Source organism: Falco cherrug, chromosome 3 (assembly GCF_023634085.1).
Source record: "Falco cherrug isolate bFalChe1 chromosome 3, bFalChe1.pri, whole genome shotgun sequence".
In the NCBI taxonomy this organism is placed as follows: domain Eukaryota; kingdom Metazoa; phylum Chordata; class Aves; order Falconiformes; family Falconidae; genus Falco; species Falco cherrug.
In genome coordinates, this window is record NC_073699.1 from 2,222,934 (window position 1) to 2,295,022 (window position 72,089).

The 72,089-nt window shown below is 41.2% G+C and overlaps 1 long non-coding RNA gene across 1 annotated transcript; it reads left to right on the plus strand.

Moving 5' to 3' along the window:
* The first annotated feature begins 21,101 nt into the window (after positions 1–21,101).
* On the plus strand, positions 21,102–38,906 carry LOC129735758 (uncharacterized). The gene is made up of 3 exons (XR_008731610.1): positions 21,102–21,925; positions 35,850–35,964; positions 37,671–38,906. It is a non-coding gene; the product is annotated as an uncharacterized LOC129735758 (long non-coding RNA).
* The last annotated feature ends 33,183 nt before the right edge of the window (positions 38,907–72,089 follow it).

Below are 72,089 nucleotides of genomic sequence, written 5' to 3' on the forward strand. Positions count from 1 at the left end.
CTTTATCATAGCTTTTCTGAAAGCTCATTGTGCTTGTTAGTGGCTGCTTTTTGCTTTAGCTGTTTGTTGTACTGCTGTACTGGACAGGCTCCTGTGCTTGCCATGTGCTTGCCGTGGGACTTGTTTGCCTTACTGCAAATTAAAGGTGAAGGGACTGTGGCTGTGGTGGAGAATGTTCTGGTTTTGGCTGGGATGGAGTTAAATTTCTTCATAGTAGATTGTATGGGGCTGTGCTTTGGGTTTGTGCTGACAATAGTGTTGATAACGCAGGGGTGTTTTAGCTATTGCTGAGCAGCGCTGGCACAGAGCCAAGGGCTTTTCTGCTCCTCACCCCACCCCACCAGCGAGCAGGCTGGGGGGGCACAAGGAGCTGGGAGGGGACACAGCTGGGACAGCTGACCCCAACTGACCCAAGGAGTATCCCATACCATATGGCATCATGCTCAGCATATAAAGCTGGGGGGAGAAGGAATGGGGGGAACATTTGGAGTGGTGGCATTTGTCTTCCCAAGTAACCATTATGCATGACGGAGCCCTGCTTTCCTGGGGGTGGCTGAGCACCTGCCTGCCCGTGGGAAGTAGTGAAATAATTCCTTGCTTTGCTTTGCTTGTGTGCACAGCTTTTGCTTTACCTATTAAACTGTCTTCATCTCAACCCATGAGTTTTATCATTTTTACTTTTCCAATTCTCCCTCCCATCCCGATGCCAGGGGGGTGAGTGAGTGGCTGTGTGAGGTTCAATCGCCAGCTGGGGTTAAACCACAACACACTGAATCCTCATGCACCTATAAACTACTGGGGGAGAGACATCTCTGAAGAAATCCCTCTTTTTGCCTATCAAGTGCTGTGCTGCTTATTAGAAAATCATGTGTTGAACTAGGCTGACTTTTACTGCTGCTATGGCTCGGTACTCGAAAGACCCTGGCTTCTCTCACAACAGGAGCTGGATTACATGGAAGTATGCCCATCTTATTTCATGGCAGCTGACTTTCTAGCAACGCAGGTCATTCAGAAACAAGTGTCCTCTTGGGAATACAGTGAAGTTTGGTAGATGCTGGGTTTTCTAAGCTAGGAATCAATGGAGAGAATTAATGAAAGCCAGGAGCTACTTTAGACATTCTCAGCAGAATTTCTTATCACTCATTTGTGTTGCTGGGACCAGCCAGAGCATGAAAGTCTATATCAACTTAATGTTCCTCATTCCCCTCATTCCTTCTTCTCTAGGATTGGTTCTCCTCCTCCCCAGAGGTGAACATCAGTAAACAGAAGCCAGCTATTTCTAAGGCAGACCTGGAACACCAGACTTGCTTACCAGGGATTTTGTGTCTTTTTTTTTAGGGGGGGGTATTGGTTTTTTGTGAGTTTAAGGGTGTTGTGGTTTAACCTGGCAAGCACCTGAACACCACACAGCCATCCACTCACTCCTCTGCAGTGGGATGGCGGAGAGAATTGGAAAAAAGGTAGAACTCGAGGGTTGAGACAAAGACAGTGTAATAGGACAGAAAAGGAGGGGAAAATAATAATAACGACGACAGAATATACAAATTGTAACATACAGTGCAATTGCTCACCACCCACTGACCAATGCCCAGCCAGTCCCTGAGCAGCAGGCTGCCACCCCCCAGCCAGCTCCCCACAGTTTCATTGTTCAGTGTGGCAGCATATGGTCTGGAATGTCCCTGTGGTCAGCTGGGGTCAGCTGTCCGGGCTGTGTCCCCTCCCAGCTTCTTGTGCACCCCCAGCCTGCTCACTGGCAGGGCAGTGTGAAAAGCTGAAAAGCTCCTGACTTGGTGTAAACATTGCTCAGCAACAACCAAAACATCAGTGTGTTACCAACACTGTTCCCATACTAAATCCGAAACACAGCACTGCACCAGCTACTGAGAAGAAAATTAACTCTGTTCCAGCTGAAACAGGATGGAGGGTGTGTACATAGTTTTTTTGTTTTAATTCATCCAAATTAATCAACTTTCTGTTTATCTTGTATTCATTTACTTATTTCTAGCTGTCTAGGGGATGAGGCTGAATGGGTGTGCCAGGAGGAAGGAAATAATTTAAAGTTGAATAGCATCTCTTTTGATGAAATTTATCTTTAACAAGTTACCATTGTGTGTTTCAGTATCATGTTCACTCACCTATACTTAAAACTTTGTGAGAACCTGTTCCCTTCATATGCGCTACAATCACACAGACACACACACACAGACACACACACACACAGAGACACAGAAAGACACACACGCACGCACACACACACACGCGCAACCAGGGTAATTACTTATCAAAAGTGCTTAGACAGAATCTGAGCATTTTACAGTCCAGGATGGATTTATCTGCACAACCCATCTTGAAACCACAGAATGCTATTATCTCTCCCTTCTCTGTCAAGGGAAGGGAAAAGCCCACCCCAGCAGAACATGTTACAGGAACTGGCTTTGAGATCTTCATCCCTCTGTTGACCCATAAGGGCATCTAAAGAGCCAGATTAAATTAGCTACCTAATCTCTGAAGGGCTAAGATTATGTGAGATGACTCCCATTCACTGTTACTTGTATCAACTTATATAGGAAGACTCTAATGAACTCTGATTACATGGGTCGTAGGTTAATGATCTAGTCATTAAATTACCTTCATTCTTTGTCTCTGACCTTTGCTAGCATTTCTGGCTATTAGCACATTATAAATATTAAGCATCAGTAATGCCTCCTTTTGTATTGAAAAATCCTACAGGCCTTTCATAAGGTAGTTGACAGGTGACAAAAACTGGGCCAGTTGAGCCTGTCCATGCTCTGCTTTTGGTAACACAGTAAGGCAAACCTGCCTTCCTAGGTTCATAGGATTACAGGATGATTCAGGTTGGAAGGGACCTCAGGAGGTCTCTAGCCCAACCTGTTGCTCAAAGCAGGGTCAGCTGTGGGTCAGATGAGTTTGCTCAGGGTTTTATCCAGTTTGGTCTTGAAAACCTCCAAGGATGGAGGCTGCACGATTCAGTTCAGATATTCTGAACAGTGACAATCACTATTTACAGACAACATAAGCATCTCAAAATAGACAAAGAAAAAGCTGTGTCAGAAACAGCACAACTAACTAACTCCATTTGCATAATAACTTGTGTCCTCTGTCCCCCAAATCCTTCCTGGTCCACAAGTCCCACCTCCCCCCCATTTCCAGGGCAGACTGGAGGGGGTTGGGCTGGGCTAACGCAGCCGCAGGTGTGCAGGTTGGCTCTGCACGCTCACAGCGTGACCGACTGCTGACGGGCACTACCTATAATGCCCGAGTCATTTGCCTCTGTCTCACTGAGCTGTAATTTAAGTCTTTCTATTCTACTCAGCTCCCAATTTCTGCACAACTTTAGGAACATAATATCTTTCAGACCTCCATCCTTATCCAAAATTTGGTTGAAATTGGCTAGTAGATTCAAAAGTTAAGGAGAAGCAGAGAGACTGATAGATAGACTGCAGGAATACATAAAGCCTCATTTCTTTAGGAAACCAGTCTGAAAATCCAATTATTATATGATTTCTGTACAAGACTCCAGAACCTTGAAGCTGAGAAAAATGTAGAAAGCAGAATGTTTCCACAAACCAAGCAGACTTTCAAACTTTTTTGGCATTAAAATAGCATTATTTCCATTGCAAATTTGCTTCTCAGTGGCATGGAAGTTACATCAGTTTCCCCTGTTATGCAAAGACATTAATCCTACTTTAAATGTCTGTAGGCTTTTTAATCCAGCATCCCCAGTGTGCTTACAATAATTAAGTATGCCATGTAATGCTCCAATGAGCAAAGTATGATTTGTGGGGAGAGGTAATATCTTTTATGAGACTAACTGATACAGTTGGGGGATAAATCAAACAAGCTTTCAGGCATACAAGCTTTTTTTTTCCCAGGTTATTCACGTAGTTTGACAGTGGCTGTGTGCCTCACACCTTTCCAAAATAACTGCCTTAAACTGAGTAATGTATTAACACTCCAAGGAAATTGGGATTATTGCCGAGAGAATGGGGATCAGCTATCCCTTCCAGGTGTCAGGGCAGTTTCCATCAGATAATACGCGGAATTCCATCATTTTTTTTCCTCCCTACAGACTAATACACAGTTAAAGACCCCAATAAATATGCATGCCCTTCCTAATTGTTCAGGACTATTATGCTTAAAGATAGAAAAGGCAGGCTGAAAGCAATGCAGCATTAAATGGCAGAAATCCTGAAAAGGAAAGGATAAAATATGTGCAGCTCTCTGTTCTCCAGGCTTCCCGCTGCTCTAATGATGCAAAGATCACTGCTGTGGACAATATGAAATTGCAGACAATACATAAGAAGCTCGAGTTGGAAATTACAGGTCTATTGAAGATATTTAATCTGTTTAAAAAGAAGCCACAGACTTTCCAGCTGAGTTAGGCAGACGAACTGGTTTGCCTGTACTGCAAAAGAAAAAGGAGAGGGAGAATAATGCAGACATCAACCTATCATAGTGTAAAGCGAAAATTTTAAACTATGAGAATTATGATGATCAATAATAGCTGAACAATTGGAAATATTTTAACTGTTTTCAAATATTTTGTTTCAGCTTTGATTCCTGTATTTTCTGTCTTCAAGGAAACAAAAAATACCTTAACGCTTGAACTTTCAATAACAATACGGAAGCCAAAAGTGAGATTAAAAATTTAATTTTAAAAAGGTCAAAAGAAACTATGTCAATATCTTCTTTAATAAAAATTAAGAATTAGGAATTAACAAGTTTTTTCACATTTTCAAGTAAAATATATATTTTTAAAAAACCAGTTGCAATCAGCCCTAGGGTTTCATTAGGTCACTGTTTCTGGGTGATGTGATGACTGAAAGCAGCCAGCTCATCATCAGGGCCTCTATTTTAGGTGGGCAAGTCAAGCTACCTTCCAGAGAGGCAAAACTGCCCATAGTAAAGGTGAGATTTCATCTGGGCACTGTTCCTCAAGTGCTGTGGGAATGATGTACTGCTTGTGCTTCCAGTGATAATTCCCTGTCCAAATTATTGGATGTGTCTGGGCAGATATTCAGGCTACAGTTGACAGACAGTGGCCCCCTTCATTGGAAACCAGCGCAGAGGAAGGAGATGACACCATCCCAGGTTCTAACCTGACTTGATGTTATGACATGTAACCAGTGGTCCGTAATGGCTATACCCCCAGTGTCTAAGCAACTGAAGAAGGGACAAGCCATGGTTCTGCTCATGAACAGGTCTTGTCTCTCACTTATACGTATTGTATCTCTGTACTTCCTTTTTTCCCCCTGATCTAAACTCCAGCTCATCTCACTGTGTTTATGGACTTGTGATCCTTTGTGAGCACCTATGGCAGTCTGAGGAAAGAGAGGAGGTATCATGAAGGACAAAGGAAGCAAATGACTAGGATGAAAACACAAATGGAATCCCTTCTTAGCGGCCATACAAGCTGAAGGTCATGGAAATATGGCATTAGTTCTCGGCAAGTGCTGGTGACTACAGACTCACAAAGTCAGCTGCTGAGCTGCTCTGTTGTTCATTCTGCAGTTAGTGGGCTTGGACCACCATATGGCTTCATGATGCTCAACATACTCCTGGCTCCTCCAGTGCACAGTGGTCCAGAGCTCCTGGAATGTGCTGTTTGCTCCTGCTTCTGATAGACAGTGGCTTGTAGGTCTATGCCCTGCCTTTGCACAGCAAATAAGTAAAGGTCAATGCACATGTCTAATAGTGGTTTTTCCTCAGATAAAACATTAAGCTGGAAGGAGCCATTTCATGGGCAAGGTGTCACAGTCCGCCGGTTCCCGCTTTACAGGTATGGGCTCTGCTGGCAGTAGCTGCCTGTGTTAGGACTGGCTGTTTGGGTGTTTTCCCTTTTCTCATGTTGCAGTTCAGCCTCTCCTCTCCCTTTCCCCACGCTGGCTGTCTCCCTCCCCAAACTATCAACACAAAGCGCAGGCATCTACTCTCAACCCTGAGGCCTTGGTACACTGCCATAAACCACAGTCTGCAAGTCTAAAATAGCTCTAGACCCAGAAGTGCCGGGTCTGGGGCAGCTACTAGCTCTGTCTTTGCTAGTGAACGTCTGAGAACACCCTAACTGCAGTACCTAAATGCAATCTAAGTACAGCAATATATGCTGACACACCGATTACCCATGGTTAGTACCAGGACTTTGAACTTGGCAAGGCCACCTAAATCACTTTCTCACAGCTTTCTAAATCACAATGATCCCTCCTGGCCTCTTTCTTTGAAAGATGTTATTGAAAGTGCCAGCTCCAGGCAGAACCAAGGGATTAAGCAGGGTGTTAGCAGCTGGCAGGAGAGGTGCCTGCCTGTCTCCTGACTTGTGAACAGTTTGTGACATGGTGTTATACCAATAGTCGCATTTTACAGTGTATCACCTGCGGCGGGCTGGCCATGCCGGAGGGCAGGTGCCCCCCTGCCCGCTCTGTCCCTGCCCTCCTCAGCCGGGCAGGGGGCAGAGAATGTAACGACAGGCCCGTGGGTCGGGGTGGGGGCAGGGAGAGATCGCTCCCCAGTGACCGTCACAGGCACAACCCAGGTCTGCCCCAGGGAAAGTCAGAGCGGGCCAGTGAGAAATAAACCCGACCCTCAAAGCACCTTCCGCAGCGCTCCCTTCTCCCCGGGCGCAGCTCGGCTCCTGCCCGTCCCTGCCCCCTCCCAGCAGCAGCACAGGGCTACGGGCACTGAGGGCCGCGCTCAGCTTCTCGCTCCTTGTCTCCCCCGCTCCTCGTTCCTCTCTTTCCCTGCCGCAGCGTGTCCCCCCCGCGGGCGCAGCCCCCCCGGCCCAGCCGGCCCCAGCCCCCCCGCCCCCGGGGGCACAGGCCCTGCCCCAGCCCGGCCCCAGCCCGGGCTCCTCCCCGCGGGGCCACAGGCCCTGCCCGGAGCTGCCCCGGCGCCGCTGCCCGCGGGTCACAGCCCCCTGCGGGCACCCCCTGCCCCGGGGGGGGCCCTGCCCGGGCTGCGGGGGGGGAGCTGCTCCCCCGGGGGCTCCGCGGGCCGGGGGCGCCGCGGGCTGGGGGGGAATCTCTGCTCCGGGCCGGGAGCGGCTCCGGCCCCTCCGGCGCTGCCCGGGGGCTGCAGGGCCGCGGCTCCCACACAGCTCGCTCCTCTCCCGCTGCAAGTTGCTGTGCGGGTTGTTCCCGCTTCTTCAATACGTTCTCTCAGAGGCGCTGCCGCCGGCGCTGATGGGCTCGGCCTGGGCCGCCGGCGGGGCCGTCCCAGCGCGGGTCCATCCCAGCGCGGGTCCATCCCAGCGGCGGGGCCATCCCAGCCGTGTGTCCATCCCAGCGGCGGGGCCATCCCAGCGCGGGTCCGTCCATCCCAGCCGTGTGTCCATCCCAGCGGCGGGGCCATCCCAGCCGTGTGTCCATCCCAGCGGCGTGTCCATCTCGTGGCTCCGTGTGACACAGGGGAAGCTTCTGGCACCTTCTCACAGAAGCCACCCCTGTAGCCCCCCCACTACCAAAACCTCGCCACACAAACCCACTGCAGTGCAGAATGGTTTGGATTTTACTGTGAGAAAGAAGTTATTCTGTATCCCGTAGGAACTGACTGGTCAGGTTTCTTGTTACAGGACTAAGAGGTGCCCCTAGAAGATTCCTTCCTCTGGATGTTCGAATAGGTTACGGCTGAATGAATGGAAAGAAAGGTATGCAGGCCACAGTGCTACGGAAAACTCATAGCGGGGGTGGAGCACAAAACAGCAGTAAAAACCCGACAACTTTCTCAGCACTTTTTTACCGTTGCAGAGTGATTTCCTATCTTATGCAAATACCCTCAAGGTGTGCATAGAAAGATTTCTTTTCACTGACACCTTGAGAGATCTATAATCATCCTTTCACAAATCTGAATGTCTTGTCACAGCGATTTGAAAATTTAGTGGAGAAAATGCCTCTATCACAGCACCTCTTCCAGCTTGCTGTCTTCTACAGTGAACTCCAGACCAGCACATTCCCCTACGTTACGAGTCTCACAGCACAGCCTTTCAGGTCTTGTTTGCTTTGGCTTTTTCAGTGTTTGGTTACCGAACACCCACATATTTCAGATACAGTTGTAATCTGAAAGGAGATATCCTAAAATGACATAGTGAATTACATGTGACTTAACGATGGCAAATTGGATTCGGTGCACTTACAAATGGAATAGACGATTTTATACATGAAAGGCTGAAAACTCAGCCTGGCATTCAAAATCCAAATTAGACTTTGTCATCCTCACATGAAGAGGGTTGGAACAATCTTCTCTCCATGTCCATGGTTTGTACAGGAAGATGTGGTGGGTTTCACATGCAGTAATAAAGACTGCGGTAGGTCACTGTGAAACACTTTTGATGAAAAGGAGGTGAGTACTCTGAAAAACTGGCTTAAGGGGGAGTCTCCATCACTGCAGGAGTTTATGAACAGGGTAGTCAAAAATCTGGCAGCAAAAATAGAGGTGTGGGTCACCATGTAGCACGTCAGGGAAATTATCTAAATGATCTCTTGCATGGAGTCCCATCTGGCCCCATTCTCTGTGATATGGGTTATTAATAATGAAGACTCTTCAGCCATATAAAGACGTCCCCATAATAAAAACCTATAATAAAGCCAAAACCACACCCAAGGCTACCACTGTGTCTTCAGATAGTATCACCCATTCCATTCTTTCCTCTTTGGTAGTCAGTCTGCATACCAAGTAGCCACTTCTTTTCTTGAATGGGCAACGTGTTTCATGGTGCCTCTGCACCTCATTCTGTGTAATTTTCTTCCTCAAAAATGCTTTTTCCCCACTCATGCTCTGATTTGAGTTATAGAGATTGGAGCATAAAGCAGACTATACTTTGTGGTTTACCCTTGTTATATACTTATTTTCTTACATTAAGAAGAAACAAAGCTTTTCCAACAATGTTATTGTTAGTAACACCAGAAAAGTGGCACAATAGAAGTTTTACGGGAACGTGCCCGGTAACGTAACACCTATCCAACAGTGCACACCAAACTGTTTAAGAAAAACACTCACTGAATTGCATGCTAGGGGATTGACAGATATACTGTAGTGGTGCAGGGGCTTAGATGTGCTCTTCAACCACTGACCTCCAGAATCCAGCCCTAATATATTTTGGGTTAGAGGGGACCCTGCCCTTCAGCTGCATCTTTGTGCTTCAGTCTACTCATCCCTCCTTGGGCTATACTGGCTGAAGCCTCTGGCCTGAAGCCTGTGCTCCTCTCCCTGTGCTTCTTAAATTTTGGGTTTTCTCCCTTCAATAATTTTTCCACAAAGCACAAGATTTCCCACAGAGTTTCAATTTCATGTGCCTAACTCATATTCTTAACACAATGGGGGAAAATTTCAGGGTCACCGCTGAGCTCCCGTGGGGAATCAGTAGGAACAGGAATGTTACTATACTTTGTTACTATAGTTTTGACCTTTGAGAATTGTTCCATCTTGGTCCTTGTAACTATATTGAAACTTGCCAAGTGCACAGTGTAGTTCAAAGGAAGAACTTCGTCTTTCCTGGAACCTGAAGCCCATCAGGACAGCGTCTAATTACCATTGCACAGCAATAGGAATTGGCAGGTTGTGTTCCAAACTCTTTAAATATCCAGCCATAATATTTGACCTGATGACTCTGTGAGATGGATTTGACAGTCTAGGCTAACCTATATGAAAAGAGAGATTTTCCCGTCTTTTAAATGTGCCATTCTTTTCATTTAATTGACTGACCCTGTTCTCCTGTTAGGGGATGCATTACAAACCTGTCTCCCAAGAGAACCTGCACCTCTTACTGACATCCCAGTCACAGGTTGTTACACTTCGCCGGGAATATGAAGATACTGGTGATCCTTCACACTGACCCTGACAATTGCTTTTCTTGAGACTTGCAACACATTAAACAGATTACTTTTAATTTTCTCTCCTATTGAAATAATTGTGAGATTTTTTTGTCATCATCGATGATAGTGCAATCAGACACCAATAATAGGAAGCAATGTATAGAAAGATTTTGTGCAAACAGTAAATTGCTGGTATTTTTTATGGCCTCTGCAGAAATTTAACTGACACCCCCCACTGAAGTGTTGGTCATGAGTCAGGATTTTCCAGTGGGCTGTTCTAATAGAGGGAAAATAATTAAACTCCAAAACAGTTTATTGCCTACTGCTCTGAAATATGACCCTAATATACAGCAAACAAGAACATGGCTATAAAGAAGTGAGAATTTCATACAAAAAAAAAAAAGGAAAACTGGCATTAATGTGATATTATGGTGTCACTTTAGCCTGAGAAGTTTGGGTGGCATTTCTAAGTTATATTGGCCACTTTCAGGGATACAGACGTATATGCTCAGATAATTCCTTGGCACCCTCTGTGTTGTGCAAAATATTTGGCTGCTGGCAATTAATCCACTCCAAGAAATGATGTCAGGAAATAAGTAATGTCTAATACGAAGGAAGGCATTTTCAGGCAGAGTTTTTTATAACCCTGCTGCCAGGAATGGGCACTTTTGGGTCCTCCCCTCTGCCCTACATTGAAGGATTTATATTATTTATTTCCTTAAACTAAAAGTTCAAGACCATTAAGGAACTGCAGTTCATCTTAAAGATGAATTGCAAACCAGCTGTGCAGTATTTCACATTAATGATCCGGTGCATACTGAACAGCATGCAGAGAGCAGGATACCAATTCTCTCTTTGCTAAACACAGCAAAATAATGCAATCTAGAATCCAATTACCATTCTTAGAGAAGTGCAATGATTCCAGTTGTCTAAATGATAAGCTATGAATAATCAAGAAATGTAAACCTTTCCAGGCTGCAACTGAGTTCTACACAATTCACAACTCAAAGACTTACCAGTCAGAGTTCGAAGTTACCAGTCAGAGTTCAAAGTTACAGTTCTTCTGTAAAGTTGCCCAATGAACTAGTGAATATTTAAAAATTCTGTTATTTGAATTTTACAGGAGACCACATCTATCACTATGTCGTTTTGGTTTCCAGGGAAAGATAACTGCTGGCTAGGAATTGTTTCAGTCTTTGATGAATTTCCTATTTGAGTTATTAATGTGCATCAAGTGTGAGTTACAACATCATGTGTAACAGCTGAAATCTGGCTTTTAAATCATCAGTGGTTAACAAATAGCTTTTAGGCTAATTAATGAGAGCTAAGGAAAGGATTGTTTCTTACCCTGTATCTGATAGGAGGTGGGATCAAACAGGCTGCAGAATAGATCTTCATGCCAGGGCCAGATCTTTGGCTGCTAAAGTAAGAGGAGAGTGGCCAGGGACTCAAGAAATGTCTTTACAGTGTGAGCATATTGATGTTAAGATCAAACTTGCGGGTTTATTCTGTTTTGTTTCCAATTAAAAACAACTAACAACCTACACAAAATGTTAAGATAGAGTGAGAGAAGTCTCTTACTATTAAAAAAAAATACAGACAAGGGAAACTACACTGTTTTTCTTTCTGAGTGGAACTATTATTTCGAAGGGGAAATGCATCTGTAAAGCATCGAGCAATCCTTTGTTGTGCATATGTGGTTAGAAGGTCATGTAACAGTGCTGAGTCTGTAGATTGCTCAAAAGAGTGAACAGGAGGAGGTAACTGCTGTGGATTTGTCTCCGTAAGGCAATGGGAAGAGGGGAAAGCGGCTTTCCTGTCAGGTGCCCCATATCCTTGTATTTCCGTTTCTTGAAGTTCACTGAGCTGAGCTGCAACGGTCTGCCAAGAATAACAGCATGACTCTCACGCAACAATTTCTTTTAAGGCAGCAAAAAGCAAAGGAGTTTTTCCTGGTTTTGCAACACAATTGCTTATCGCTACTTCTAACATGTAGCAGGCCAGGCAGATAACCAGACATTTGACTTTCCGATTATTAACATGAACTTCTTCCAGTCTCAAATTCTTTTTGACCCTCCAATAGCAATTTTTTCTCCAAATACATTGAGAAAATCCCTGACTTTTTCAGATGCACAGGGTCATTTTTTTCATAAGAGTTGCTTATGAAGCCACTGATATGTGGTTGTTTCCACTGCTGTATAATCAGATCAGGCCATGGATACACAGGACTGAACTCCTTCAGGAGAGAGACGTTTTGGAAGAGATGAAGAGTGACTCACAGATTCAGGCACCAAAACCAGCCAAAGTGGTACGTGCATTTCAAGTGAAAAGCAGTTCACCATGTGTCTCAGCACTTTGCCAGACCAGGACAACGTTGTGATGATGCTGATTAGACTCCCCTGGTGACCTCTGTGGCCAGCAAAGCTATTTCAATCTTCTTCAAGAATAGCTCAGTGCTGTGTGAGACTTCATCGAGGTCTCCGTGCCCATGTGCCCTATCCACAAGCAGGATGCTCTGCAGGCACAGTACATACCCTTGTACATACCAGCCTTTTGGCATCTGAAGGTACTATTCCCTGTACGGAGAGTGTTTTAAAGGGAAAGTAGCAACTTAAAACATCTTTAAAGAAAAATAAGATTGCGGAGGAATATATAACAGTCTGTGATTGCTAGATTGTGTGGAAAACATAACTAAAGCCAAACAATTGTTTCTTTAAAAGTTATGTAAATTCTCTAGTGTCTGAATTGATTGCTGCTTTCATCACACTGCTTTAGCTTTAATAGGTTTGCTTTTCAATTATTAAATCTCACAGACCTTTCCATTTGATTCTGCTAAGGCACTGGGAAGCCCAAGGACTGTTCAATAGCAGCTCAGGCATTTGTTAGCAGACCCACATCCCTCCTTGCCCTGCCCCTGACTGCATCTCTCTCTAAGACCCATCCTCTCAACACCCCTCTTACCTGAAATGCATCCCTTGTGCAAAAAAACCCCCAACACATCCTTCTGAGAAAAAGGGATTTAGAACCACCTTCTGAACATGGCTGTCCTACAGGAGGAAACATCTTGGCATCAGACCACAAAGGCATTCAGAGTACTTGCAGGTGTCCCAGGAACGCAGTGCCACATGTGCTGCTGGTATTGGTTGGTGCTGTTTATTCTGAAGTAAACAATCTTTAGACTCGCTCTCTCCTGACGTGTACATGCACGGCCTCCCCTCCCTTTCCCATGGGATGCATCAAGGGCAGATGCAAAACCAGAGGGCATCTGAGCCTGCGCCAAAGCAGGAACAGGAGCCCTCTTCAGAGTCCAACCATGATTGCCTGCTTATCACCTGGAGAGCCATCGCTCTCCACAAACCAAGCTGACTGTAAACTGCTCCTGACAGTTTTAATTTCTCCAAGGGATGTCTCTTAGACAGTCTCTCCGTATCTCCTATTGACTTTTATGAAGGGCATCACACTTTTTTGTCATGGAGTGGGAAGCTCAGAAAGTATAATGGAGGTAGAAAAATATTCAGATAAAGAAAATGTGAAGAACCTTTTTATAGATAATTAATTTCTTCAATTTAAAAAAAAATAAAAAAGAAAGGACAAAGATAAGCTCCATAAAAACCAGGTTTGAAGTAACTGAGTAGTAAACCAGTACAATCCCCATGTGCGCTTCACTGTTGCCTTTGGACTTCTTGGTCATACACTGGGGATGAAGCTGACACTCAAAAAGCAGATAATGAAACAAGGAACATGGCAAAGGGTTGTTCTGAAGAACAAAGGAAGCGGGAGGTGTCCATGAAGGTTTGGTTGATTTGGAAGAGATGTAACTGTGGAACAGGTTTCAGTAGCCATGTGGAGCTTATATAAATACTGAAGAGCCTGAAAAACATTTCCCTGCTGCCACAGGGAAATAAAGATACCACCAAAAGAGTGTAGTACATTAAAAATTGACATGGACAAGAAGTTGTTTTCTTCATAGGCTTCAATTAGCTATTAAGGAAACGGCAATGATTATACTTCCTCTCTCCTTTTCTTTTGCCTGCTTCATTTCTGGGGTCATGCATTGTCCTCTTCATTGTGTTTTACTTGCTTCAGCAGCCCTTATTTCTCCTGGGGAACTCAAAAAAGGCTGTTTTACATGGAAAAGGTGTTAACTGAGCAAAACATGAACACGATCCTTTGCTGTGGAAGGAAAGATGTTTCTTTCTGCAGACAAAGGTTCATTTATGTACCTGCCGTGCACCTACAGAGCGGGAAGAGAACAACATAAGCCATGGAGCTCAGTTGTGTGGCCATGCTCCTCACCCGGGCACACCTGCCAACAGGGTACTTCAAAAGGAAGGGCTGAACTTATGAAATCCTCTTTTTAGATCATAACTATTTTCTCTTAATTCATAATTTCACAGATGTTTACTCTGGAGACTGAATGTTCAAAAAATGTTAAGGTCCCAGAAAATATTGGAGAGCAAATGGAGACAAGGGGATAGGACTCAAATTTAAGTTCAACTTGATTTCCTGCAGCACAACCAAGAGAGGTGACAGAGGAAAAATGCAAAGTGCAGGGAAACTTTCTTCACATAATGACAAAGGAGTAAAACCAGAACAGTTCCTTCTTTTACATTTTCTGCTGAGAAATGTGTTGGGTGGCATTAACTCGCACAAGTGGGTGGGATGTTTAAGTGTATACGGAGTTAAGATCTCTGAGGCTTTTGAGATGCTTCAGTGAAAGATGGTCTGGAAAGGTTTAAGGATAAGACAAGTAGGAGCACAAAACCAGTCGTGATGCAAGTTGTTACACACTTAGTATTGATTTCTCTGCCAGATTAAATCTGTTAAACAGCAGAGGCAACAACTGTCATGTCGTACTGCGTATTTCTAATTGAACAAAAAAACCTTGGATAAAACTGGCTGCTGTGATTCTGGGATCATCAGAAGGATAGCAGGAGAATTTGTGAACTTGAAGCTGCTTTTCATGACATCCACTTGAGCCTGGATGTGAAGAAAAGCTAGTCATTGTTCTGGACTCCATGAGTTCTGTGTAGGTTTGGAATTTGCAAAACAGTTCATCCATCTACAAACTGTGTAGTTCGCTTCCTACAGCAAACCTCTCCCTTCCTAAAAGAGTGGGAGTCCATAAAAAAATCAGTAAAAATATCAGTAAATTCTATAGGTACTTTATGATGTAAGAATCATTTGCTTTCTGGCTGAGGGAATACAGTTGATTGAATGAAACTTTAAATCTCTTACTTAAATCTGCTGCAGTTCCTTGGAGATAGACCATGAATTTTAGTGGGTGTTGGATTAGCTCCTAAGGGACTAATTTCCAAGACAGTAAAGAGATGCAGTGCTGATTTGTGTGGGAAACATGCTGCCCAGGTGAATGAGAGCTATTTTGTTATACGACCAGAGATCTGTATGCTACATTGATACATGGTGATGAAACGATTGTAGGAGACAAAAAAACAGGGACTACAACCTCCTTTACCTTGCCAACTGTAACCACAGATAAGGCTTTCCAACCTGATTTTCATGACATCTTGGGCCAAACCCTGCAGTCCTTGCCTAGTTAGCATTCAGCTAATGAGCTCTCAGAGGAATCTCTAGACAAGAAAATGGCAAAGCCAGGCTGGAGAGCCGGTTGTCTTTTAACCACATTTTCTCATTGAAATCAGCTCCGCGCTTCACTCGTGTGGCGTTTGGCACTCCTGTCAGCACACAGCAGGGAAGCCAGCTGGATGTTTGCACTGCGCATTCCTGTCTTCCTCAGTTCTTCATGCACGGGGGACAGATGTCTTTGCAAAGCAATTGCAACCGAGTCTTGTAGCAAAAACAGGCGATACAGTTCTGGGTAAAGGCTGCAGATCTGACCTGTCAGTCCCCTGTCAGCTGGTTAAGAGTTTGGTGAATGCATCACCTGTGAGAACTGGGCAGATGGCAAGTTTTACTATTTCAATTTGTCTTATATTTCATTATCTCATTAACTTTTTAATTTGACTACTCTAATAAAATAATCAAATTTTATGAAGCTTGTTTTTCTGCTGGGTAGGCAAACATCACAGATATCAAAATGTAATAAGAAGACAAATACTCAGGATTATCAAGACACCATGTATCCATAGTGATTTCATTTCTAATGCATTAAAGTTACAGTGCTTTAGGCTAGTTTAACTGTTCAAACACATTAGAAGGAGTGCTTCAGATAACTCCATCTTGGGAACAGAGAGGTATTTCAGAAAGTGATGTGTTCAGGGAGCTTAAAAAGCAAAATGTGTTGTCATGAACAGTTTTAATAGGTGATCTGAGATTTAGGTATTCTGGAGGTAAAGCTAATTTAGTCTTCCAACAATTTTGTCATATTTACTGCTCAAATTTCTTTAAAAAAGATATGAAGAATAATTTGGGAGGGCATATTTCTTGCTAAAGCCAGTGATTTTCATTTTTCAACATACAAACTTTATACCTGGTGGAGATGAGGAACAAATCTTTGCCTCTATATTCTCTGAAAGAGGAAAATTATTTTGTAGTAATTTTTGCTCCCTTCTTTTGGTGGCAATGTTTATTAACAGGCTAGGGAACCCTGATGGACCCAAGCAAAGCTTAATAATGTCTGACAAGCCGCTTACAGTAAAACTGGTTAATGTCACCTTTGCTTAGCTCAGATGTTTTAACTTCACTTGCCCCTTAGCCTATTATGTCAAAGAGGTAACAATAAATACTTGGGAAAGAAAAATAAGCTCTATTTCTGTGTTTAAATGGAAGAAAGCAACACAATAAAAATAACCAGTCAATTTTCTATACACTGTATAAAGCAGAAAGTCATCTTTTTCCAGCAAAACTCCATACAGATAGACAATCCTACAGCATTTACACCATGAAAACTGCCCACAGGGCTGGAGATGCACCAGCAAAGTCACGTACAATTAATTGTCTGTTCTAAATGAAGCTGGAAAGCCTTTGCAGGTTCAATGAATTCCACTATTTCTGTCACATAGGATTCCCTGCCGGATGGGTAAGGAAATTGCAATGAAAGACAGCCAAAAATGTCCCAGATTACTAGTCTTGACTCTGTTGTCTTCAAAGATGGGAGGAGGGAAGATGGAAAAGAGAAAAAACAGTGAAGAAGCAAGACACCATGAACTTCAGCTTCTTGTTTTTCTGCCTGTCCCTGTGGGGAGAACTTTCAAAGGAAATTGCCCTACTAAAAGTTAGTCCATATTTTATGCCATGGTGTATTGTAAACAATTGAAATAGATTGTAGGATACTAAAATTATTGTAGTGAAGAGCATAGTAGGCATCCTATGTCGACATGGATAATTTCAATATTAATAAATGGAAAAAGTAAGTTATAATAAAGCAGTTGTCATAACATTAAGGTCAGGTGCATTCAAAAGAAGGCATCCTAAGACTAACACAGATTTAAAAACTCTATTAAATATTATTTTTCTTTGATTGCCAGGATTATATTATTCCCCTTTGCAGGAAAACATAACCTAAATAAATAGGCTGTGGTTTTCAATGAGACACCACTATCTTCAACCAAAATAGCATTTCACCTAATTACAGAAAAAAACATAAATAAAAATCCTTTTCAGTCTTATGTTGCCTTTCCAGCAATACAGTACAAATACTGTGTTCTAACAGTGAAGCTTATTTCCTCCAGGTTTTGATGTGTGGTTATTTTCTCCTGTATATTACACCTGGAGCTGGGCTGAGCAGAGATCTGCGGCTGCGATGACAAGATGTAATTCATGAGGAAGCAAATGGCTTGTTTAGAGGCTTTTATAACCCATTTTCTCTCCTATCATTGTCGGAAGAGAGAAACTTAACTTTTGGGGCTTTGCCACCTTTGTGACCTGTTCATTGGTAAAACTATTTCCCAACTCATTTTATTAATTGCTTTATGTGTATTATTAACACATACATGTTAGAGCTGGAAACTATCGTTTACCTTTGTGGCAGGAATTTCTCAGAATATCTTTTTTTTTTTTAAACCTAGCCCACTTCTCTGAGGTATTCCTTGAGTTTTCTCAGGTGCTTATAGAAGGTGAAACTGTTTAAAATAGGTCAAATTCCTTTATTCTCTCTATAACTATTTTTAAACTTGCTGCTTTACAATTTTATGTAACTAGCCCTTTAATATGACACGACTTTTTGTCAGAGGCTTTCTTTTCCAAAGGTGTGTCTATAACCAAGAAAAGTTACCAAATTAATATATGTGTTTATTCCTAAAACAGTTATGTGAGTAACTCTTTATAGCATTTTATGACTGTGCCATATGTACAAAAAGTTAATAAATATTCAGTTAAATAATGGAAGTGCAGATACACAGGACTTTCAAGGACACAGCTCAGAGACGTGCGTTCTAATTCTTAAAGATCACTACATTTCCCATCACTGTGAGGACACATAACATGATGGAACTAATCAATCCAAAAGAATGTTTTCTTGTGACTCTCTGGGTATAAAGGTTTAAACTCTTAAAAAAAACCCACCTATTTTTAACAAGACCTGTAGGTGTTTACATTGCTCAAAGAAATGAGCCTGCACTGCGATCTCAGCTTCCACTTGGCTGTTTCCAGCACCCAAACTCATTTGTCCTGAACCAGCTGCACACTGCAGTATAGACTGCACTCCAGATAATAAGAAGAGATGAGGGAAAAGGAGTAGCTTTATGACTTGCTTTTATGGCTAGTTATAATATTCATTATGTAGAAGTCCCTCTGAAGCATCTTGAGTAAAGTGTGTATAAATATTTTAATTTTCTTAGGTAGCAGTTCTCCAAAACAACTTTTTTCCCCCAAAGGTAGCATCATATCTATGGCATCTTCTATCTGTCCATGAAATTTGTCCTGTTTTTTGATAAAACCAAGCAGCAACAAATTCAGGTTTGTTTGCCTTCTGACCAAATATGTCAGGATTTATGACCTGACACTTGCAGTCTATTTGCAGTCTTGAAACTAACAGTTTCTGTTAAAGATTTTGTATAAACCACAAAACATAAAAAATGGTTATGTACATTTTTCAAAACATGTAAAGAAATAATAGTAAAGAAAGTTAGAGCACAGTTGGATTCCATAAAAATTGCTTTTTAGAGTCTTTCCTCAAGACACTTTGCTGTAATAAATACTATTTTATGACCAAAGAAATGTTACCCTTCTAGTCATTTTGATTGTCCCTGTGAGATAGCTGAAAATTTCTAGAATATCTCAACAGTTAATGAAACGAGGAACAAAACCTTATAAGCATGCAAGTTACTGAATTTTCAAACATTATATATATTTTTAATATTTTTTTTCCACACTGCATAAAGGTTCCTGTAAGACTGCAATGACCTAACAAGACCAAATTATAATAAGATAGTTAGTTGGTTTTGTGATGTAATTCAGTTCCGTCCCTGGGAGATGAATCAACCCAAAGAAGAAATTTTTCATTGAAATTGTTTCACTGCCGAAGTAAAGCAGCAGAAGGCTCAAGGGGGTTTGCATCTTTATTTTATTCTCAATGGCACAAGCAGCAAGACAGTGAAAATGTCATGCAGGCATGGGATAAAGAGGGTAACTGGGGAGCTGAACCAGGTAAGAGAGCGAGGTTGTTCCAGGGCTCACCAAAATGTACCTCCACAAATGTCCATGTCATCAAAGCTCCTACCTAGGACCATTGTGGGCAAGCTGTTAGCTGATTGAAAGGATTTAGAGGTTGTGTTCTCACCTCTTTTTAGGTCATTGCGGAGATATTCTAAAGGGTCATATTGCCAAAAACATTGCCTGCCTGTCAGTAAAGAATAGCATCTCGTCCAGGGCTGTCAGCACAGTGCTTTCCATGAACGTGGTGTCTGATTGCTTTGCAATAACAAAGAACTGAATTTAGGCTTCACAAAGTACTTTCATATTCCTTATAACACATATTTAAACACAAATCAATTGGTTGGCTCTGCCTTTCTTTCCAGCCATACCTCTTCTGGAGGTCACGTACAGGTATGGGTATAAGTAGTGTCCAGAAGACAGGGCAGAGGTGGTAACCAGGTCACAGCAGCCCTTCTCAGGGTGTGCTCATGGACCTGACTTAAACTGAAAGAGCTGGATGAACTATTTGCCAGTCACAGCGAAAATGTGTAAGCAGGGATAGGTTGTTTTATTCTACCAGCCTATTGTATTCATTTCTTTTATGCTATATGGGGTGATGACACACCATAAAGAAAAAGGTGAAAACACAATATTGTGATCTCTTAATTGCCTGATGCATCCAGTAAACAGAAGCTATAATACAGAGGTGTCTTACTCAGCTTAGTTTTAGGGAGGAAAAAATGCAACATGCCCAAATAAAAGGCATCAACATTGATTGGAAGGAGCATAACCCAGTCTGGCCAGGGGGAAAAAATATTCTGGAGTTGTCTAGAGATGTGAATCCAGACAATTTGCGAAGCTCTGCTGCCTTTCAGTGATAAACTAAAATTTGAGGGTGAGTCCATCTGTTCAGATTTCCACAAAGTGAAGGTTCAATCCCATAGCTGGAAGATAAATGAAGGCAGGATTTATATTGTTATTGCAGATAATGATTTGGTCGTTTTGGTGAAAACTCAGTTTGCAGCTGAGCATCGCTGCAGAACCTCTAACTTGCTTACAGGCCCATTTTGCAAAGGGGAATGTTACGTCGATGATTAGGGACTGGGCTGTGGTATAACAAGAATTCAGAAAGAGCAGCTGGATTTATGACTGTAGTGCCTGGGTTTTTAAAAAGCAGCAGCCATCTCCCTTGGTACCAGGCCAAAATATCCCTGTATTACTCTATTGACTTAAACCCACACACATATTTGATTCATTGGTTTTAATGAGGGTGGTTTTTCTCTGGCATGTTTATTTCTGCAGTTTTCATCTGAGGCCCAGGAGGAACATGCCCGGTGCTGGGAACAGTACAGGACATGTTGGATTTGGCTGGGATGACTGTGTTGGCTGGTCACTGAGTGGTCTCATGTCTCTTTGCTGTTGCGTCCAGCTTTGTCCCTTGGGAGTTGTGGCTTCAGTGGAAGTTTTTACAGACATTGCCATTACTATGAAAGCTCACAGCTGACATTGACAGAGTGGGAAGGTGTCGTGGTTTAACCCCAGACGGCAACTAAGTACCACACAGCTGCTCACTCCCTCCCCACTCCATGCCTCAGTGGGATGAGAAGGAGAATCAGAAAAAAGCAAGCCTCATGGGCTGAGATAAGAACAATTTAATAATTGAAATAAAATAACAATTAATAATAACAACAACAGTAATTGTAATTAAAAGAACGAAGGAGAGAGAAATAAAACTGAAGGGAAAAACCCCCATGGGTGATGCACAATACAGTTGCTCACCACAGCTGACCCATGTCCAGCCAGTCCCCGAGCAGCAACGGGCAGATCCCAGCCAGATCCCCCCGGTTTATACATTGAGCATGACGTTCTGTGATATGGAATATCCCTTTGGCTACTTTGGGCCAGCTGTCCTGTGTCCCCTCCCAGCTTCTTGTACCCCTCCTGCCTTCTCACTGTTGAGGTCTGAGAAACTGAAAAGCTCTTGACTTGATGTAAACAGTACTTAACAACTAAAACATCAGTGTGTTATCAACACTGTTCTCATACTAAATCCAAAACACAGCACTGCACCAGCTACTGAGAAGAAAATTAACTCTATTCCAGCCAAAACCAGGACAGAAGGGAAACAAATCTAGCGTCAAAGCAGCATGAATCCATGCATTGGTCTTTTAGCTTGCTAGGCTGTGGGTGCTGGGGAAGATAAAAAAGGAAGGGCATGGGTTTGGTTAAGTCAGAGTATGTCAGATTAGTTAGTCATTCTCTCAGATACCCAGCTGGATGCTTCAGACTGGTTTTTCACCAAATTTTGTATTAGGAAAAACCATATAGTTCTGACTAGATGGAATTCAAAGCATTTTCATGTTTCTCTGAAAATATGGGTCCAGTTTGCTTGCTGTGACTATGTAGGAATAACCCAGCTACATCAGCCTGAAGCAGCTCCTGGTGCTGGTGGTGATGATGAGTCCTTTAATGCCTTCCTTGTTTACATTTTGCATACTGAAGACCTGGAGTGCTCTGGTGTAACTACTCTGAGGATATTCTCCGGGGTTGGTGAGCTGTGTTTAATTGCTCAGACTGAACAACCTCATGATTGCTCCCAGTCATAAACTCCTGGTGACAATATGATAACTCACAACCTATATGGAACCAAAACCAGTTTAACTGGCCACCTTATAAATTTTTAAGAAAATTGTTCCAATTGATTTATTTGTGAACACTAAAAGCTCTTTTCTTCTCTATGATGGAGAAAAGTAGGTAGAAGTAATGTGGTTCACATCCTGCTCTTGCCCTGCTACAAATCATGTCTGCATCATCATAAATTAATCCTCCAGGTATAAATGAAGGTGAAATTAAGTTAGTGGACCGAACTATTCTCAAATGTATCAAAATTCACATGAAACAAGTTTGAACAATAAGCCCATGTTAATAAATGTGGTGCATTCCAGAGAAGACTGCAAATATTATTTTCCCAAGAAAATTCATTTTTTCAAAACTTTATGCAGGAAGAATTCATGAAGTATTGAAAAGTAGTGTTCTCTCCTCATACTCTTTCCTCTTTTTTTTTTTTTTTTCCTTTTTCTCATTTGTCCCATAAGGGGGGGAAAAAAGGGATATGGAAAATTGTGAAAGTACATATACAGAGACCTTTCATCAGGAAACATTGTTACATTTGTTTATGTACTCAAAAGAAATCCATAGCCGAGGACTCAAACACTTTTGAAAACAAAGTTTTCTTACATAGGTTTTAAAAAAAGTCTAAATAAGAGTCACAGAAAAGTTGTATTTGACAAAATGCTCTTTCTAGCAAGATGGTTTTCTTGAGAAAATAGTGATCATCTTTAATGTTTTGTAAGACACTGACATCACTGGTGATGCCACACGTAGTCATGTTTCTCCTCATTCAGTAAGGAAGCCATCATTTCATTTATTGATGTGATTAGTTTGCTATGCTGTTATTTTTCAAAACCCAATTTCTAAAACTTTCTAGTTCTCTTAATTTCAGAGTTCAGTATAAAAAAACATTAATACCAAGGGCTACAGCACCAAAAGCGGTGGCAGAGGGTGGGGTGGGGAGTGGAGACAGAAAAGAAGTGTTGCACAAGAGTAGTCCAGATTTATTGATTTACCAGTTATACCATAGGGACTAAATGAATTTCAGATATCTTCCTGTCAGATTTCTAATCCCCATATTTCACGAATGAAGAAATAGAGAGAACCTACATGGACACGCACAGCCTGGATCTCTTACCCAAGTGGATTTACAGGCTTATCATGACCTTGGACGCTACTTGTGGGGGCTCAAATCTCCCCTAACGTGGAGAACAGCCCCCCCCGGCTGATACAGCTGCCTCCATCCATGATTCACATTTCTGAGAAAACACATGTCGAAGGGCAGAGGGACTGCGGAGTCATTGCTCGTTGTACAGTGAAGCAAACTTTGATAGGAGACAGTAAGACTGATGAGGATAGACGTTGATTATAATGAAGACAATGCTTACAAATTAGCACATCTCCCTCGAATTTACTAAGCCCTTATGCACCTAAAGCCTAGGAACTCTTTTCTAACACGAGGGGCTTTGAAAAACTCATTTGGCTAACCAAGAGACCTGCTGATTAATTAATCATCTTTGCTGTACAAGAAATCCAGGAGAAATCAATGTGCAGAAGCTGAGAAGCCAACAGCTGATCTCAGAAGACATGATCTGACTAAATTACACCACCTAAGACCCTAGACTGTTAACTTCTAAAGTAGTGCTGTAATGTTTTCCAGTCCTTTCTCAACTCCAGTTCTTTCTTTCAATTCAGTTCACCACACGGAAAATAGTGAAGAAATGGACATTTTTATATACCTAACATCTTCTGATTTCTGATTAGAGCATCATTTAGCTGTGTTCCTTTTTCAAAGCATCCCAGCTCATCTTAGTTTCTGAAATTAACTTTGAAATAAAAACAAAACAAAACAAAACAAAAAAAAAACACAAAAAAATTATCCCAGAATTTTCAACACAATCCAAGTTTGGGAATACAGGGGTTTCTTAGCTATAGGAGTACAGCTTTACTTATCAGGCTGAATACAGAGGCAGGCTCTTGTGCAAGGAATATTTCACAGCATGGCACCCTTACCCGAAAGGGCAAGAGTTTAAAATTTGTACTCAATTCTGTCTTTCATTTTTATTCAGATGATGAATAGGAAGCCGATACTATGTGCTCTGCCGCAGGGCGTCTGCCTTATAAGACTATTTGTATCCAGAAGTGCAAATAAACTAAACCTCAATTAACCAGATCTGGTTATAATCCCTCCCAATGGGCACTCAACCTATTTAAAAAGAGGTAGCACTGTAACTTGTTAATTTAGCTAGAAAAGAGCAATAAAGCTGTCTGCTTAAGAAGACAAAGCATGGCTAATGATCTCTACATGCTGGATTCCTGAAATCTTCTGGACTCTTGTAAGCCTTCACTGCATTAACCCCACTCATTTCAAACTCCAGAGTGGGTCTGATAACCAGATACTCCATCTACCTGCACGGTTCACAGCTGAACATCCATTTTTCTTGTCATTGTAATGTTTTTACCTACTTCTTATATTTCATTAACTTTTGCGCAAGTGGATGGAAAAGATTTCAAAATAAGAAAAATTTCAAATAAGTGCTGTCTGCCTCTGAGCCTGAATTCACTTCTATGTAGCCCTCTCTGTCCTCTAAGAAAATATCTGTTTCTATGGTTTATATTTTCTTTATGGAGCACAGTGATCTAAACACACCTGTGTATTTCAGTATGCCTTAAAGATGCAGAGTAGCCTTTACAACAGCTGTGCAAGAGAATAGAAATTAGACTCTTCATGTTACACGGTGGGGTTTTTTGTGCTCAGTATCTCTAAAGTCTCATTTTGACTCTTGGTAATGTCCTTGCTTCCTCTGTCACTTAAAACTATCACTTCTCCTAGTGTAGCAGTAGTATTATAGCTCGAGAGCTCACAACACTTTAAAGTACAGGGAGCATTGTCCCCCAGTCCTAGCACAAAGTCAGTGGAAAGCAACTGTGCTGTTAGTCTGTTATTCGATTGCTTCCTAGCAAGTCTTTCTAAATCTAAATTGCTTCGGAAGTAATTTAAAGCAGCATTATATTTGTCAGTACTTGTTAGAAAGTTGTTTAGTTTGTGGCTGAAAGATACGATGTTGATGGATTTAGAAAGAGCCCAAACCCTCAGTCACACAATGCTATTCAACATGATGAATGAAGAATCTGGTCAAGTAAATTACCTCCTCATGCCAACTGTTCTCTCTAATTTTATAGTGAATCCCACCACTGTTGCATATACATATTTAAACTGTTCTTTAATGTTTTCTGCTTCAAAGAAAAATGGTTTACCAAATCTCCATTTAAAAACCAAACACCTGATAAAGTATTGCATTTCAAGTGCCAGGTTTTTGTCTCAAATCAGACTTTTTTCTGTGAATAATAAAGCCCCAAGGAGATTTAACTCTAACATTATCCCTGTCAATTTGAAGTTTATTTGCCTGCAGGTCTGTGATAGATACGGTTATATCTCACTGGATCCTGAGGTTTTATGAGTGATTTCTGAATTTAAGAAAGACCCAGACAACTATTTTAAGGATCAGTTGGGTTTTTCTCAGACTGCTTTTTATAGGGGCAAAATCATAAATCATGTTTTTTTGTTCTTTCAAGAGTATACTTTTGAAAATAACTGTCAGTGTAACTTGGGTAGCTCTGCATTTTAGAGTTATGCTGCAGTAACCGTTCTTGGATCCTGTGCTGTAGTTTTGGGCGTTGAAGTTATTTATGAGATGATGCTAACACTATGGAAAGGTAGAATAGTTCTCAATCTGACCCTGAACCAACATAAATCAAGAGCAACTCCTGCTAAAGCTCATTATGAGATTGGTGAAACAAAGAGCAGATTCCAGCCCAGTATGGCTCTTAAACAATGCATTGTGCTGAAGTATGGAAGCACTTTTAATGGTTTTGGATAACCATTCATCTGACCACTGTGATTCATGGCTCTGTCAAATGTGGTGTCATGCCATCCTTCCCCAAATTTATTTCTATTTTGTTATTTTTTTATAAAGACCAATGTAGCATTTTAAAGGGATTTGCCTCATGAGTAAGAAAAGAATTATGTTTTCTGTGGGGATACTTAGGTGCAAGTTAGGAACAAATTCTTGTCTGAGTCAGCTAGTTCAGCCCACACCAAGTACAAACAAGCATGAGAGCTGTCTTTCGGTAAATATGAATTTACTTAAGAGCTTACATGGCCTGGAGTTTACATGCAGTTGCACCTGCCTGTCTGTGAGATACTGTGTCAGCATTGAGAAAGAAAATGTTTTATAGGCCAGACTTGCAATCTTAAAGTTCTCTGAAGAAAGGAGAGGCCTTCAGAAACTGTCAGAAGACCAGGTATTTGGCTAACACCAGGAGAGACTGCATTCAAGTCTGGTAAGAAAAGAAATTTCTCCCAATAGGAATATTCTAGAAAATTGTTGTAAGCAGAAGAGTAATTTCTATTCTCTGATTAATTTCTAATATGACTACAAGTCTTGTCCTGGACTAGAAGAAGATTTCTGAAAAAAAAAAAAAAACAAACCCCACACAAAAGTTCTATTTAAACCAGTGCAGTTCCCAAAAGGTGTGTTTTTGATATAAAAGCATTCTGTCTGAAAGCTGCTGAGCAGCTGCAGTTTGGGATACCAAGTCAGAACCACCACTTTCCCCAGGAGATGGGTAATTAAGATCATTGATCTAGGTGAGGGGACAGACAGTAGCCTCAAAAATATTGCAGATGAAACAATCTGGGGAGGAGTGGCTGATACTCCAGAGGATTGTGCTGCCATCCAGAGGGACCTCGACAGGCTGGAGAAATAGCACTTCGTGAAGTTCAACAGGGAGAAGAGCAGAGTCCTTCACTGGAGAAAGAACAACTGCCTACACCAATATATGCTGGAGATCATCTAACTGGGAAGCAGCTTGGCAGAAAAAGAGCTGGGCATCCTGGTGGACACCCAGTTGAACACGAGCCAGGAATTTGCTGCAAAGAAGGCTAATTTTATCCTTGGCTGCATTAGATGAAGTGTTGCCTGCAGGTTGATGGGGTGATCCTTCCCCTCAGTGCTGTGGAGGCCACACATGGAGTAGTGCGTCCAGTTCTGGGCTCCCCAGTACGAGAGACTTGGACATACTGAACAGAGTCCAGCAAAGGGCCACAAAGATGAGGAAGAGTCTGGAGCATCTGTCCTATGAGGAAGGGCTGAGAGAGCTGCGACTGTTCAGCCTAGAGAAGAGAAGGGTCAGAGGGGATCTTGTTAATGCATATAAACATCTGAAGAGAGGCTGCAAAGTAGAAGAGGCCACGCCCTTTTCAGCGGTGCCCAGTGACAGGACACGAGGCAACGGACACAAACTGACATACAGAGGCTCCTTCTGAACATCAGGAAACACTTTGTACTGTAAGCAAGACTGAGTGCTGGCACAGGTTGCCCAGGTATGTTATGGAGTCTCCATCCCTGGAGATGTTCTGCTGCTGTCTGAATGTTGTCCTGGGCAACTTGCTCTAGGTGGCCCTGCTTGAGCAGGGTGAGTGGACAAGGTGACCTCTAGAGGTCCTTTCCAACTTAAGCCATTCTGTGATTTTGTGAGACCTGAATGACTGATGGGTAAAGGACATTTAGATCAAATCAGAGTTCCCATACTGTCCTGAACCAGGTGACACATGGTGGGAGTTTCAGTGTCAGAGGTGCCCAGCACTTTGTTGCCCTGGCTGTTGCACAAAGGAGTATCTTTCCACTGCTATACAGGCGTGCAGATGTTTTTCTCTACAGCAAGCAGAAAGAAAAGGGAGAAGAGACCGCATGCATGGATATGAGCTGCTCTTCTTAGAAAGCTCTAGTACCACTTGATGTGAAAATAGATCCTTCAGCCAGGTATTTGAGCAAAGCAAACCAAATGGAGATGATCTCAGATGCCCCTAGTGCTGGAAAGGTAGATGTCATTTGTTATTCACAGATGTACAAACTCTAGTTTCCCAGTTGCTGGGCTTTTGTGTCCACACCTCCCTTGACAGCCAGCCTACCCACAGAGGCTCAGCCAAATACCAGTATAACATACTCCACAGACAGTGCTGGGTTTACATCTGTCCACTGCCTTCTCTTCCCAGGCTCCCACTGCGCTTCCTCGGTTGCCCAGAAGGACAACCATGCCTCTTCTATTGGATCTCCTGCAGGGACAGGTTTTGATTCATCTGACAGTCGAAGTACAAATCAGATCAACGGTCTGTTTTGACCAATAGTCTGTTTCACCTGTGGACAGTGCAAAAAAATTCATCAGATCTGTTAATTCCTCCAGAATCCTTTGTCAGAGTAATTCTACATGGTCCTGGACATCAGATGAATATGTCATTCAGCCAGAAGCAGTTACCATTTGCAGGATAGCTTTTCACTCAGCAGAAGATACATGGTCAAGTATATTTACACAAACTGAAGTTGAACAAGTTCCCCATACACATAAAGACTTGCTGCTTTATCATTTTTAAATTCCATATTACAGAACTTTCTCAAATGAATGGGTGGGTTAGATTCTAATCCCCACAAATATTTCTATAAACATATTATGGGTTGATGCTTTGGTTTGGAGCAAATAAAAATTGTCTGTAGAAAGTGTCTGCTTTTCTCAAAACCAGTCTATTTTCAGCAGGAGACTAGTAGTTTATCACAAGTAATCAAATTTGTTTTAAATCTGAATAAAGAAATCGCTTAAAGTGTTGATGAAAATCATCCAAAGGGAAATACCTCCATTTTTTTACCAGCTCAATCAGGCATTGTGGACCACAGTTCATATCCTCCAGATTTTCTAAACTAGTCAGCAACATTTGCTTGGTAGGCAGGAGAGAGATATTATCTCTTCTAATGTTTATCCTATTTAGAGACAGTTCAAGGATAGCAGTGTGACTCACACTCTGGGAGCACCTGTTTTTCCACTGATGACAGAGGGAAGCCGAGTGACTTGTAAACTAAACCCCACATTTTTGGATGTCTTAAAGTAAGTGAGTCCCATTCTTAAGTGCGGTATATTTAAAGTCTGAATCACATTAGTAATGTTTTACAGTCCTTTCCATATCTTAATTATATTTATTTTCAAAGGAAATCTAAATCAGCACAGGTTATTGTAGGATGATGATGACAGTGAAATGGTGTCGCTGTGCTTCCCTCTTTTATCTGCCTCCAAAGGCAATGACAGTAAAACTTCTCTTGCAGTTATCACAGAAGCTAAGCATGCATAAACTCAGTATGGCTCTGTAAACAAAAAGTCTTGCAGCATTATAATGAGCAAACATCAATATATGATGGGGGGGGTTTGTTGAGCTATGCAAGGTAATTCTGAATTTGCAAATCTGGTATCCTCGTACAGTGTGATGTCCTCTGTGCTTCTTGTTGCTGTTAACGGAAAAGCTGGAAAACACTTTACCCACCAGTGAACAGTGTCCTTTCAAGTACATTTCTGTCTTTACAATAATGTAATGCTCTTTGCCTTTTAGATGGGATTGTCATCTCATAAGCATTGCAACCATCATTTTTCACTCAAAGCTCGCTGCTCAGTCCAGCCTTCTTTTCCATGCTGGGGTCAAACAGTCTCAGGATGGTCTGCAATTGAAGCAGCCACCCAAGCCAAGCTGTGCCCATGAGAACAGCTCAGCAACCTGGCAAGGCTGGAGATCGAAAAGGGCAGCCAGATGGTGTAAGCGCTATAGAAACTTAAAAATAAAGAAGGGTGACTTTGCATATTTGTGTGGTGTAAGGCAGAAAGATGGAAACTGCTACATCTTGAGCTTTGGCCTTAGAGGGCCTGTAGCTCAATATTTTAAACTGGAGGAAAAACCCTGTGCAAAGGGTTAAAGGTTTCTCTGTTACATGGCCAGAGGAACCAGCATATGCATACAGTGCAGTCACTGACAGGGGACCAGGTATCCATTCCCCATGCCCTGGTCCTCCCAAGATTTTACATGCTCTTGTGTGGGAGACAAGAGGAGAAGAGAAACCGTTGGTAATGTCTGTGAAAACAACCTGGCGTACCGTGTGAATTCCTCTCTTCCCCATCCTCCTCTCTTTCTTAAAACCGAAGAAAGCCTGATTATGTTAACTCAGCTATGCATATGAAATTGTCCATCGTTTCTCACAGGCGGGTTTTGGTTTTTTTTGTGGAGGAAGAAGCCTATAAATAGCGTGGCTTTAAGCTGCTGCTGTAAACAGCCTCGTAAAACACAGGCTGTTTGTAAAGCAGTGCAGAGCGAGCATCGCCTGTGCTGACTGAGGGCTGCAGTGCAGAATTCACTGTATCACTTCATCACAAACACTCCCTCCTCATCCATCGTCCTCTTCCGTGCTGTACGCAGTTCTGGTTTTCATTTACATACAGGCTGCACTATTTCACAGGCATCACCAGCACTGGCATCAGCAGAGCTCCTTATGTTGACCCCAAAAACTTATTAAACCTGCCATTTTTGAGCAACTGGTGCTTTGAGGCAAATTTACTAGGAGGCAGTTTAAAATTAAACTCCAAACAATCTTTTTCCATACTCTTGGAATTCTATTTAACGTGATGGATAGTGATGACACATTAATTCTTTACTAAGGCTTCACAGCAATTTTTAAAACACCTTCCAGCAAGTAGAGGTTTTTCTATGTTTTAGAAATCCAGATATTTTGTAAGGTTTTCCTTCTTTCTGTCTTCATTTGGTTCTTCAGACCAGTGCCTCCATAGTTTCTTTGCATTTTTCATCATCTCATTTCAGAAAACATTTTGTAAGGCTCAAATAAGAAAAAGAAAAAGTTAAAGTATAGGAGACCATATTGATTTTTTCCAAAAGCAGCTTAATTTCTTCTTCTGTGACTGCAGAAAAGCATAGAATTTTACAGTTCAACTTCCCTTTGCTTTCAGTAGAATAGTATTCAAAAAACATTTATATACTTTTAATGCAGCTGTTACATCTAAAACAAAATATCTGTAATCTAAAATAAATCCTTTAATACAGCAAAAAGTTTTATCTGGAAATATTACTTCACTACCCATCTTAGAAGATCCTTAATTCTGTGATCTGTTTCTTTTCTATAGACAATTGTTCTTGAGACTTTTCTTGCAAATATTTCTTACTATTTTCCATGCAAGAGTATGCCTCACCTTCAGACTGTACTACATGATATTCAACTTGCAATTTTCTTCATAGTTTTAATCCCAAGATTTCTGTTCATATCATGTTGAGACATCTATTTTTTAATACTACACACATATCTGTAGACTAGCACATTCCTTGCTTTTTGGGTTTTGTCAAGCACTTTGTTTCTTCCAGGTTTTGCTTTAATGTATGAGCCCATCAGTTAAGAGGTCACTACACCTAAAGAAAACCATCTAGATTTCCCTGAGCAGCAAAATCTTTCTCAGAAGAGTCTGTTTGCCTTCTGTTCTTGACCTCAGTCACAAAATACGGTCCCATAAATTTCCTCCTTTGGATGTATTAGTACAATCACTTGTGGGGCCAATCCCGGACTCTTGGACAAGAAAATAGATCTCGGTAAAAATAGGTAAAAAGCCTATTAAAAAGGAGGCTGTAATTTTTTCTAAATCCAGGTTTTCAGTGATGTGATTTCCAATATGGCCTTACAAACAGCTGCACTGGCAGACCTGAGGGAGCAGAAACCTGCTGCATGTGGAAAGAAAATGAGCAGTCAGGGGCTGGGAGGATGGCATGAATGTCTTAAACAGCTTTGCCATCAAAGGAAACCAAGGTTGTGTAAGGGCACCCTTAGGAGTGTGTAAGCATTCTCATAAGTCACTCCTCCCCATCTTTAATCACTGTCAGCACTTTATTCTCAACTCACTGTAATTTTTCAGTACATTTCCAATAATGAGAAAAGCAGACGACATATGCTTTCACTGTAGTATTTCACAGAGAAGGATTTTTTCTTCTTTCAAAAGAAAATACGTAGATAGTTAGAAAGATAACAATAACCTTAAATAAAAGATTCCTGCATGGAAGGAAAAATACAGGCTTCTTGATTTTTATATTTAACAATAGTGCCATGTTACAATCTCATGTTGAACTCACCGCTCTCTAAATCTCACCTAAATCGCTTTGCAGAGGGTTGCAGTGTTAAGTTTTTCTCTCTAATTAAATAGTCCCTAATAGTCTAATTAAATTTAATATTTTTTTGATGGATATATACATTTTAGAACTGCATCCCCTATTTTTTCCCTTCTTCTTTTTTTTTTTTTTTTTTGAGATCTCATGCTGACTTTTTTTGGGTGTGTCTGTATTAAATTTCCTGTCTCCCTGGGTATTCACAACACTTCTCAGCACAGCACTGTCTGCAATTTTTCATCAGTTTGCAGCTGTTTGTTCATGCTTCCATTTCATTGCAGCTGTTAAAAGCAGCCACACAGCATAGCCCCTCTTCTCCCACTATCTTGCTAATAGGATTTGCTGCTGATCTCACTGGCATGACAAAGTATCTGGGTTTATATTTAAACAATGAAATGTCATGGATAAATTAAGTTTCCCAAAGGCATCCTATTATTGTAAACCCTGATTTAAAGCCTTATTTTTCCGATCTTTGTCTTTTAATTTTTATTGTGAACTAAGAATATACTGAGATTTCTCTAGGAATTCTTTCTTCCTGAAATAATGTATAACAGAAAGGGACAAAAGAGACTAAGGGTGAAAGGATACAAATGCAGGAATGTTCCTCAAATACAGTAAAATTTGTTATTTTATTGATTGAACTATTTGCTATTGGAAAAGAGATAGCTTGAGGATGATTTGGAAAATCTAAAGTGAGAAATAGTGTTTAAGTATACCTTTGAGGATTAAATTAATTTGGTCTTAAAAATGTAGTTTAGTTTAGGTACATGGAAAGTTAGAAAGCTCTCTTCCAAAGTGTGGGTTCTAGTACCTAGTGCCTTTTCATCCCCTCGCATTTTTCTTTTTTCTATTTTCACTTTATTCACTATAGACAAAAATGAATAGGCCATCAAGAAGGAAAAAAAAACAAACCCTACCTTACCAACCAAACAAGGGACGGCCTGTAAACTTGCAAACACAAATTAGGAAAAAAGATAATTTTTTAAAAATTTTATTTTAAAAGCACAGGGGAAAAGAAGCTGGTTGGGAAAATATGAAAACTGTAACGTGGATTTCGCATAGAAAACTGAAGCTTTTTCTTTATATTCTGATTAAACCTTCTTAAAATGTTTCTGGAAATAACAGGAGGCTCCAATAAAGGTGTTGTATATCAAATTTTGTCTTGCAAATGAAGATTAAGAAATGATTTAGGAGTTTTAGTACAGGAATAAATCAGCCCAAGGCTGAAGAAACTTCTACCTCATAAAAACTTTCACTCTAAGTTTTCTTTTCTTTTTGAAATTTAAGGAGAATCTGTCTATACATTAAACCTTCATAAAAGCAAAGTGCCTCTCAGCATATATTGTAACAATGAACAGTTTGTTACTGAACATTTCAATGAACACATATAATTGAATTTTCCACCTTTCTCTTTTCTTCAGAAGGTGCAGTAGAAGGTACAGACAACCACACTGAGGTAGTGTGCTGCACCCAGTGCAAAGCACCCATTATCCTCTGCCACGCACAACCTGACCTGACAGCCCACCTCTGCTCCTGCCGCAGGTCCCAAAAGGTCAGGCAGTGGTTCAGCTGCAGCCTGTAAATTTTTGCAAATATTTGGCTAGTGCTTCCAGGCCCTGATCGCACTGACCTGAACATTCAGGATACGGATGGAGAAAGGTTTGTTCTTCTGCATTGCTCCTCTGGATTTGTAGGCTGTTGGTCAAACTCACAGCCAGGAACATTTCAGTTGCTTTCAAAACAGCAGCCATTGCTTGGGTTTTTAAAAGTTTCAGTTTATTTCATGCATGGATGATTTTAGTCTTATGATCAAAACAAGTAATGTACTGTAGTATAACATAAATTGTCATGACTTAAATAGATTTAGACTTGACAGACTGTGTAGTATCCAAGTTGTTCAAGTATAAAAGCCATGAATGACATTATGCCTATCACAAGAAGTGTGGCTGTCAACGGCAATCACTTCTGTAGCATTCTGGAAACAAGGACAATTCAAATCTTCAAATCACAAAGCATCTGCTTCTGTATTGCTTTTTTCTTCTCTGGTGTTTACCATGGAACTTCTTTTAAAACTAGCTTTTCGATGTCCCCCTGTAACTTTGGTCATTTGCCTTGAAATACAATACACACCGTTGCATAATCAGAATAATAAGATCTATATAATTAGAATTGCATTTCCATAGTGCACAATCGTGGGGGAAAATTCCTTGTTTTATTTCATTGTTCACAGCAGAATAAAGTGATAGAAGGACAGACTTTAGGACTGTCACTACATGTAGCAAGAAGGAGAACTAGAAATCCTGGAGCAGCTCAGCATTTCTGCTACAAACTCATGCAGCAATGCCATTAACGGGAACAGCTTGTGTGACAGCGAGCTTACCGGGCACGTGGTGCTGTATGTTCTTTAAATTGCAGTAAACATCCAGAATTTTCAGCACACCATTGCTTACTGGGAATAGCACCAGCAGACATAGGTGGAGGATGTGGTGAAGTGGACGTCGGTCTGCTAAGGTATGCGCACACATGAGAAGCTGGTGTTGCCCTTGCTTTGGTGAGTGTCCTGAAAAGCAAAGGAACACCATGCAGCTGTGCCTGCAGGCCAGCTCTTTGCCCAGTTCAAGTAGCTCTCGGAGAAGGAGCCATCTTTACCGACATCTAATGGGGCAGTAGCTGTTTCTTCGATGATTGAAATCATTCTCTGCCTGGCTTGTGCTGAGCCCACCAGCAGCCGAGGCTGGTTGCAGGCCAGGGGAGCAGAAGTGGAGGCCCGCTCCACCAGCCCTGTGTGCCAGGGGGAGAACGGCCACAAACTTAGACTTTCTGTGTGGCATTTGAGTCAGCATTAGCCAAGGCATAATCCAACAGGAACGGCGTGATGGCTTTTTTGCTCTGTCCCGGTGTTCAGTGTCCAGCAGTGTTCAGCTCCTGCTGAAGGCGATGGAAGTCTGTCTTGTGAAGCAATTACACATGTCATGCCTCAGACTTTGGCATATGTTGTATCTTGGATGACACTGTGTTTTCTTCTTCAATAGGCCATTTACCAGGCAGTAGCTTTGCCCCCCTCCCCACCCAAGGAACAATCTCGATCCTCTCAATGTGATTACAGTCCATTTCATTCCATAATAGGCTGCTTTTATTATTCCCTCAGGCATGCAAATCAAATTTTACTCAGTACCAAAATCTTTGTTCTACAAAGAATGCTGGCATCGAGTGCAGGGAAAAAATAGCTTTTCTATTGAATACGGTCTGTATTAATAGAACTCCACTATCTTTTTTACTTTGAAAGTAAACATCTGTCAAAGTTTATTTGCTCCGTCAGAAAGGCAGGAGTGTCTTAAGGGAAAGCACACGATAAAAGCAGATAGATTATTCTGCAATTATACCTTTCTCTGTCTAAATGTTTAATTAGATAAGCTGCCACAGAGACAGAGATTACTTTGGCATCCATCTGTCCCATTTATCGATGTTATAAACGCAATGGAAGTCTTGGCACATTGGATCCCAGCAGCCGCAGGGAAAGCAGGGAGCTGGCAGCTCCAAGTAGGCCAATGTCAAACAACTTTTCAGCCCAGCTGGGTGGTTCTTTTCGGTAGGACAGCTGCCAGGGGTTGATCTTGTGCTGTCAGAGTCTGGGATGTACCAACTCGAGCGCAAATGTAAATATAATATTTGAAGCCACAACATCTGTCACCCCTCTGCAGTTATTGCTCTTAAATGTCTTTTTATGCTTGATTTCAAAAGCAGCTAAATAGCTATATGTGTCCATCACAATATTAGTTTGATTGCAGATATTTTAAATGCAATGGTAATACAGGTTTCTGTTGCAGGTGTTGCTTCGTGCTGGGCTTGGAAAAAGCATAGAAGAGGACATGATTTCCATGACACAAAGCCTGCAAGCTCAGGCAGTGCGTAATATGTAGAGGAACAAAAAAAGAGAATGAGGTAAATAAGCTTGCAAAAATTACGGATATATGAAAGTTTTTCCCACTTCATATGTAAATCTAGCTCAAGATCATAAAGGAGCAGGAATATTCAGATACTAGGCAGGAAAGACATTCTAAATAACAAAGCTGCCCAACCCTGTGGTTACTGGGCTTTGCTGTACAGAAATAAAGGTGGTGCTTTGTACAGATATTGTGTTTTCTAAAACGGCAGTCAATCAATACTTAAATTTAAAAGGTCTATTACCATTAAAGCTCACAAGACTAAAATGTATTTATTTTCATGACACCTCATAAGGACACTTTATGGGTAGCGTTAAGCCCATGTGCAGCCCTCCTAGTAGACTTGAGCTATGGTGTAAAAGTTAATAGTTTGAAACAGCATTCATATGGCCAAACATATGAGTAATAAGAGTCAACTCCAAATTAAGAAATCTAAATTTAAATGTTTACGTGAGAGTCTAAGCTTCCATTACGACAATGGAGATTTAGTCCATCCAGATGAGGATAGATTCAGATGTCTGTGAGTGATGAGCTGAGTCACGTCCTATGTATTGGTACCCAAGACCTATATTCTAAGTGTTGTTGCTAAGCTCCATCTTCAGAAAAGCACGCTTCACACATAGTCCTCTATAGTATCTAGCAGCCTAATGTGGGCATCTCAGACACTTGGGGCACCCCAGATGGTGAAGAGGAGCTTCTGGGATACGATTAATCTCCTTCCTTTTTTAAAAGGTCAGTAGGAACTAAGTAGTTCATATTTATCAATTTATGTCTAAATCCCAAAGTCAATTAAAGCAATGATGTAGGAAGAATCCCAGCTATCACATGGTTATTTTGCATATCAGGTTTTTCTCCTACACTGTGATTTGGACTTATTATTATTTATTGTTGTAACATCGGGAGACTATAGTGGGTTTTGAAAATATATTAAACAGAGCATGTTAATTGCTTTTAAAAGAGGTAAAACCCATGAAAAGTAGTGGGGAACATTTCACCCTCAACAGAGAGGAGAGACACTGAATAATGAGTTAAGAGGGGATGAGGTCTCACAATCCATTCTTTTCCCAGTTTACCAGTTTTAGGTTGTTGTTTAATGATTCTTTCAGTAGCATTTTGGAAGTCAGATCTTGTATTTCTGGATGCTGTTTTGAAGCCACTTGGTGAAGTATTTTGTATAGGAAAAATAAATACATGAGACATTCACAATGAAAGAAGAATGTGAAATACACCTGCTTTCAGTTTTGTCTGCAGAACTGAATTCAGGCTATGAGCACTGGTAAACTTTCTAATGAATCTCATCCAGTTTATGCAGTGTATCAAAACCACTCTCATTTGTAACTTCCACTAGTTTTGCTTCAGTTATACTTTGGGGTACATTTTGAATCCAAAATTGAGATGTGCAGTTTGTGTGTTATTATTTCTGTTTGCTTATCATACCAAAATAGGATGCTGTTGTCTTTCTAGTGTTCCATAATCTTTATCTGTGTGCCTACAGCCACTGCATAGGAATTTTAGAAATATAATCCTTTCTTTGAAATACTCATCACAGTTATGTTCCTTCATGCCATTAAAGGGAAAAACCACTTATTTTTTAAATCAGAGAGATAGAGAGATTAATGCTTCTGCATCATCTGTTTTTGCAGATGTTACTGAAACACTTTACAAGAGGCAAATGTCATTGTAAATCAATATTTGTAATTGCAGGGCAGAATGATCTCTTTGCAATGGCTGAGGAGCATCTAAATTCAGACACAATTACAAAACCATAATATAGCAGACAAGCAAACCTGCCCTCTGAAATGAGTATATTACCTGCTACAGATTCATTTTCTGTGTTGTAAGAACACTACTGATGTATTAGCGTGTGAATCTCTCTTCTCATTCTCCCTGTATAAACACAACCTACTACATTCATCTCCTTGAACTGCATCATCCTCATCTGGACACCAATATTGAACACAGAGAATACACCAGACTGATTTTTTTTCTGTAAGTCGCTGTTCTTGACCTTGATTTCCTCCATCAGTTTTATTACTGCAGTATTTGTGCCTTCATCCCCATCCCCCTACAAAACCCATGGATGTTGAGATTTGAATCAGTGAAATTCACCTGCTGGATTAAAAGCAACCAAGTTCATAAACCCTAAGCCTTTAACAACACAGAAGATGAGCCATAAAATATGCATCACTCACAGGCCCAAGACATTCTGGTTCCAATTACCTGTAGCGGTTGCTATAACAATACTTTTATAAACATGCTCACAGAGCCACATTCTGGGGAGATACAGAAATTTCTTGTCCAAAAATACTAAGTATTCATGAGCAATAGCATCTGTAAGAGCAGCACAGCCCTTCAGAGTGAATCATCAAGTTCAATGGCATGTTAAATGTCAGCTAGAAGTACCAAGAAAAAAAAATATGAATTTTAATGATCTGTTTTCTTGTATTGGGCATCTGAAGACAACACATTCAACAAGACGAAATACTTGCTTGCATCTGGATCTGCCTGCAAAATAATCTTTAAAAAGCTTCTTGGAAAAAAAAAACAACAAACCAACAACAACAAAAAACCCCAAGAGAAACACATTTGCCACAATATTATGGAATTGTCAGAAAGTTGTGATTCTGTCATGAGCCCGTTGAAAATTATTCTTTACTTTAATTGACACAATTCAGAATGAATTTATGTATTTGGTATCAGTTATGGCCAATTGCCACTGTGTTCTCACTGTTCCTGTTGCTCAGGATTTTTTCAATCTGCATAAGAGGAGAAAAGAGGGAAAAGCCCTGATTTCAACCCTGTTCAGGTCAAGGCAAGATCAGAACACTTAATTTCAATTTATATTCTGGAAAAATAAAAGCATTGTCAATTTAAATTGTTTGTTAAATGTGACCGTTCTATTTTAATGTGAGGCTTTACCTCTGTGGGAAATGCCAACAGTTTAGTATTTTTTTTTCTTTCATGGAAACAATTTGTTACACTTCCTCTAAAATTAATTTAAAAACTCTTTACATCAAACTATTTAGACTGAATTTCAGCTTTATTTTAATTTTAACTGGCTCTATATTATTTTAAAAATAATTATTGTAAATGTATTAAGTGATACTATATTTTCAACCAATAAAAGTATAAGATCATCATCACTAAAACTCAAATTGTTTGTCAGCTTCTGAATCAGTAACAGCCAATGCAGTTGAGATATCGAGATGACAAAGTAAAACACAAATGAAATAAATAAAAAAATTAAATTAAACTTTTAAAATTAATTACCTTTAAAACCTGAAAAAGAAGACATACCATTCAGGAATTTTTAACATACTTTTGTAAAAACTTAGCCCAATAAAAGATGTCTCATCTTTTAGAGCTGTTACTAAATTCCTGATCTCTGTTAATTCTCACTGGGATGAATGGAGGTTGGGAGAGTATTATGGGAAAGAGTCACACTATTTTTGCAGTGCTCCTATGACCTTTCCTTGCATTCTCTATAGATATCTACTGTTAGCAGCTGCTGGAAGCAGGATGGTGGAGAAAATGGATCTTCTTTGTTTTTTAATCCGATAGAGTGTTTCTCACGGTCTTAAGTTATCTAGCAGCAGCAAACATCATTGAGATTTGACAACTTAAGTAATGAAAAGAGACTATTAAGAGGAAGGAGAAATATTATTAGATCATCTGTGATATATTTAGCAGACTTTGAGCGGAGCATCACATTGTATCTGTGTCTATGCAGAAAGCCTAATTTTCTTTCTAAAGCTCCAACAGGTAACACACCCTTTTATGTGGTCCGAGAGACCTCATTTCAGGCTATGTGAGCCAGGTGTATTGGTTGTCCTGGGTCAGCTTGACATGTGAGAAATCAGCTTGCCTGCTCTGGGTGCAGCAGATGCATGTAGGTACACACACAGGGAGCGCCTTTGGAGACGACGTGTCTACAGTCACGAATGTGAGCCATGGCCTGGTTTATGGTCCTGCGTGTAGGGGACACAATGCAGCTCTTGCCCAAAGAACTAAACTTTCTTCTTCTCCCAAACCAAGGCACCTTGTCACTGCGCTGTGGCATCTCTGGCTACTCCTGAATCAGCATCTGAGAGAGAGTCTGGAATGATTCAGAATCACCCACGGAATGTGCTTGCAGGTGGAATATAGCTCAGCCTCATGCGGACACAGCCTTGAGCTCCAACTCATCCTTTCCTGAGTTTTGCAATTGTTTTATCCAGCAGAAGTCTCAAGTGGCAATGGGTAGAAAGAAACAGAAAAGGAGGAACAAGTGCCCCTCTGGGGCTGGCTGTTTCTCCAGTTCCTTCCCAGAGGACTTCTGGCCTAGCCTTCCAGATCTCTCCAGAGAGACACTTTTCTCCTTCCTTCCCCAAATGCAGCCATCTGATCCACCATTTCTGGCCAGCCAGATATGTCAGCGTATTAGCTTCATAATCCTTCAAAGGATTATGTGTCATGGCACAGAGGACACGTATAGTTGCTTTAGCATTTAATATCTCTGAAGGAAATGTCTCAGATTTCTGAGACAGCTTCATGGGGCCCACAGATGTGACACAGGAGCCACGAGTGGCCAACACCCATCCCGAGCAGGAGCTCTCAGGCAGGTTGTCCTATGGTACCTCAAACATTTGAGGAGCAGAGCAAAATTCAGTAGCTGTTTCTCATGATTTAATGCTCTCATGCCTTGTGCTTGTCTCATTGGGACCTGCACCTTGATTTTATTTCTTTGCTTATACCCAGTCTTGCAGAACACTTATTCAGGTGCCCTAAGTTCATGCATCTGACCGATCTTATTTATTTCTCTGCAGGAGAAAAAGAGAAAGGTCAGTTTCACTCTGTGCCACTCATCCAGAATTACTCAGGAATCTGGTGTATAAAGCTAAGCATGCTTGTATTTGCAGAATCAGAGTTTTATATCAAATTCTGGGAAAGGGAGGAGGACAGGAACTTTAAAGGCACCATGTAAATACACATTCCTATGTTGAATGGGTATTTTTGAAAAGTCTCCTTCCATCATCCATTATTTTGTGCAGTTCTCTGCAAGCTTTGTGGTATTGCTAGCATCATAAAAATACATGGAAGGACACAGAAAGCCTCAGATTTTCCAAACATACTGAGCAGAACTGGGGTTGTTTCCAAGTCAAACACCACAAATGCATATTTTACTTGTAGTGACAGACACACTGATTAATTCTTTACAAGTGGAGGAAGTGTGGGTTAGTTATCTCCACAGTTAATTGCAAAGAAACGTCAAGACCAGAGAGGAACACCTGACATGAATCTTGGGGTACAGTGAACTTATGCTTTCAACTGGTCTTGTTTCCCATTGACTCCAAAATGAGTCTGGGCAAGAATAAATTAATCTAGATTACAAAATTTTCTTTTAGGCAGATAAAATTAGGCAATAGAAATTCCCCCTTAGTTTACCAGGGGACAAATAACAAGTAGGACAACCTTTATGTCTCCACTGAAAACCAGTCAACCTGAATTTTATTCTGGGCCATGGAGAAGATTGTTGGGATGTTACCACAAGGGTTCTCAGTGGTGCACTGGCTCCTGCAGTCTGTGCAGTGAGACAGTCACGTTTTTCTTTCTTGTATTGTAATGCCACCATGACAAGAGGAAGAAGGTACTTTTGCCGAAGTTCCATATCTTTAGAGAAATTACGACTAAATTTTGTGTGGATTCCTGGAAAGGTAGAGATAAAACTAACTACCTTTGTTTAAGGGGAACGGATGATCTGCAACAGGGTTGCACAAATGTCAGGATCTGCATATCAAAATGCAGCAGTCCAAGGAAATTTTTTGCTTCTATAAATGTGTGTACCTCTAGAGACTTGTGGACTAGACATAGCCAAAGAAAAATTCTTGACTACCCATGCTGGATTTAGTAAAACAGAATTTAACTTGAAATCTGAACAAAGCAGTGTGTGTGAAAGAGGGAATGTTTAGTCTATGCTGGACTGCCTGTTAAATATCTTCAAAAATAGGATTTTCCTTTGTCTATCTCACCATAGTCCTATTAGCTGAAAAGGCTGTGAAAGCCTGGACATTGCCTTCCAGCTGCCCAGAAGCAAATAAACTCAAACAAGCTGTACCAGATAAAGTGGAAATCTCTGCAAAGACACCAAGACCCTACATTCCTTTAATAAGCTGTAATAGCATTCTTAAGCAGGTCAGTCGTCCCAGAAAAGTTCAAGACTTTCACACCACTTCACACAAAGGTCTCAAAGAATACAGAAATGTATTTCCATGGCTCCCTTTCCTAAACAGGACACCAAATCAAAAAAAAAACCCCACACTAAACCAAACAAAAAATCCCAAAGAAAACCCACTTGGGATTGAAAAACTAAAGTAATTTTTACACAGATAGACACAAGGACATAATAAAAGAAAAGAAGAAAGGGGGAACCCCATGCAGTTAGCAACCAACTGAACTGGAGACTTCAATGCACTGGTTTACACAATTTTTTAAAATACATGGAGATACATACAAATATCTATACATAAAGCTAATCTTCTTAAAGGAATAGTTATTAGCATAGGAGACAACTATGCCATTTTAGCTTCGAAACGTAATGTTTTAGAAAATGAAAACTAAACTTCCTGGGGAAATTATTTCTTTTTCTTAACGTGTATAATAAAAAAAGACACAATGATTATAACGGTTTATTCCATCATATAATGTTTCCTCTGCAGAGGAAAGCCAGTAGCATTTTTGGCAAAGGACATCTTTGCTAGGGGCAGAGGTGGTCTGACTACCTGTGAGAGCAGAACAGACTGGCATTTTGAACAGGCATCATTTTGCATGGGAGCACCCTGCAAGAGAAAGTAAATTGTCAGCCACTTCTAGGGAAGAAATGTTCAAACACAGACGAAAAAAAGGTCAAAAACTGGTCATTAATCCCATTAGAAAAGCAAAACACATTTCTCAACAAATCTCTTTCTCAACAAATCTGTTCAGGAAAGAAGCCAAGAAAGGCAAATCTCCAGAGGTGCTGAAAAGACAAAGGGACTATAGGGGGAAGGAGGAAGAGGCTGATAAGAGGGGGCTAGAAAGGTCAATGTGAGGCAAGGGACAGAAAAGAAAGGAATCTTTCTGTGTGTCTGGTGTTTTGACAAGCTCCCCATTGAGCAGGAGTCAGGGACAGTTGATAGGAACCGGTTTTAAGAGGAAAACAGATCTGTGTCAGTTTTTCCAGAATATAGCGACTCAGCCTGAGTATATCTGCAAATCCAAAGTCTCCAAAGTCAAGCTTAAACTCACAAGGGTGCAAAGGCAGTATTTCATACCTCTGAATATTTGGATAATTTGTATGGCAATGCTTCTTTGTGTTTGTGGCACCTAAAGGCAAATATGTCTTGAAGTTTCTTTTTCTAAAGAATCTATTTGTATATTGCTCATGTATAAAGGTTTAACTATTAAAAGCAAAAGAAGTCTCTACATTTAAAAATGACATTAAAATAGAAGTACGTTTTGGGAGTAAACTTTAATAACTGCAGATATTCTCGGAAAATTGCAGTTACCTAATAAACAAGTATTGAAAATCAAGGGAACGCAGAGGCATAATTAAACCTAAAATAAACACAGTTTAGAAACAGAATTTGTGGTTTAGTTATCTCAACAGCCTTAATTCAGCCCTAGGAGAGTACTTTGAAGAAGCTGTGTAAAAAGTGCAGTGATACTCATGCTAACTTGTCATGTTGTTATACACAGGCTACTATAATAGGCCTTATCATCCTGTTATGGTACATGTCGTGATGGGGGAGAGCAAGGAGTTTTAGAGCAAGTCCCTGGCCCTGCTCACAAAAAGATGCTGAAATACAGAGTTTTAGTCAGATGCATATCCAATATTAAGGATGGGAATTTATTGTTTCTGTTGTTCATGTGGCCAACAATATTATGGCTGTTTCAGCTTGTCCATTCCCTTTCACAGACACGTCAAGTTCCTCACTGCAGAGACTCCAAAACCGTTCTGTTGCAACCATAAAATACTTTTTGTGTAAAGTATAGGTACATGACTGTGTAATTACAGACTGTATTTGCACAAAGAAGCCAGGGTAAGACAACCAGAACTATACTTTCTTAATTTCTGAATATTTGACTTAGCAGCTTTCAGAATGCCCTTTTGGCAGAGCATGTTTTATTTGCATGTATCCATGCAGAGCACCGCTGGGAAATAGTTTTTTTTTTCTAACCCGAGGTTAGGTAAAGTAATTTCATTGTGATTTTTTTTTTGTTAATCAATATTTCAGCAGGCCTTTAGGCATACAGCATAGGTGGTATTATTCCTATAGTTATATTTCACAGCAAGATTTGAGTTTTTCCAGCGTAGCAAGACTATAGGTTTGTCTGGAAATTGAGTGAAGGGTTGGATGTGGGAATAGAAGTGAACAAAGAACAGGATCAAGGTGGGACTGATTCAGAAGATTTAAGCTCCTCTTTTACCTTAGACTCACTGTTCTTTAAACCAGACGAAGTGTCTGAAGGTCAATTTCCTTCACGTTCAATAAGCATCAGGGAACGATATTGAATCATTGACACCGGTGACTGATTTCTTTCAGGGTATCCACAAAGTTAGTGGAGGGATGTCATCACCAGGGAGGGAAAATGGCTTAGTGCTGGTTCAGTAGTTAAGGATTTTGGAGACAATGATGCAAGCACCTCTTCCATCCCTGGCCTGAAAGCTGACCTTGGCTCTGAAGCTGTCCTGTCTCATCCCCTGTCTGCAGATTGGAGTGACAGTACTTCCTCACCCTGAAGGCACGTAGGAAGGTAAAGGCATTAGGACAACGTTATAGGGAAAAGCTGTAGTTTGGGCAGTTGTATATTTGAGGGAATATAGAGGGAAAATAGATATTTGAGGGAAAATAGAGCAATTAAACTTGCTCTGGAATACCTGCAAAAATCCTTTTTTGGATCTGAAAACACCTTGAATAGGTCTTTCTCTGAGGAAAACAAAATGTGAGTGATTTTGTGGCTTTTCTTGGATAATGCTGGAAAATGACACTGGAAGTGGATAGTCTTCTTCAGCAGGTGGAAAAGACTTAACCCTTTGTGACGTCCTCTTCTCTGTCCTTCATCCCTGAATACACACATGGGCCAAATGACACACTGCCTTTGAGATCTGTTTTCGTTGGAGTCAATTTTCTAATTTCTGAGAAGCATCCCAGGTGCAAGCAATGCAAGAAACTGATTCTGCACCAGGAATGACTAAGCTGAAAATCTTCAGTCTGGACAAGAAACAAGTTAGGATAAGTGCAGGGTGAGGGAAAAGAAGGGGAGATAGAGGTGAGGTCTGTAAAAAATGCTGTTGGCATGGAAAGGTAGAAGAACTTCTCTTTGAGTAGAAGAACTATGGACATCAAACTAAGCTGAAGGGAAGGAGACTGAGCGGGAAACAAAAAGTATTTTTACTTCACGCTGCATGTAGTCAGTCGGTGGACGTTCTTCTGCAGGATGTAGCAGATGACAGAGATCCCACAGACAGAAGGAAAGACTAAACAAGTTAATGAAGTATAAAGCTATTGAGCATTCATAAATTGTTAGAAATTATGTTGCAAAAGAAAACAGAGAGAAAAATCAGAGAAAAAAGAAAACCCAGGAAGAACAGTAGAAATTCTCCCATAAACAGCTAGAAAAATATATATTGAAAAAATCAAAATAGATTTTTTTATATATTTTATATATTTCTTTGTCAGCTGCCATTACCATTACACCTAAGAACAGTAGGGTAGCTTTTATAATGAGTTCTTTAACAGGTCGTGAATACGTACCTTCAGTCAGGGCTTCCAGGCAAGATAGCCATCTTTGCTGATACAAAGACCTAAGCTGCTGCAAGGTTGGTGGTGTAAAGGAGACATCGCCTTAGAAGACTGAACCACATGGTTGCAATACCATAATTGCCCAGGCAAAACAAGCAGTCATACAGGGCAGCAGAAATGAGGAGTAACAGAAATTGAAGAGAGAGCAGCCAGGTAGACAAGACTGATAAGAAGAGAAAACAACACTTTTTTATTTGCCATGGATGGTGAAAAGCTTTGTTTGCCCTTGGAGTTAACCTGTAACACTGGCTGTTAGGTTCTTTAGCCAACACTAAGAGTATAATAATGATGGGACTTTGTGGATTTCAAAAGGCAGCTGTTCACATGACTTTGCTGCCACTGCAATGATTTGAGATTGCAAACAGATGGAAAGGTAGTTTACATAACGACAGGGGAGGCATCCATGAAAACATGAAAATGCGTGACCATGGCTTGGAGAAAAAAAAAATGGGCTGCGACTATGCAGTTTCTGTCAGAACAGTATAAGCAGAAAGAAAAAACAATTCACCCTGACAAGAAAAAGTAAGTTTAAAATATGAACAGTCTCTTTGGTCTCCTGTAGCCTGGCTCATCTTCATACCTCTGTCTGTGTGACAGGACCAGATTCTCTTCAAGCTCTGAAAGCCCACAAGACCCTCTGGCTGGAGGCCCTGGATGCAATCTCAGTTTCAGGGTGTACCTTGTACAAATGCCTTTGATGAGATCAGATATTTGGCAAGTCACTTGAAAAATATCTGAACGACTGCAGTGAGCTTAACACTCTACTTCCATTTAAAAATCTTGTTAACACAGAGGCCAGAATCTAGTTTTGCTGCAGAACTGATGTGAATTATATGAAACTGGCATTAAACTAGGCAACTTTTGCTTCTATGGGCAGTTTCTCTTAACCTCCATGTAGGTTCAGTAGAACCACGGTGTGATCACAGCGTGTCATCTGGCCCAAAACAGCTACTCCTGGAATGCTGCATGGAAATGTGTTGTGTCCAGTGTGCCACCTAAAGGACTGGAGAGAAGTGTCTTGTGCCTCCACAATTTCAAGGCTACTGGAGACTGTTTTGCTGAGCTGCAGGGTCATCCAGCCTTCCCTCTGGGACTGGCAGTGGTGCACAACCCCAAACTCCTCCATCTGTAACGCCATGACCCTAGCCTTGTGCTTAACATGACTTTTTCCATATAAAAGGCAAGTCAACACAGCAGGTGCATAGGGTCAGGGTGAGTTCCCTCTACTCTCATCACCTCTCCCATCCACTTTTCACAAGATGAAGGTGTTGTTTTTTCTGCCCATGATATATGAAGAACACAGCAGGCAATGGCTAATAGCAAGGGCTCAGGCTGTGTCCCAGGGAGTGGGCACGCTCCTGACATGACTAAGGCAAAAGCCCATGTGTGGTGTTGCTTTCAGAAACCAAGAAATACGCTTTGGGGCTCCCAGACCTTCAGCCATGAGCTGCCTCTATGGCCCTGAGAGGTTCAATCTTGGAGCAGCCACCCCATATACATGGCTGCATCATCCTCCAAACTTCACAGCAATGACTCCTCGGAGCACATCTCCAGCCAGTGGCCCCACAGTCACCAGATGAACATCTTGGCATCTGCACTTGTGTGCTGCAGCATGATCCATGTGTGAAACAGGGAAATTAAGAGTGAGGCTCTGAATCCAAGCCCATAAAGATGAAGTCACAACGATTTTGGGGCTAGGCACTTACTGTTCTTATTTCTTCATAAAGCATTCTGAGTTCAAACAGCGAAAAGTAAAACCTAAAAATTGCCATTGGAGGGTTGAAAGGGATGTTTGCTTTTTGTCTGAAGAATATTGACTAAAGCATACCATTATAAGATTATGTTTATTTTACAGGTAAAACCACAGACAAGAATAACTACCTTAAAGACTTTTTGACAGAATAAGTCATTATGACCTTATACAGTGTGAAATAAAAATTCTTCCAGTGATAAATCAAAATCTGGGACTGGAACATTTCAGGGAGTGGTGCTTTACCAGTTGAATATTGTAAAAGCATAAGGGAGAAGGAGCAAAGTTTTTTAGAACTAACCCTGTGTTTTAGGAGCCTAAGTCCTGTTTTCAGAAGGAGCAGACTCAGAAGACAGGTGTTCAGGAGACTGCTCTGAAAAGGAAGTTTCTCTTGGTTTCTAAGCCACTTAAGAAACTTGCTGCAAATATTAACTGAGAGTCTGGACTTGCATCAGTTCAGAGTCCATCATGTGGAGGGAGGGAACACGCTTTGCTCCCTTTCTTATGGAACAGAGAAAAGACAAATTTACCCATGTTACTGTGAACACAAAGCTTTCTGCATCAGTCCAGTTCCAGATCACATGGTAGAATCATGAATTTTCACCTTGAACGCACCTCACTGCTATCCTTTAACCTCTAATCAAGCTACTTTTTTACACAAGAATGAGTGGGAGGAAATAGATTATTTCTCTCTGGAACTACTGATTTCTTCAACCGCAGTATCTTGGGAAATAAAATGTAGACGCTTCAGTAACATCAAAGGCAGCAACTAACAAATACACTTCTTATTCAGTCCGTGTGTCTGGAAATTCACCAGGCACAGGGTGAAATGTGGTCACTGCTATCAAAGTATATTGTCTGCTCTGGGAACAGAACTTTGGATATGAACCAAAACTTTCTTGAGGGAGATAAGCTTGTTATTCAGACAGTAAAATGTTACAATTAACATCTGATGAAGCATTAAAGAACCATAAAAAACTCTGCTCCTTGGGAAGGATTACTTAGAGGAGGCTGCCTGCACTTTGGCAAGTAAGTGTGTAGCAGGTAAACATCATCTCTCATCTTTCGGTGCAAAGGTGCATTTACAGTCATTTTGTGGTGCAAAGCAAAGCAAAGCAGAACCATCCAGTCAACTGCAGACATGAGCAGACAGATTTTGCTTCTGTGTGCACTGAAATACCCCAGTCTATAGGAATTCATGCTCCACCTATGGATTGCAAGTACAAAGGAAATTAAGGACAAGTTAAGTGGGATTTATGTTTGCCTTCACAGCTTGTCAGGCACAGCTTTTTGTAAAGTTGCCTATTTCTTTCATTGTGTTGAGTAATAGGAATGGCTTCTCTCCCTGCTTGCAACGGCACTGCTTGCCATGCACCCCAGCGTGCTGCTCTCTGTCCTGTATTGCCTGCGAGCTCCTGCCAAGGCCATGTCTCCATTAATCACACCTGGGGGGGGGGATGGCACATGCCCAGGTCTCTCTACCAGCAGGTATCAGGAACTCGGCAGATCTGGTAAAGTGGTAAAGGGGGTGCCCTGTTGAAAATCCAGACCTATGCACATGCTGAAGCCTGCACATGGGTCCTGGTAGGTCCAAGACCTAATCCAGACCCACTGTGGATATTGCTGATCGAGCGCCTGATGGGACATCTAGGTTTAAGCCTTCGGCTTTGTATATACTTAAGCTCTTTGAAGTTTCAATTTCAGTCTAACATGGCAGAGGTAGCATTAGGGTCTGGTTATATAAAAGAAAAGGAGACTTGAGGGATGGTGACCAGCCTCTAACAAATCCTGCTGAGCATCAGCTGCTGAGCCATAGGCTAGTGTTTTTTCACAGCGAATAGTCATGCTGAGTAATGTTGAGTTACTATTTATGCATATTAATTTTACAAAATTTTAAAACATTTTAGGGTAACTAGATAATCTTTTTTCTTTCCTTTGGTTTGGAAATGAGGCTTCAGATGAGAATGAAAATTAACAGCTAACCCTAAAATCTACGTCATTGGTCCTGAAATGAGATTAACAGGGAGTTACGATTTTGTTCAAGTACATACACGCCTGCATCAAACTGAACCCAAACATAGTTAGCACCTGGACAGATTTACACCTGTACAAAGTGAGATCAAGTGTCCACCACCCTGCTCTGAGAAGATGGGTGATTAAGGTAGTGGATTAAGACGGATGATTTGGTTTCAGGGGATAGCTCTGCATATGTGAAAACGGGCAGGAACAGTACAGACCTCTCAGGAAATCAAGACTACGTGCCTTTTATCCCTTTCTGTCAATAAAAGTGATAACACTACCTTACATGCACCCTGTTTACACAGTAAACCATTCACGGCTGTGCAGAGGCTGAGTCTCATGATGCATAGCTGATGTAATGGTTTCCAGCCTCCTTTGGGACTCCAACAGAGCAGTAATCCAGGTAATGCTAAGTTGTTTTGCTTGGGTGTGAATGATTCAGTGGCATGGGAAGCTGAGAAAAATTACCACCCATGTAAGAGCTTCAAAGGCAAGCATTAAGCAAGGAGGTCCTGGCATCTCCACGTGCTGACTGTGCCATGTTGGTTAGAACAAATGGGCAAGTTTGCCCATGCGCTTCACTAATACCTTCTTTAATCCTCATGTTTCCTGGTTGACATTTTGGGTGATTTCATGCTTCTGTAATCTCAATTGACTAACTTTATGTGACATGAGTATTTGCACACATAAAAAAGTCACATTTTTTTGAATGTCAGTTGTATTCTAGATCACAGACTAATATACGTGGGTTAAGGAGAAGATAAGCGGATCTGAAATGAAAAGAAGTGATACTCAAACCTCAGATAACTCCATTATGTTGATTGACAATAATGGAGAGAAAGGGAGCTGAGACAGCATATCTGTCACTAAATAGAGACTGAATTTGGGTTATAGTAATGAAGTCCTGGAATGTACTTCATGGCATATCAACAGATCAGCAGCCTAGTGGCTTGGCTTCAGTGGAGTTTTTCATATGATTGAAGTTTATTCATTGTTTGCAATGTATGAAAGGGCTTCCTTGGTCATAAGTGGTGAACATGATAGTATGGAAATGCCTTATTTCCTTACAACAAATGATTTTCCCTATTCTATAGTGGAAGTGCCCACTCATCAATTTTGGGAAAGGCAGCAGCAGAGTAGTGGCAGGTGAATAAGCTTGTGGTCAGGGAAAAGTTGTGATAACTGCAAGAGAGGAAAACTAGATAATGGGTCCTCATCTCCCAGCTAGTTTCCCCCAGTTTATACACCAAGCATGACATTCTATGGTGTGGAATATCCCTTTGGCTTGTTCGGGTCAGCTGTCCTGGCTGTGTCCCCGCCCAGCTTCTTGTGCACCTCCTCACTGGCAGAGCGAGGGAAACTGAGAAGCCCTTGACTTAGGGTAAGCGCTACTGAGCAACAACGAAAACATCAGCGTTGCTCACTGTGTTATGAACACACTGAGTTATCAACATTATTCTCATACTAAATCCAAAACAAAGCACTGTACCAGCTACTAGGAAGAAAAAATAACTCCATCTCAGGCAAAACCAGGACATCATCCAAGCCCTTTCTGTTCAATTTCTTCTGCTGTTTGGAAGGGGGAGAAGTGAACCATAATGATCCATTTGATTTAAAGGATGCTGCTTTGTATTCATGAGATTCCATTTGTTGGTACAGCCATCATGTGTGATTCTCCTCTGAATGTGAAAGTACTGGTCCAGCTTTGGGAAGGCTTTGAATAAATTTGAAGCAGTTTGGAACAAAGTAAGAGGGGAGCAAAATAGACAAGTCTAGAGGAATACTTATACATTCAAAAGTTGCTTAAGGTCAGAAAATAATAAAGAATGGTATGCCAGGGCAAAGATCCTCAAAGGAGAACTACTATAATTAACAAAGGAATGGAAAATTTACAGTGGTACATCTGTGCACTGAATCACAAGAAATGACAGGTATCTAGAAAAAGAAAATCACTTTTGAGTGTACTTTAATATACATGTCATAGTCTGGGGTTTGGGGGCTCTTGGATTTGGAGCAAGGAAGGGGCATTGTTCTTTGATTTCTTGGGGTTTTTTTAGCAACCTGATGCAGTTCCCTCACACCATGGACCTACTTCTCCATCCAGTGATATCTCTGGGAGCAAACACTTACATTACTAGTCATTCTGGGCAATACGGATTCCATATTCTCACTCTCTGTTTAGTTCAGGGATGTATGTCTTGTTTCTAGTATACTTCAGCAGGAAAAACTCAAAGGTGTACTTCTGTGACTTTATAATCTGATAAACTGCATACATCAAGTGCCCATAAAAGCCCTCAAACTTCATCCACAGTAAAACTGCACGTGTTCTAAGGGTGGGCCTGGGAGCCAGAAGTACTTGCACTGAAGTTCCTAGCTCTTCAGACGTTTCCCTCCACGACTCTGGGTGAGTCACAAAAGCTGCTTCCGTTCCCACCTGTACATGGGGAAATTTACTCCTACCGTACTGACTACAGAATTATTAACCGGGCCTTAGGTACTTTATTTGGCATTATGTATCAGAAGTGAATAGCTGAATCCTGATCAATAAAAATTATTTCCTCTCAAATCTGATTTTTATTAATTTTTATTACATTGAATTTTTTATCTATCCAATTGGCATTTCCTAAAGATTAATTGGGACCTTTTCTCCAGGACCTGTCGTTCTCAAGTTTGAACTCTCAATTTAGAGACATATTTGAAGCAGGAATATATTGACATTTTGTCTTTCAAATCAAATGAATGCTTGTTAAACCATTCTCATTTTTCAATTCATGGCATAATGTGTGGAGAGGAGATGCGTAAGGAGACAGAGCACAAAGAACATACATTCTGTTCATCTCCAGTTCTTCTGTGAACTTCATGGACCGTCCAGGGACACGGGTGTGTTTTAAGGCTAAGCCAGCACTGCAGGTGTTGACAGATCAGAAATCTATTGGATGCCTTGTAAATCAGGCACGGAAATAGTCTGAGAGAAGTGTGCATCAGCCAGCGTGGGGATATGACTACATGCACATACAGAGTTTTTCCCCACTCCATATATATCAGTTGCAGTGCAGTTTGTGTATCTGTCCTCTTCTGTGCCTATTTGTCACCAAGGCATTGAAGGGTCTGATGGTTGTCAGTGAGATAAATCAAAAACCACACTATAACTGTTGTGGTGCAGTATTTTCCACCACTGCTTCTAAAGTTAGATATAATCAGTACTAAATTTCCAAGTTTATTTACAGTGTCAGAGGTTAGGAAAGTGATAGTGTATTTTTTATGTTGTCTGATATTTTCCAGCTGGTTTTAATATGTGCATCTCTTCAATGGCTCAGTATGAATCATCAGCTCAGTACAGAATGCTTACTTTCCATTGTTAACTTGTCATAATTCACCTTAGCAGTGCCTGCTGTACTTTTCAAACTGAGACGATACTAACAAATCCATTATGTTAAGAGAAGATGTAATACGCTGCTGCTGGAAGATACGGGTTTGGAATGATGTTTATTTTACATGGTTCAACATATTCTTCCATTTGGAAAGATGGCTATGCTTATTAGGGCGATCACTTGACAGCCGCTGCCATAGTGAAGGTTACAGCAGGAGACAAGGAATATTTTTCAGGACATTTAGGCAGCAGAAACAGGATAAATCCCTTACTTAGGTCAGGCTTGTCCATTGGATCAGGTGGGAGGCTGGAGGCTGAAAACGGCATTTTCCTCTTGTCTCTCTTCTCCCTAACTCTTTCCAGAAACATTCTCAAACAGTATGACTCTTCCCTCATGCATGAAGCATGAGAGAAGCTGAGCATAAAGCTGCTCTCTCTCCTCTAGGACAGGTGAGTGAATCATAAAAAGTCTCATTTAGAAGGGGAGATGATCTGGATGAACCTTCTAAGCAGGGACTTAGGTTAGGGTATCTAGGGACTTGGCATGCCGGGTCTTGAAAATTTCCCCCACTTCTCTGGACAATGTATTCCAATCTTTAACTGCTCTCACAGTGAAGCATTTTTTAAATATATTGAGACAAAATTTCTCCTGAAGCAACTTGTGCCCACTGCCTCTTGTCCTGTGACCATGCATCCCTGTGTAGAGGGCACCTCCATTTCTTTACAACTACCTCCTAGGCATTGAAAGACCATGATTAGATCACCCGAGCCTTTCCTCCTCTAGGCCTGACAAAAACAATTTCTTCTTTTTCTTCTAGCATCACCATTTTCTATCCTTTTTTCACATGTCAAGTCTTCCAACCATCTAATCTTCTTGGTGGTCTTCCACTGGATCATCTCCAGTTCTTCAAGGTTTCTCTTGAACTGAAAGGACCAAGTCTGGCCTAACACATGCCGTGTGGAGCAGGGGGATTACTTCCCTTGACCTGCTGTGTACAAACCTGCAGGTGTGGCCCAGGGCCTGGTTTGCTTCAGCTGCTGCAGGGGCACGTTACTCCTTCATGTTCAGCTTGCTGCCTGCCCAGACCCCATGTCCTTTTCTGCAGAAAATGAAAGGGTCTCCAGAAGCATACCCAACACAAGAGATATCATTTGATCAACACTGACAGTGCGCGTGTCAATAACCTAATGGTCCACCAGAGTATGATATTCAGGACTTTGAATGTGAAATGTTTAATGCGAGTGTTGATGTCCTATACCAATTACTAAAAGAAAATCCTTCTGATGACAAAGCCAAACCCTGAAATGTTGAGCAGCAGGTAGGTTTTGAACTACCCACACAAGCACAGTTCTGTCCCTGCCTGAGTCCATCTCCATGCTTAAGGCAGGGATCCCGTGCAAAAATTAGACTCTGGACATATAATTAAAGATTAAGCACATTATATATGCTCTGTCTAGCATCCAATTAATGTTTGTACTGACTAAGTAATATTTGGGCTTCTTCTTACATTCTTCTAAGCTGCTGGGTACTGCTGAAATGTTATGTCAATACATTTCAGGTTAATTATGTGGTATTCAGGTTTTCTTTTCTAAGCTTTGAATCATTGCCTTTTAGCTTAATTGAAAGTCCCCTTGTTGTATGAATGACCTTTTTACTATTCATTGTTTTATAGAAGTCCCCTGCTGTCTGCTGTCTGTAAGTGGGCTGAACCTTCAGATCTCTGTATCCAGAATCTCTGCTTTGAGATTTTACACTGTGGCAGATGTTTGCATGCCTGAATCTCTCTTTTATTGGATCTCCTGTATTACTTCCTGCCCTGTTTCCTGGACAGTTAAACACCACCTTTGCCTTCCTCTCTGCAGTCAACCTTTCTGCAATTATCAGCTGTACACTGTGACATTCTTCACTTCTTAAAATGAATTGAAATGTTATCATTAAGGATATAACTTTAAAAGCTATTAATGTGGATGGGTATTTCAATATAATCAACTCTCACTGTTTGTATTTCTGTTTAAAAGAAAATGACTTTGACTTTCGCTCCCAAGATTGCTTTTGAATGATTGAGGAAGCTGTGCTTCCCCACAGCAATTGAAAGGCCATTTTGATGGCTGTGAAGTGGTGGTGAAAAAAAAAAAAAAAAGAAAAAGAAAAAGAGGTAACACCACAGTGGAAATAAAACTGGCATTTGCTATTTCTCCTTGTCACATGTCAGCTTATGGTTCAGCCTGGAGGCAGAACTAGGAAACAGATTCCATGTTAGGAGCAACACTATTGTTTATCCCATATATTTTCACCAGGGTTCTTTTCAATATTGAAAATACTGAAGGCACCTACAATTTTATGTGTCTCCCAAGCTGTGTAGCTAAGGGATAGACTGTAGATACACACTGTAATCTGCCACAGGTAGAGCTTAAAATGCTAATTTGGTCTAGTTATTAGCACATTTCTGATACAAAATTGCAGTGCAGTTATTGCCACAAAAAAAAATACAATCTCTATTCTAATCCCAAATAGAAGTTTTAGGATTAGTGATCTTAGAATACCATGAAATGTAATAATGGAACACCAGTCTATGCTGTAAGATGCTGTAGAGAATTTAAGAGCGGTGCTTGTAATTTCAGGAGATAATTATTTCTCTGATAAGATCTTCCATGTACGAGACTGTATGTTTTTATATTGGTTTCCTGTAAAGCCAAATAGTTTTCATTTTATTACCTAATTATAGATGAATTATTTCCTAATTATTATATTCCTCATAGTGGAATAACTCAGGTGCAGAATAAATAATAACAAAGGCAAATTGGTGAAAAGAAGTACCTAGAGAGTTGAAGACAGGTGCACTCCCTGGACTGAGTCAGAGAAATATGGTCTGCAGGTCTTTGGAAGATAAGGGCTACCTGGAAAAAGGAAACAATACCAGCAAATAATTCTGTGATCTCACAAAGCTTTTCACGTGGGAAGGCAACTAGAAGTTGCAACAGGTTCATTCACACATAAATAGAGCATCTGAAGCTAAGGAGGGCAGCAGATGGCAAAATATTACCCATCAGTTGTTGTTATTGTCATACTTGTGTAGCCCCTGGGGTCTGAAAGTCGGATGAGCAAGAACTCTTTGCCACCATCTTTTGATGGACTGGGGGAAAAGACATAGTTAATTTTCACAGATGATGTTCATGACAGGATAGATACTTTTAAAGTTTTGCTTAGAACTCATTCAAGGAGAGGAATCAAAGGAAAACAAACTTTATCTTCACAACACTTCTAAGAAGCAGAGAATTTGCTCTTGTGTTACTGGATTACATAGGACAGGAATTCCGGCAGAGCAGAAAAAAAGAATAAAAGAATTTGATTTTCAGCCTATTCCTTCTATCTTGTAATGAATTGAACTCCTCAAAGTGAGACTGGAGAATGAAGCTCTCCTGGATGCAGAGAGATAATGAAGAGGTGAAAATTTATTGAATACCAAAGGGGCTTTAATTAATACAGGAGAGGGAAAATACTGGAGATCCCAACATAGCACTAAAGGTCACTATATCCTGGGCAAAGGCCAGAGCAAGAAAGCTGCTGGGAGAAGAGAGAGAAGGGGAGCAGTTGTACAAAGATGCATTATGCCAAAAAGACACAAAAGCAGAGGAGCAGATACCAAGAAAAAGCAGGTTGGCTGCTTAGGGTGCACTTCTCCCCTTGTCCTATCACCACATGCCCTTGGAAAAAGTCCCTCTCCAGCTTTCTTGTAGGCCCCTTGAGGTACTGGGAGCTGCTCTAAGGTCTCCCCGGAGCCTTCTCTTCTCCAGGCTGAACAACCCCAGCTCTCTCAGCCTGTCCTCACAGGAGAGGGGCTCCAGCACTTTGACCATCTTTGTGGCTCTCCTCCGGACTGGCTCCAATAGGTTCATGTCCTTCTTATGCTGGGGCCCCAAAGCTGGAAACAGTACTCCAGGTGGGGTCTCACCAGAGCAGAGAAGAGGGGAGAATCACCTCCCTTGACTTGTTGCCCACGCTGCTTTTGATGCAGCTCAGGACACGGTTGGCTTTCTGGGCCGCAAGCGCATGTGGCCAGGTCATGCTGAGCTTCTTGTCAACCCACACCCCCAAGGGCTTCTCCTCAGGGCTGCTCTCAATCCGTTGCCCCAACCCATGTGCAGGACCTTGCACTTGGCCTTGTTGAACTTCATGAGGTTCACATGGGCCCACTTCTCAAGCCTTTCAAGGTCCCTGTGGATGGCACCTCTTCCCTCCAGGCTGTCAGCTGCACCACACAGCTTGGTGTCATTGGCAAACTTGCTGAGGGTGTACTCAATCCCACTGCCCGTGTCGCCGACAAAGATGTTAAACAGTCTGAGGTGTGCCACATGTCATTGGCCTCCACCTGGACATCCAGACATTGACCGCAGCTCTTTGAGTGTAACCATCCAGCCAATTTCTTACCCACTGAGTGGTCCATCCATCAAATCCATGTCTCTCCAGTTTAGAGACAAGGTTGTCATGTAGGACATTGCCAAATGCTTTGCATAAGTCCAGGTAGATGATGCCAGTTGCTCTTCCCTTATCCAGCAATGCTGTAACCGTGTCATAGAAGGCCACCAGATTTGTCAGGCATGATTTGCTGTTATTGAAGCCATGTGGGTTGTCACCAGTCACCTTCTTATTTTCCATGTGCCTTAGCATTGTTTCCAGAAGGATAGATCCTCATGGACTATCACAGACCATAGATACCAAAGGTGGGATGCTGTAGCCCACACATAGGTGTATTTTAGCTTTGCAGGCTATCTTTCTTGACATGCGTGTGCCACTTGGGAACAGTAGGGATCTCCTATAAGACTGTGTAGACTAACTCACATCAGCTAGCTGCGCATAGAGCTCTTTGATACTGTAGAGTGTCACAAATGAAGCCAGGCAGATGTCCGAGTGCTTTTTCACATACCTACAGGTAGATATTTATATTTAGGTGTCTTAGTTTCAGACAAGGCCTACCCTTGGTGTTCTCAGCCCAGGTGTCTCTACCTGAACATTGGCTTCCCCTGCAGTTCGTGGGGAGCAGGTCAACCAAGTCAGGCAGGTTTTGACAGGAATCTTTTGAAATGTAACCTCCTACCAAATGTAGAAGGTTACATGTGTAACATATAGTGTGACATGAAGGACCCAGTTCAGGGAGTTTCTAATGACATCTAGGTGTTTAGGATACCAGGTCAAGACTGAATAGCTCTAGGTACTCCACTGTCTCCACTGACCAGCTCTGCACTGACTGTAAAGGAAATCCAGAGCGGTCCTCTCAGGAGATGGTGTCTGTGCTGCAGATTCTCGCATTCAGTCAGCTGGATCTCATCTTCAGTCTCATATGCAGTATACCATGAGTGAGCAGGCAGCAGATTATTGAAAACTTAATTATGCTCTTCCAAAGCAAGATCAAGGGCAGGGGGAAATCATACGTTTTTCTAGGACAGCTGAGATGTACTCAGAGGTGATGCCTCCATAAACTGACTTCGTCGTATTGCTAGATGAAATTGGGCCATCTCACAATTTGAATTAGCTGAAGAATAGGAATAAGGTCTATTATTGTGACTCATGAGCAGGATAAGGAGGAGGCACTGATGTCTGGAAAGGGGTAGAAAAAACCTCAGAGGTATAAGCACCTTAAAATTACACATTTTAGTGAATGAGAGAGCCAGAAAAACTGGAGGAACAAGAAGGCTGTTTACACTGCACTTCCTTTGCTGTATAGACCCCATGGAAGGGATAAAGAACCTAAGAAGTTTACCAAAGTCCTCCAACCATTAAGCCGCAGACTTCCATCTCCACTGCTGGTTGCTACTTCAGCACCATCTGAGATACACGTGTCCACATTTTTTTAATGGATGAAGCTTTGGAGAAACACTACTGAACCAGGAATGTCCCAGTCCATCCTGAAGGAGAAATTGGACCTCAGTTTAATTGTTACATTACATCTCAGTTCCACCTCTGAAAAAAAAAAACCCCAAAACCCCAAACCAACCCAAATCTAAAAAAACCACCAAAGAAACCAAAGATTAGCTGAAGTAACCTTGTTACCAGGGCTTGAGTATTCACAGCATGTCTGCAAGGTAAGCCTGCTTTTAAGGTTATTCACTAATCCATGCAAAGCTGACAAGAGAAGCAAAAATTGTTTCCCCTTGAATTCTGGAGGAGAGAAGCCATGATTACCAGTGACGGTGGTGTCTGAGAGGGGAGGCATAGGGGGCGTTCACCTGTGTGCAAGTCCTAGCTTGGAGGAAATTCAAAGAGTTCATTCCCCACACAGGTTAGAAATGTATCCCAGCCTAGAAAGAAAGAGACAAAGCCTGCAGTGATAAAAATCCATTTTGGTTTATATTCAATCCCTTTTAAGGCACTCTCTCACCAAACAAGTATTGTTGATTGCCAAGTACTTACACACTGGGATTATTTACTTCCTTTTCTTTCTTTAATACAAAGAAAAAACATCATCAGATGAGCAGAGCTGTGAAAATCTCATTTTTTTTGTTGAATGGGCATAAATAAGATAAAAAAGAAGTAATCTGATGTCAGATCTACTATTGGAAAATACAGAAAAGTTCTATTCAAGAAAGAGTTTGCAGAAAAGATTTCACAGAACACTGAAATAGAGAGAAGAAAAATTCTCTTTCTTATACGTATATAAAAAAGGATCATTTCCCACAGTCTCTGAGCTTCTCAAACATTCAACTTTTAGTAAAACCCACTGAAAATTATGTTACTTTTCCCTCCCAATGATTTGGATTTCACTAGCTGACATCTGTTGTTAGTAATAGGTGCAATAAAACTAACTGTGCCAAGAAAGCCAGACCCTTATGTTTATTGTAATAAAGCAGAAGGATTTACAATTTGGTGTAAAAAGTTTTTATGGTTCACTATAATTCTTAAATTCAAAGTGTTTCTTAACTTCGAGACAGAAGCAATAAAAGTGAAGAGATGACCTATTATTACCAGTTTTCCTCAGTAGATTTCAAAGAACATTCCAAAGGCGCTATCAATTTTAGAGATGGTCAATAATGACCTCTTGGAATAATTTTTCAATGGAATAAGATCTTTCGTGAAATTACAGTTTTTCTATTCTCTGTGAGGAAAACAGAAACGATAAATCCCTATGCACTCACCAGAAAAGCATCTGTAATTTCAGTATTCACACAGAACATGAAATTACACAAGAACCTTCCAAGCAGTTCACTGGAACATTACAGCAATACCCAGACCTCTGCTGAATGCTCAGGCAAAACTGATCTCAAGAGGTCTTAGATCTACATAGTACAGTTTATTTCTGCTACTAGCTTGTTTTTGTTTATATGTACACACACACACACACATATATATATATGAAAATATTAAAAGTCTCTATTACTAGTTTAGTTCATTTAGAAACCTCGTTTGAGGGAGAAGTTTAATTTTTGCATGTTCAAAAATAATATGTATCAAAACAACCTAAACTTTAGAGCAGTTAAGGTACCACCATAATACGTTCTCTATAGAAATCTAGCCTGAAAGAAAACAGGGCTGTTTACTATTTAAGGAGACATTATGTTAACTTTTTAATGATCTACTCTAATTTAAGAAATTGTAAAAGGACACGTGTGCCCAACCACAGTACAGATGCACATTGGCCAGATAAAACAGAAGGTCTGAAGCTGTGTGTTTACTCCTGGAGAGATGAAGATGTTACACAGTGATGTGGTGTTCTGTTGACTGGACAACAGCAGAATTGCTGGTTTGCTTAAGCATTACTGCTCCAGACTTGGTGGATTGAGCTTTGAAAGTCCACTGTCAAAGGGAAAACGTGAGTTCAGCATTCAGTTCATGATCACGGAAATATTTGAGTTGACTTTGGGGAGAGCTTGCCAGCTCCCTTTATTATTTATTGCCAGATACATTATTACACAAGGGCTTAGCCTGAGTATGATCTCTAAACTAAAGCCAGAAAATGTACTGAGTTCAAATTGCACTTATTTACCTTAGCAAATAAAATAAGTGTATCTCCTCCTTGTGCTTAAGTCATCTCTTTTATAGCGTTGACAACACGACAGGTTTCTGACGAGTTTTCTCTAAAAGCAGCCTGGCTGCAGCTTGTCTGTTCTTCCCATGTGCACATCAGCAGTCAGCAGCCAAGTCCTGATAGCAGGCTTTTTCTGGAGACAGCAGTGAGAAGAGGAATAACACCTTCTCATCTCAGCCTGACTAGGAACTTGCTGGATTTTTATGTAAAAAGAAAGCACCACTTCAGACCAGGAAGTCACTGCAAGTGGTCAGGTTGGGAAAATATACCAGGTGTATTCTCCACTCTACCTGCAACTTCAGAGTCTTTGAAAAAGGGAACTATTTTGCTACTGGACATAGGTGTATCACTGCTCCTTTAGTTTCTCTTCTTCCTCTGAAGGGACCAAGATGATATTCCTGCTTTTCTTTTTCTTCTAGATGTGGGATTTACCACAACATAGTCCAGCAGCCTTTCTTTGTGATTCATATCATGACCCTGACTGGCCCCAGGAGTCCTGGGGCTCCATGGGGGTGTGGGATGGGACTGGGATAGGCTCCAGCATGTACTTTATTCCAAGTGGTCATAGCACCAGTACTTGTAGTGCTGGAATATACTGCCTAAAAGCTAGCTTGGGTATATCTACACTGACACCACTGTGCCAGGAGAGGATGTGCTGGTTGTCAAGTCTTTCATGTAGGACATGATAGGTGTCCATCACAATAATCTATGGAATCTAGGAGATGGCATGGGACTGTCCAAATGGAAATTTAAGTAACAAGGGAATGAAAGAGTCTGTATGGGTGTGAGAAGAGAAATTGCTGGGGAAGAGATGCTAAAGTTATTTCATGGGCTTGCCAGATAAATTCCCACTGTACTTTAGGAATCCAGAGGCTGTTAGATCCTCATGCTAGTGGGCCAACCCACAAGTATTAGTCAGGTTCTTTTGTGGAAGCAATATTGCAGTAATGCTGAATGCAATGTCGTATCAGCAGAAAATCAGGACTATATACTGCAGTCACAATTAATGTACTCTCTGCTGCAATAAATTTACACTTAATGATGCATTTAGTGTTAATGAAAGTGTGAAGGTATAAAGCATTCTTACCATTGTAATAATTTGCCACATTTTAGGTGTCAAGGAAAGGTGGGGTACCATTTGGGGGGAAAAAAAATCCAGATAGTTGAGGTAGAAAGCCATGAGAAAAGAAGAAAGATAATAACATTATTGGGAATTATAAGTACTTTTTCTCTGTACCAATCATGAGACTGCTGAGTTAGAAAAATGGCATTTAGAAAGTTCTGTTAATTAGAAATGCCCTTCTTACCTCTGTACAGTAGTATTCCCTCTGTGCAACCAAGCAAGGCTTTTAGGAAGTCATTATGACATACAAATTGAGCATGCTAAATTAAATTGATTAATACATCAGACGATTGTTTTCAGTTGCTTAGTTTTGGCTGTCAGCAAGTTGTAACGGACATCTCATCAGCAAAGTAAGTCCAAACATCTGAGATGTCTGGATCATTGCAGAAGGTGTGGCACAAAACTTACCTTCAAGTGAAGGACAGATGACAAACCAGTTTCCATGAGACGAGGATTTTGTTCAGTGTACTCCTTCCTGTAACACGGGGCTAAACCAGCCCTGATCCAGCCTATGAATCTCCCTGCTGGAGGGTTCAGACCTGAAAGTTTGGACATGAGGATTCACTTTTATTCCAAATTATTAGTCTTTACAGTTCAGGATCGCTAGGACTTTGATTCAGTGGCCCTTGGTTGACATGAAAAATATTTCTGTCATCCTTCATTTTCTTCATGAAGACAGGCAATGTAGAAGAAAACTACTAAAATGGAATGTGGTCATCACATAATTCGGACATGCAGAGTTGACTCACTTTTCTTTTCCTGCCCTGGAACACCAAAAGACATTATCTCACTTTCTGGCAAGGGGAAAAGTGAAATGGAGGACTGAGACAGACTGAAAATATTAGCTTGAGCAGGTGCACAGAGGGTAAGTGGAAATATCATTCAGCTGTTGAGTATTGGTTCACATGGTTTGGATTTTATTTGTGTATTTTCTATAAAAGCTCAGAGTTTGGAATAACAGAATGTTTTCAAAAGCCATCAAATTTCAATCCATAAGGAAAAGAAATGCTGAAGTAAATGAAACCACAAGATTGCCCCAATTGTCTTCTCCCAACTTAACAATATCTGAACTAAAATGCTGAGGTTGAAAAATCTCTGTTAATGAGTTTTCTTTTACTATTTGTCCTTTTGGGCTTCTTTCAGACTTCAAGATTCTTGCATTACTGTTAAGGAGGTTCCAGTATTTGGAAAAACAAATAAATAAGTGCTGAAATGTTGAAGGAGGGTAAGATAGCTAAACCCATCTATTTCAATCCTGTGCTCCTGGCTAAAAGCTGAGGATGCAGAGAGCAGAATAGGAATGAGAGTGGGAAGTGTTTACAGATGCCGGTGTCGTAAAGCAACCAGAAGAGAAAGAATTTCACCTTAGGAAAGCAACAATGAATCAAGGCTAGTTTTGTTTCTGCATCAATTCAATGCAAGAGAGAGAATGCAGTGCTCCAGCCACACCACCCAAATTGCAGAAAGCAAAGACAGAGACTGGGAGAAGGAAGGACTGACCACTATATCAGAAGATCAGGTTCAAGAACATCTAATGAACCTGAAGGCATACAAGTCCATGGGCCCTGATGAGATACATCCATGGGTCCTGAGAGAGCCGGCAGATGAAGTGGCTAAGCCACTAACCATTATATTTGAGAGGTCATGGTGATTTGGTGAAGTTCCCACTGACTGGAAAAGGAGAAACATAATGCCCATTTTTAAAAAGGGAGAAAAAGGAAGACCTGGGGAACTACAGGCCAGTCGGTTCTCACCTCTATGCTCAGCAAGATCATGGAGCAAATCTTTCTGGAAACAATGCTAAAGCACATGGAAAATAAGAAGGTGACTGGTGACAGCCCACATGGCTTCAATAACAGCAAATCATGCCTGACAAATCTGGTGGCCTTCTATGACACGGTTACAGCATTGCTGGATAAGGGAAGAGCAACTGGCATCATCTACCTGGACTTATGCAAAGCATTTGGCAATGTCCTACATGACAACCTTGTCTCTAAACTGGAGAGACATGGATTTGATGGATGGACCACTCAGTGGGTAAGAAATTGGCTGGATGGTTACACTCAAAGAGCTGCGGTCAATGTCTGGATGTCCAGGTGGAGGCCAATGACATGTGGCACACCTCAGACTGTTTAACATCTTTGTCGGCGACACGGGCAGTGGGATTGAGTACACCCTCAGCAAGTTTGCCAATGACACCAAGCTGTGTGGTGCAGCTGACAGCCTGGAGGGAAGAGGTGCCATCCACAGGGACCTTGAAAGGCTTGAGAAGTGGGCCCATGTGAACCTCATGAAGTTCAACAAGGCCAAGTGCAAGGTCCTGCACATGGGTTGGGGCAACGGATTGAGAGCAGCCCTGAGGAGAAGCCCTTGGGGGTGTGGGTTGACAAGAAGCTCAGCATGACCTGGCCACATGTGCTTGCGGCCCAGAAAGCCAACCGTGTCCTGGGCTGCATCAAAAGCAGCGTGGGCAACAAGTCAAGGGAGGTGATTCTCCCCTCTTCTCTGCTCTGGTGAGACCCCACCTGGAGTACTGTTTCCAGCTTTGGGGCCCCAGCATAAGAAGGACATGAACCTATTGGAGCCAGTCCAGAGGAGAGCCACAAAGATGGTCAAAGTGCTGGAGCCCCTCTCCTGTGAGGACAGGCTGAGAGAGCTGGGGTTGTTCAGCCTGGAGAAGAGAAGGCTCTGGGGAGACCTTAGAGCAGCCTGTCAGCACCTCAAGGGTGTGGTGATAGGACAAGGGGGAATGGTTGTAAATTGGAAGCTACAAAAGAGTATGTTGATATAAGGAAGAAATTCTTCACTATGAGGTTGGTGAGGCACCAGCCCAGAGCAGCTGTGGGTGCCCCATCCCTGGCAGGGCTCAAGGCCAGGCTGGACGGGGCTGGGAGCAACCTGGTCTAGTGGAAGGTGGCCCTGCCCATGGCAGGGAATTGGAGCTAGGTGATCTTCAGTGTCCCTTGCAACCCAAACGTTCTGTGATATTATGATTGTATAATCCAGTCAGTACCTTCAGAGCAGTCTAGTAAGCAATGCAGCTAATAGGTGCCTACTTCGGTGCAAGCTAGTGTCTCCCACAGTTGCATAAAATAAATCGTATTCAAAACTAAATAGTCCTAAAAGTCCAGGGGGGAGATGAGGTATTTCGTTCCATGGGTTTCATCCTTTTGTATGGCCATTTCAAATCCTGTAAATATTAGACCCTGAATAGCAGTCTCTGCTACCCAACTTTCAACTATATCCACGTCTTTTTCTTCAGCTTGGGTGCTCTTTTCCCATGGTGCTACACATTTTTTAAGGGGTTCAGTTCAGACTCCTCATTCACTTGTAATCTGTCTGTGGCACAAGTAATAGAGGGCAAAATTGTTCCTAATTCTGCAGTTCAGAGATCTCTGCTTTCCAAACTCCAAGAAAGAAATATGCTGTAAATTACATAATGCAATGGCCAGAAAGAACAAGCAGTCACATAATCAGCCACAATATGACTGTAAGAAGGCATCAGACTGCATCTAACTTCTATTGAAACACCAAAGTCATCTAAAGCCTTAGGTAGGCTATTTGTATTGCCAGGGGTATCTTTCAGACCAAGTACATGCTACAGCCTGTAAAAATTAAGCTAGTCATTATAAACTTAATCTACAGTCTAAATGGCAAAATTGAAAAGCACTCAAGCATAAAACTGCGCTTCTTAAAGGTAAAATAATAAAGCAATATAGGTAATATATAAATAGCTTTAAAGATTGCTGGGAGCAGGATAGCTGGGCTGAGATTGCTGGGAGCAGGATATTCCACTGAGCATTTCAGTGGAAATTGTAATCTATTATGGCTCTCAATAAAGTTGAATGTCTTCAGTAGGCTGCTTTTGCCACTAACTGGTTTGCAACAATTATTGGCTTCGTGGAGAATCCTATGCAGCCCTTCTGAGTTTTTTTATGTTTTATTTTAAAACTTCAGGTAGCTTTGTCAATGTGAAGTGCTGCTTGGAAACTTTTTAACTCATCCTTAAAACACGTAGCCTGCTTGACAGTAAAGTTAATGAATGCTTAGTAATAAACTTCTTTTTCTGTTCATTAGTAGAATATCTTTATTAAGTTAACTGTATTCTAATTGGTTCTCAATTGGTTACAAGTTTCATAAATAGTTAATATATACAATGAGAACAATAGAAACAAGCATACACATACTCATCCGTGTTCCAGACTTTTAAATTTGACGTGGTACAATAACTCAGAGAGACTAAACTCTGCCTTGTACCACTCTCAAAAAAATCTCCAAGTTCTTTCACCATGTTTGATAGCATATACAACATCAGTTGTAACTTTCAATACACAAGACTTAATCATATGATCAGTTGTTAATTTTAAAAAGACTGCTGCTGTATGAACTACTCTTTTGTGCTGAACTGTGCTAAAATGCTTAAAATGGGACAGCCTGAGGGGTACCTGTGGTGCTGGCCATAGGCTGGGCTCTGGAGTATTTCCTCAGCTGAAATCCTACCTTACCACAAGTGAGGCTTTGTGGAGTTCAAGCAGTAGGATCACTCACTTACTGAAGATACTTTGCAGAATGAATTAGCTGCCAGTATCGTCTTTTGAGATGTCTGTCTGAGGCCTTAATCACCACCACATTTGTAGCCCCATTTTACTACGTGATTAAGATATCATTATTCTGCAAACAATTCTATGACATGCATGGTATCAACATTGAAATACTTCACTGAATAGTAATGAGATGGGGAAAAAAAGGAGATTCATAATCAGGCTGTCGCCATTTATCTCAATGAAAAGGAATGGTAATCATTTACATTTGCAAATGACTGCTATGCTTTATACTCAGAACTTCGCCGTAGAGAAAATGCTGCAGATGTGGAAAACGGGTTATCATGAACTGAGTAACTAAGATCATAAAGAGATTACAATCTAGCTGGAATTCTAATTCATGTCTTCTCAGATCCAACAATCAGATAAGATTCTTGAGTTCAGAGACAAAAAGCAACAGAAAAAAAATTAAAATTGTCAATATTGAGACAGTTTTCCAGCACAGCTTTCTGACTTTGCAAATATCATCATTCCACTATTCCACACTGAGTATGTCTAGAGAGATTCAAAGTGCTGTGTCATCATAGTTTAACTGTTTGCCCGGAAAGCCACATTAACTGACCATGTGCTTGTTCCTGTCTTGTTACAAATGGCCTGGAACTTAAGAAAGATCTCTCTCCTTCTGATACCCACATTTTGCTTTCAAAACAGCAGAGAAACCATTTCCCATGTTGAAGTTGTTCCCACAGCTCTGACTACTTAGTCTGTCTATGACTGGTGCAAATTAGGTGAATGGCCTAACAGATGCATATTTCAATGATGTGACAACTGAAATCCGCAGGAGGAATCCAACTAGGTTGAACTTGAACTAAAAGTTCCTTTTTCCTCTTACTTTTGATTATATTTGCACTTTTCCAGTAAGTTCTATGATGAAACAACCCCCAATATTTCCATCCGAAGCAGTTTCACTTTCTGTGCTTCACCTCCTAACACATCTAATCATGTGCAGTTATGGATAGGCCTGTTACTTGGTTATGGTGTGAAACACAGACCAGTTTTTTTCAATAGGCTTGTTATCCCAAGTCAGCTCTTCTGAGCTTGAAGCTTTAACAAAAGTCCCAAATAAGGCCAAGTTGTGTGTCATTTGGGCCTTTAAAAATATTTTTCTCTACTTTACCTTTTTGTTAACCACAGACATTTCCCCCATTATCTGGAATTTATGATAATTTCGGCCTAATTAAATGGTGGTCGTTTACTGTTCAGTTAATCAGAGTTCACTGTAATACAGATTATGTGAATGGAGGCAAAAGAGGACAGGTTTGTACACGAGGACACATTTCCTAAAGTGCTGCTGAAAACCACTTCACCTGTTTTTTTCAAGGCAGATGTTACAGTTTCCTTCATCCAAGTTCCATAATGCTTCTGGCATTATTATTTATGAGACAATAGCTATTGAGGTGACACTCTGATGCAGATGTTCTCTCTCCCAAGTCTCTCGGAAGCAGCTTTATGTTCTCCCTTGAAGGGGAAGGAGTCATCGAGGCATAGCAGAGCCCTTAAACAACTCTGACAGGAAAGTAGATGCTGAATGAGGTAACAGGACTGCAGACTGATATATGCTGAGAAAAACGAGATGAAATCACAAAGTGTTTCAGCAAAACTGTCTTTAAATTAATTTAAAATGCCTTTGTCTGATTATGTCTCTGAGTTCATGTCCAGTTGCAACCATTCTAGGAGACCAAAACTACAAACAGGTTCAATGTGATCCTAATACGAGCTGATGCCTGTATGTGCTGCATAAATGCATATATATGAAAAACACCGTGACAATCCAGTGCCTTACAGTCCTGTCAAATTCTAGACATATGACAGAGCACCTTTCTCAGAATTAACAAATAACTCAAGCAATGCTAGTGAAACTTGGAAGAAGAGCAGTGGGAAGATAACAAAATGTTGTTCCCACCCTCATTGGAATACAGAATCACAAAAAGGAATATTGGAAAGGATTTCTGTAGGTCATCTACCTGCTCCTGCTCAAAACCAGGGCAACTTCAAAGTTATAAGAGGTTTCTGAGGGCCTTGTCCACTTGAGTTTTGAGTAATGAGTTTTGAGGATGGAGATCCCACAACTTCTCTGGACCCCTGTTCCAGTATTTATATTTCCTGTCCTACAACTTGTGCCAGTTGTCCAGTTGTCTCTTTTGCATCCACCCCTGAGAAGTTCTGCCTCTATGATGTATAAGCCACCCACTAGACAGAGGACACTGCGTTCCCTCTTAGCCTTTCCTCCAGGATATATCTTGTGCTACATCATGTGCTACAGCCCCTTAACTAACCTGGTTTCTCTCTGCTAGACTCTCCCTTGTTTGTCAAACTGTCTCCTGTACTAAGCGCCCAAAATAGAATTAATTTTACCAGTTGGATCCTCCCATCAACCTGAACTCCTCCGTTAATTCTTTTTTAACATGGTCTCTGTGCACAGAGGGTCAGTAAGTTAATCACTATCAAGAATCTTTCAATGAGAATATTTAGCTGAGAAACAAAATACTGCGAAGTTATAAGATAAATCTCAACGAAATCAATGAGAGCTGAATCACAGCCTTGTCTCACTAGTCTAGCGTTATGGCTGACAAAGACAAGTCAAGAAATAGAACAATATTCTCCAGTGCTTCCCCATTGCTAATGACCTCTCTCAAAGTCAGGGAGACTTTTTGATCCTGGGGATTCGACAATAAAATGGTTTGTTGGTTTCATCAGGACTATCTGAACTCCCTGAGGGCTGAACGCAATATCAGGGCCAGCAAAGGGGGCAGAGAGCTCATCTGCAATTGTAAATAATGCTCCAAAAAACAAAATCCAGGATTTCCTTGCTTCATGATTAACTGTCTAAGCATCAGCTTTCTCACAGATTATTATGAAGGTGCTGATACGTCCCGCTTATGCATTCTATATGGGCTTTAGCAAATTTGAACACACGAGAGAGCTGGGAATGACTCAGTGAGAGAAAAAGAAGCATGTAACAGGAAAATTTACACCTAGGACGGGCAAAGTCCAGCAGTGTGTTTTCCATTCCTCCCAGAAATAAGGGACAGTGGCTTTTGGACACTGCAGTTCAGGGAAACTGCTTTATCTGCCATCTGTGGTTCCACACTCAGAAACGTCTAGTTGGTGTATGAGGAGCCACAGGAGAGGCCAGGACTGGAGCTGACTCATCAGCAGTGAGCCAAGAAAGACAGAGTGGATTTGCACAATATCCAGGGCATGCACTCACCCCTGAACCATCAGATATGTATGCCAGGAACTGACAGGGCATTTTTCACCGCATCCGTCCTGATTCAGTCATCTTTTTAATAAGAGAACATTATATATGTTAATAGGGACCTCTGTTCAGCTATCAATACGTTAGAGCCAGACCTTTCCCTCAGAAGTTTCCCATCATCTGTCTTTGTATGATGGTAAACCCTGGCGTGGGGGAGGCTTTATCTCTATATAGCAGCAGGAGCAACTTTGTATGTCCATCTGCATTGAAGAGCACTAGACAGCTGCTGTGCTGGTTTAGCATCCATCACTTTTGGGGGTATTGAGCCATGCTGTACCTGCTAGAAGATAATGCTGGCCATGAGAAGGATGTCAGCAGTGGTTATATTCTGGTCTGATTCTTCAATGGATTTAGACTTAGAACTTTACTATTCCTAAAATAGCAGGGCCTAGAAGCTAGTTTTTCTGCTGTCCTTCAGACTGTGCTCATGTTAACATTAATATGTGGGGTATCTTAAAAACAATTTTTTATGGGAAGACTGCATTACTTTGTCTCCCCAGCTTTCAAATTACAATACAGTAAGGCAATATATTATTAGCACGTTCCACAGTTGAGGGAGAACTGCCAGGAGATTCTAACTCATTTTAGATGTGGACATTATGATACAAATGTTTCCAATAATGTCATTAAACTAGGGATTTTTTATTTTATTTCATTGTGGGACCAAGAGGATGACACTTCCTAAGACTAAAGTAGGAGTTAAATTCTTCTGCAATAAGGGCTCCTAAAGACTTTGCATGATGTAGTGTGAGAAGAAACAGCGTTTGACTTCTCCCATTCAACACTAAATTCCCCTGGTGCCTGTTGTGGGGTAGCCCTATTCCAACACGAAGGAAACACACTTTGTCTCCCTGCAGAAGTTGATTAATTAACCAGCAGCTAAGGCACGTGAAAAAAAATTATTTTTTTGGCTTGCAGACATGCTTACAGAGATGACAATTTTCCTTTGTCCCTTCTTTTTCTTTAGCTAAATGTCCCATAGATCTGAGCTTGCTGCCAAATTGTGGAAGATACAGATGTGTGGAAGATTTGCAAATCAGATAGATGCTGTTCCATTTAAAACACAGGACTTACACTCACAAAAGACATTACTAACTGCCAGATTTTCCAAGACTTTCTCTGTGACCTTACCTTCTCTCTGCCTCAATCCTGTAAAATGATGATGATTTCATTGCCTCTATTTTTTGAGTCTCTTTTCTATTTAGGTCTTCAATGCAGAGGCTGCTTCTTGCTCTGTATTTGTACAATACCCTGGAAAACAATACCCTGAGCTCAGTTCATCCTATTAAATAAATCACAGCAGCCATTTTTCAGCCAGCCATTAGTAAAAAGCATTATCTTTCCTCCTTATTAACTGGATGCCTTTCATTCTGAATTAAGAACTCTTTTCTTCATCTTTCTTTTGAAACAGTTTGTGGGTAATGTAGTTTGAATTTTTTTTTCCAAAATGAATAAGCAAAGAAAGACCAAACTTGTTACCATGCCTCAGCAAGACTCCATTTAAGAACTTGATGGTGCAAACAAACCAAAAAGACAAATGTAAATGTTGTTCCAATTAAGCGGAACTCAGGATGTCTCTGTGGGTACATTATGGGATGCAGTGGAGGTGGTAATGTTGAAGAGGTAGCTAGGAATAGCCTCTATCATTAAAAATTTAAGCCTGCAACTTGTTCACAACTGTGACTGCATGCACTGGGAGAGAAATGGCACAACTGAAAACAGGATTGGCATTATGTCTGCCAAATTCATCCTAAGGAAGAGGAAACAACCTCTGTGTTCCCAGTAAGAGTGAAACTTTGCTGCAAATTTCATCAGAGCTGTCTAATGGCAAAAGAAGAAACTGCAGAGGCTGGTAGAGGAACAGCATTAACTACCACTCAGCATTGTACAGCAAGGCTGCAAACTAGAGCGTGACCTCCCTGAAGATCAGAGTAGTCCTGTAAAATGTGGGTGACAGCCAGTCATACTTGTGCAGAGCTGCTTGTGGGTGGCAGTCCATTGGAGGCCTTCCAGGGTTAAACTAAAAATATAAATTTAAAAAAAAAACAAACCCCAAAAAAACCCAAAAACAAGTTGTGGCTTGGGTAATTGTGTGACAAAGCTTGATTTTGCTAGGAGAGAATGGCAGAGCGAAACATCAACACTGCTTTTAGGGCAGA